Source organism: Centruroides vittatus, unplaced genomic scaffold (genome assembly GCF_030686945.1).
Source record: "Centruroides vittatus isolate TY-2023 unplaced genomic scaffold, ASM3068694v2 contig_2747, whole genome shotgun sequence".
Taxonomy (NCBI): Eukaryota; Metazoa; Arthropoda; class Arachnida; order Scorpiones; family Buthidae; genus Centruroides; species Centruroides vittatus.
The window spans coordinates 608-61,215 of NW_027121750.1; the positions used below are offsets into that span (position 1 = coordinate 608).

Sequence of the window (60,608 nt, forward strand, 5' to 3'; positions counted from 1 at the left end):
GTCATTCTACGGCAAGCACACAAACAACACAGAAACATACACATGGCATATATAGACTACAGAAAAGCATTCGACAGTGTTCCACACAGTTGGCTGCTACATATCCTACACATGTACAAAATACATCCATCACTCATTGCATTCTTTCAAAACACTATGCAGCACTGGAGAACAACACTACATCTCAGGGTTAGTAACACTTCCATACAAACAAACCAAATTTTTATTAGGCGAGGAATTTTTCAAGGAGATTCCTTGAGTCCTCTCTGGTTCTGCTTAGCCCTGAACCCATTATCCAACATGTTAAACAACACACAATATGGTTACAATATCAGACACGAAAAAACAACACAGTTTACACTGTCACATCTCATGTACATGGATGACATAAAACTTTATGCATCCACACAAAAACAACTTCATCAACTCCTACAAATCACACATTCATACACCAAGGACATACAAATGGAATTTGGCCTAGATAAATGCAAAACACTTCACATAGAAAAACGAATCCTGAAGAAAAAAGATTTTGCACTTGGAAATGGAGACATTATTGAATCCATGGAAGAGGGCGAGTTCTACAAGTATTTAGGATTCCAACAGGCCAAACTAACAGAACATACACAAATAAAGCAAAGATTAATTAATGAATACCAAAGTAGGTTAAATGCTATTCTCAGAACACAATTAAATGCAAAACACACAGTTAAAGCAATAAACACATATGTCATCCCAGTACTCACATATTCTTTTGGAGTTATACATTGGACTCACACAGATCTCGAGCAACTCCAAAGGAAAACAAGAACTACGCTTACTAAGCATAAACAACATCATCCTAAATCTGCCACAGAAAGATTAACCCTTCCACGTAAAGATGGAGGACGTGGCCTGATTGACATAGTTAACCTTCACTACAAACAAATACAGTCACTGCGAGAGTTTTTCTACAAAAAACAAGAAACATCACAATTACATAAAGCAGTAACTCTAGCAGACTCAAATAACACACCATTAAACTTACACTCACATCATATGGACACAACACAACATATAAAAAGCATAGACACCATTAAGCAATCGTGGGCTCGAAAGGCACTCCATGGCAGGAATCCTTATGATCTGGCCCAGGATTTTGTTGACAAAACTGCGTCAAACAGCTGGTTAGCACGGGGATGCCTCTTTGGGGAGACGGAAAAATTCATGATCGCCATACAGGATCAGGTCATAATTACTAAAAACTACAGAAAACACATACTCAAAGATACAACACTCACAAATGACACATGCAGAAAATGTCACATCATGCCAGAAACTATACAACACATCACCTCTGGTTGCAAGCTCTTGGCACAGACAGATTATCTACACAGACATAATCAAGTAGCAAATATAATACACCAAGAGCTTGTAAAGAAACACAAATTAGTAGATATCCACGAGCCATACTACAAATACATTCCACAGACAGTATTGGAAAACAACACGCACAAAATGTACTACGACAGAGCCATAATCACAGATAAAACAATTTACCACAACAGAACAGACATCACACTCATTGACAAACACAATAAAATCACATACATTACAGACATATCCATTCCAAACACTCACAATATACAAAACGCATGTGCTGAAAAAATTAGCAAGTACACAGAACTCGCCCAGGAAATAAGGCATCTGTGGAGGATGGATAGGGTGCTTATTGTACCTGTTGTTCTTTCCTCTACAGGTGTCATACCACACACACTACACAGAAGCCTGGGCACATTACAATTGAATAGAAACATATACATCACAGTACAGAAGGCCACTATATTGAATACATGTCATATTGTGAGAAAATTTCTGAATACAGACACACACACTGATACACTTCTTTAATTTCTGTTTTGGTTACTATGCCTTGACTTTGGTCCGGCATAGTACACAGCCACCGGTGTTAACCGAGTATCTGTCACTTAACTCAACATAATAATAATATATAAACTGATAAGTACCGATTAGCTTATTTTTATTTTATAGTTTTGTACAAGTGTTGTGTCACTTCTAATCAATACCGTTTTTGGTTAATGTTACCCTAGATATCGAAGATGGCAGCTCGTCTCCGATTCCTGCAATCAGAAGACAGGGAACAGTGGGGATGGACGTTCTAAACTATTCTAATAAATTACCATAATTATTAGCAACCAAATTATTAGAATAGGTTAGGTTAGATTATATTCGTTAGAACGTGCGTCCCCACTTTTCCCTGTCTTCTGATTGCTGGAATCGGAGACCAGCCGCTACATTCGATATCTAGGGTAACACTAACCCCGTTTTTTATAATTAAGTAGACTATGAATATTGTTCATCAAATTGATTGCCTTTTAATTTTATTTTAACCATTAATATACTTTAATAATTCTAAACTAGTTTGGCCTGACACGCTTACGCCAAACTAGTTTTGCCTAGGCCAAACTAATGTGGCGTAAAATCGGGTTTTGCCGGTAACATATATAATGACAGTTGTCTTTCGTGTCGTAGTAACATTCTCTCAGACAAACTCATTTCATATGATCCAATCGCGATATCAATCTTTAGTATTTATTACCCCATCAAAACTTATCAAATTTATAATAACAAAATTATATACTTACTGAGTACATCGTTTCTAAATTCCTCTAATATTTCTTCATCCCATTTGTAATCAATGTCTTGGTAGAATTTCAACACGAGTACTCATGCTGTTCGTACAGCTTTCTTTATCCCAAAACTTGCTAATTCATATCTTTTGCAAATGAATTTAGATTTTTCTTTTGTAAAAAATCCATAAAAACGAACAATCCACTACATCAAAATTTCATTAAAATAACTAAAAACAACGTTACAGGCAAGAAAAGCTTTAAGTTAGAACCACATCATCATAAAAACCGCTATGAACAAATCAAACGAGCAGTGATTTAAGCGAAATATTGTTTGCATCACATAACTTCATGAATTTAAAACAAGAACTGATTACTAAACGTGTAAATTTCATTGGTCCAACAAATTGAACATTGGCAAAAGTTCAAATATTTTCAACTCCTACCGCAATGACGTAACGGTCACCGAAAATACATGAATTAGCTGTTCTTATCTAATTTCTAGTTGTTCGTTTATCGATATAAATCTAGTTTTAATCTTCGTTACCCTTTTGACTTTACTTTTGTTTCGTAATTAAATATGTTGACAAGTATATAATAATTATATAACATAAAAAACCGATAAGATAATTAAATTTTTAACCTTGAACCTGCAGTGGATGTTTTTTAAGAATACAAAACTGCAATTTCCGGCGTATTTTCGTAATGCGATACCACAATAAATAATTGTGTGTAATTATTAATATGAAAGCTACTTTAATAGACAACTCCTTCCAAGTATTTTCTATTGTATATATATGTAATAATCAATAAAAATCTACATCAAATTGCAATTACTGACGTGTTGAATATCATTTTTTAAATATTTTAAAAATGAATTTTAACTTCGTTCTTTAACTTTCATAATTACTTCTATTTGTATTAAATTATTTTATAAATTATTATTATTATAGTCATTAATTCGGCTTTGGTTGGTGTATTGCTTTAATGTAGCCTATATCGGGTTAGCTGATAAAGTTTGTTTACGTCTATTTGATTTCACAAAAATACTGGTCCCGAAGCATTTAAATGAGCATTAACTGGTCCGTAAACATAAATACTGAGAAGCAATATGTAGAATAATAAACATTTTTAATATCTAAGAATCATATTCTATTTCGCAATATATAATAATACAGTGGCCGTAACATCTAACAAAGAAGAAAGTCGAACTACTTTTGGCAATGAAGTAAAAGGAATCGTCAGAGAGTGTAGTCCATGACGAACCCTTTTAGAAGGAACAGATAATACTTGCTGGTCTTTTTCACCTGCAAATGGCATTCCCCGTTCTTCTACAGCGATTTACAACACTGTAGATGTAGGTGCAGGTGCAGATGTTAATATAAATTCTTAAAATTCTACATGTGTTTTCTTTACACAAATATTATAAAACTAGCGGGTGGGCCCGGCGTTGCTCGGGCAAAATTAACGATAGTGAAGATTAAGATTATTACATTATAGTCAACCTTACCCGTTTTCACAGAATGCAAGAATTGGGATCCCCTGTTTCCAGACTAATTAGAGAATTTTTAGATGGGATCTAAAAATATGTTCGATTTCCCGCAGAAAACGAAAAAAACTGCATCTGCGTCTTGCACGTCGCTTTCTCTTAACAATTCCATTGTTACGTAACACTTTTATTGTTGACAATCCATTGTTACGTAACACTTCCATTGTTACTTAACACTTCCATTGTTACTTGACACTTCCATTGTTACTTAACATTTCCATTGTTGTTGGAAGTGTTAAGCCTTAATCCTGTCCCTCTCCCCCGTGGGAAGGTATTTCGAAAAATCCCTTCTTAGTGTCAGTTTTCGTGACGTATCCTAACTGTGTACCAAATTTCAACATTCAACTACTAACCGTTTGGGCTCTTAACATTTGCATTGTTACGTAACACTTCCATTGTTGACACTTCCATTGTTACTTAACACTTCCATTGTTGATGGAAGTGTTAAGTCTTATTCCTGTCCCTCTCTCCCGTGGGGAGAAATTTCGAAAAATCCCTTCTTAGTGTGCATTCTCGTGACATACCCTAACTGTGTACCAAATTTCAACTTTCAACTCCTAACCGTTTGGGCTCTGCCTGATTATTATTATTATTATTTATTATCAACTCGTCTCGATTATATATATATATATATATATAAGTTATATTTATCAATATTAATCGTAAGTTGATTTAATTATGTTAAAATTACGACATTTATTCTGAATATCGTGAACAAATAAACTAATTAAAAACTATTTTAAAACATGTGTTAATTGACAATACGATCTATACGTAAGAAGCTAATGATGCTATGTTTGATTTAATCCTACTGTTAATCCAAGAAAGCGAAATTAACCAGATACCTCGTATCCCGGTTATCCAATGTATAATTTATAATTTTTACAAACCACAGCTATAATAAAAAGTTAACGCCACATTTTTCCTGTTAGCTCAAAATCAAAATAAAGTTAACGCCACATTTTTCCTGTTAGCTCAAAATCAAAATACGTAAACGACGAAGAGAAATAAGTCGTCAACACAAAGGATTATTTTTAAGAGTAACAGTTTTTCAACAATGTCTACTACATATAATCGCATTCTTATAAGCGTGTTTAGTAAATAAGCCCAGTAATTATTTCAACTATAAGACTGGTTATCACAAATTTTATCAAAAATATTCAGTAATTGTTCCTACAAGTAATATTTGGTTATATATTATCCGATTGCACACATGATTAACCTTCACTAGTGTCGCGTGTCGTCATCGATCTTTCTTTTATTTGGGGGTCATTCCATTTGATTTCGACTCCCTTTTTAGTCAATGTTAGGTATTATTAGTAAATGTATAACTTATAAGAGGAAACTATCAATTTAACATATTTATTTTAAATTACATTACTACAAAATAATATTAAATTTTATGTTTGTAATTTATAACGTAATGAGCAGAGAAGCACGACACTACCGTTAAAGGAAACGTATGATGTGCGGGGGAAAACGGTACTAATTTCAGTGGGAGAGCGTGTATTTTAAATGAAATAAATTGGAAATATGATTAAAAATTGCAGCCCGGCATTGTGACGGTGTCAGAATAAATAATTGCTCGTTATATTTTCTATTTAGTATTTATTTAATGTATTCATTGTTTTCAACTTCCGGTCCTGCAAGTTATTGAAAGGGCTTATTTACTTCCATCAAAATAATGTAATAAATATGTCTTGTCATTAGTAAATTTTTGTCAGTTTTGCTAATTTGTGTTATACAATATAATTAACTTGTGTAATACTCTATTACACGAGTTAATTATATGATACTATTAAAACTAGTTAAAAATAATTTTAAAACTTTAAATCGTGACAAACAGGTAAAATATTGGGTTAATTTATCCTAAACTATCATTTTTTAAAGTTATTTTTAAAAATAAAAGAGACGTAAGTTATTTTTCCTCTATTTAGATAAGCTGAAACGTGACACTTTCTTAATATATTATTTAAAATAAGTAAGATAAATGATGTTAAATATTAGTTAACTCTTTAGCTTTTTTTTAGCATTAATTGACCTTCATCCTTGTAAATATAATATTTATTTTTATCAAAAGGTTCGGTTTATCTTATAATATAATCGAGATCGTGTTTATAATAATAATAAGCGCAGACCTCAAACAGTTTGGAGTAGAATATTGAAATTTGGTACACAGTTAAGGTACGTCATGAGAACATACACTAGGAAGGGATTAGCACATTAAGAAGGGATTTTTGGAATTAAGTAAACCTGAAGAACCCAGAAAGGGTTACAAGCATTATTCATCACTTAATGGTACTACGCACTGGCTGGTGCAGTATTTTTCAACTTTTTTCATTGAGTGGCACCCCTGATTGAAAAATAAAAAATCGTGACATTCATGACCAACGGCGGATCTAGAATCTAAATAAGGGGAGGCTAATTGGCCTTCTGCGAAAACGAATATTACGCGCAACGCTGGGGTGGGATCCGGGGATGAAGTCCCCGAGAAAAAAATTTTAAAAATTGACAGTTTGAAGTAGCATTTTAATGCAAGAAAAAGCGTTTTTATACGTGTTCAAAATCAAAATTTAAGTCCATCGAATTTTGTCGAATTACCTACATCTAAAATAATAGTCTCGCTATTGTTTTTTAAATTTACTTTTAATATCGGCCCTAAACTTTGCGACACCCCAATCGTGACGCCCGCGAGTCCCGGTTGAAAAACACTGGGTTAGTGTTTTAAGTGAGTCTTAATTATTGTTATTCCGGTGTGGTAAGCAAATATCTAAAAATTCTCTAATTGTTTATTTCTTTCACAATCGTATTATGTAATATTCAAGTGCATTTTATAGATTTTTGAGTAGTGACACACGTTAAAGATGTGGGACACGGTTAGCTTATATAATAGTCGCTTGTTGTAGGAAAGATCAGTAATCTAAATAAACCGGAGCCATGAAAGCCTTACTTTTTTTTGTTACATGCATGAGTATATTTTATTTAATTAACTGTTACTCTCAGTTAAATTCGATGTCTATTGAAGAACTGAACAGACGTTATTGCGGTAAGTCTGAAACTTTCATCGATAATGAAAGTTTATGATAATTTCTTATGTAATTGAATTTGTAGACACAATACATATATTATATATCGTATTTAGCTTTACACTGTAAAGACTGTTTTCGCTACTGCGTACGAGAAAACGGAATTGAAATTGTAAGTCTGTATTTAATTTCTGTAAATGATTATACAAATTAAAATACTATTTGTCATATTATTAAATTTATTTGATATTATTCAAGTCCGTCGAGTTTTATAAAAACTGTGCCCAGCAAGTAAAATTTTACCAAACTTTATACGAAATAGATAACTTTGTTTGCAAAACAAGCAGTGAAAAGGTATCATTATTTTTTTCTTTATGTTATAATAATTTATTTCTATCGTTCTTGTAATTGTTACTATTTATTATTTTAGGAATATATGAAATTTTTAAACTGTTTTGCTTCCGCTTTACGAACTTCAAATAAGGACCTCCCTAAAGTAATACCAGTTTCTCAGGTAACGATATTCCAATTGCTATAAGAATATAGAATATTTAGTCTAAAGAATAAATTTATTTACACTAGCATATCTTATTTGCTTGATTCATGTTGTTGTTCTTACTTTTGTTTTTAACTTTCGGTCTAATGGTTATTTAGCGGGATAGACATTGCAGTTTATTAACCATTACCAATGTTTACTTTCCCGACTGTCAAGTATAAATAACAAAAGAAATAGAGATTTGAAAAGAACACGGTAGTTTAAATTTTACACGATTCCAATACTTTTCCTCGTTATGTATTCATACATACATAACGTGAAAAAGTATTGGAATCGTGTAAAGTAAAACCTAGAAGTTTAGAATATCTGTCATTTACAATGACAGATATTCTGAACTACAGTTATTCAAATTTTCACGTATTTCAGTATTTAAAAATATAGTTAATGTTACCTATGGTGCCAAAATGGCGGTTCGTCTCTGACTCCAGCAAACAGAAGAAAGGAAACGGTGGGGATTCACGTTCTAACCTATTCCAATAATTTGGTTAGTAATAATTATGGCAATTTATTAGAATAGGTTAGGTTACGTCAGAACGTGTGTCCCCACTGTTTCCTTTCTTCTGTTTGCTGGAATCAGAGACGAGCCGCCATTATGAAACCGTAGGTAACATTAACCAAAAATATATATAGTTCAAGTTATTTAGTTGATATTGATTTAATTTTATTAAATAAAAAGTATATTTTTTCAGTTATGTTTATTCAAAGAAGAAAATAAAGAGAAAAAATATTATCATTCGGAATAAATTAATTGCAGAATGAAAACCGTAATAATATTGTTAATTAAAACACATGTAACCTTTACGAGGTCTTTTAATTATTGAAGTAAGGATCTAATTTGAATGAACTCGCTGTTTTTCATATAGATATTAATTTTTTGGAATTAATCTGTTAACGATGTAAGAATAAATATTCAGATTAAAATTTTCAAAAATTGAATCAAGAATTTTTATTTATTAAATATAATATATAATTTATAGTAATAGTTAAAGAATTTACAAATAATATAAACTAATACTGACATTGATGCACTTCATATCCTAACGTGCAACAAGACACAAATATCAAGACATTGAACTCCACAAGTATTGACACCGCAAGTACCACCTAAAACTACAAGAACCAAACTGGAATATGAATAAAATACTATGTGGGTTAAACAGTGACCTAGGAAACAAAACACATAGTTTTATGACACACTAAACTTATATGGTGATGCAAAAAATGAACACTTTTTGAATTTTCATTCCCTCCCTGCAAAAGTTATAGTTTTTCTTATGTTGCCAATGTCATACTTACCGATACTGGTGTCAAATGCTAGGCCAGTGTAAAGTCAAGGTACAGCTAACCAAACATGAGTAACATTAAACTGTGTTATTGGTATATATATAAATGTCTAGAAACTTCCTAACAATGTGACATGTGTTCAATATTGCGACTTTCTGTAGTGCTATGTATATGTTTTCGTTAAGGTTTAATATTTGTAAACTTCTCTGTAGTAGGCAATATGTAAAGAGAGAGCAACAGGTACGGGTAAAAGAAACACCTTATCCATCCTCACATCTGTCTTATTACTTGAGCGATTGGAGTGTACTTGTTTATTTTTTGGTGTGTGCATTTTCCCAAGTTATGAGTGTTTAGAATGGAGATGTCTGTTATATAAGTGATCTTACTGCATTTCTCAGTGTATCTTATGTCAGGTCTATTATAATAATTTGCTTTATCTGTGATTATGGTTCTGTCGTAGTATATGTTGTGCGTCATTTTCTAATATTGCTTGTGGAGTATATTTTTAGTATGGTACCTGGTTGTTTAATAATCTGTCTCTGTACAAGCAGCTCTTGATGCTTGTACAGAGACAGCTTATACTTGCTATTTGTACTAAGAGCTTGCAACCAATGGTGATATGTTCTACTGTTTAAGGCAGAATGTGGCATTTTCTGTGAGTCATTTGTGAGTGATGTATGCGTCAGGATGTTTTCTCTAGTTTTTAGTGTTTATCACCTAATCTTGAATGGCAACTATAAAACACTGTCACTCCAAACAGACGACCTCTAATCCAGTAGTTTGACGCTGTTTTGTCATCTTAGTTTTGAGCTAGGTCATAGGCAGGCATGAATTGTCATTTGAACTCGTAGCTGATCAGTGGTATCTGCGTTATTTATGTGTTGAGCGAAGTCCAGGTACTCCGTGTGTGATTACAGTTAAAGTTTAAAAGTGTGCCAGAGATAGTTTTATGTGCGCCACTGGAACTGACCAGAAAATTGTTGAGATGTAACTCATTTTTGTTCGGCTTATTCCGTAGAACTCTATTTAATTTCGCCATTTATAGTTAATTAATATTTAGTAACATATGCATTGGCATTTGTTCCATTAGTTTTTCTATACAGAATATGAAGAAAATTCCTTGTATACCCAAAACATTATATCATACACATGACAATTTTAATCTGTGTACTTTCTTCAACTTAGTTCGTTATTTAATTTAATGTAATAATTTGATTTTTTATTATCTGCATTTTTATTATTTCCTTTACATATTCAACAGATAAGATGCGCTAAAATTAATTTAATCATTTGAATTCGCGATAATACAATAACATTATACATAATTTTGTAAATATTATCCATTTCTTTGTCCTCAACTAACAATACGTTTAGAGAATATTAGAAAAATGAATTTTAGGAAATAATATACATTCTGAAACGCATATATTATTCCCGAAAATTCTCCTCGCTCTGATTTACCATTAATAAGAGACAAACAACAGCTTACCAGTATGTTTTTTTTTTCCGAAACATAAAAATTGCTACTTCTCTCAAACAAAACAAATACGAAGCTAGGTTAGTTTGATCAGGGACGTACTGAGGATCTATATCGCGACAATGGCGTATGAGTTGAAATCAATGATATATGAAGTGTATGTCGCTTAACAGACCATAAATATCTACAGAGGCTAAAGACCTATGCATTGAAGATTACAGAGTTATCACCGTTCCACCTCCAGTTGCGTCTAATTTTAAAGTCCTAGATGGTACTGTAACCGTCAAAATCCTTTCAGTGTTCGTACGTAATACAGCAAAATCTATTCGACAAGCGAAAATGGAAAAAAGGAGATAAATCAGCTGTAAGATTGTTATATTATTCACATAATAGCAAAAATTTACAACAATTTTCATATTTTTAAAATATCTATGGTGTATATATTCTGCTTGGCGCATTGAGAAGATTTTGACGCATAAATTTATTTGTTATAACATCAACGTTACACAGTTTAATTCCACGTATATTAACGAAATATTATATGCAAATGAGCTGCTGCTCGATATGCGTCATCACGAAGCTTTCCAGACAGAAAAACCTCTGTATTGTGTACCTGTTGATAAAAAATTTTTCTGTTGAGTAAACAGCGTTAGAAGTTGCTGTTGGGCGCTGGAGTCTAACAAGAATAAAAGATAATGTGCTGCCATATTATGGAAATTTAAGAGCTGTCAGAAAGAAAACGTTGAGCGCCAAAACAAAAACGTTTGATAACGAGTGGACGTTGCGTTGCATCATCACAACTGAAGAAGAAATCGAAACATGGATTAGAAATAGAAGTGAGTACTTCAACTCTTCGCAGATGCCTAAAACGTAACAAATTAACAAACAAGTTACCAAATTACATAAACGAAAATGTGTTAATTTTTCTAAACGCTATAGATGAGAGTGGGGCAAGACTATATAATATTAATAGGTTAATGTTACAATTGGTGTCAAAATGGCGGCACGTCTCTGATTCAAGGAAACAGAAGAATTAAAACAGTGGGGACGCACGTTCTAACCTAACCTAACCTATTCTAATAATTTTGTTAGTAATAATTATAGTAATTTATTAGAATGGGTTAGGTTAGGTTAGAACGTGCGTCCCCACCGTTTTCTTTCTTGTTTCCTTGAATCAGAAACGAGCCGCCATTTTGGCACCATAGGTAACATTAACCTATTAATATAATATTTAACAATGACAGTTATTTCCTAGTTACATTCTCTCAGACAAACTCATTTCAAGTAATCCAATTGTAATCTATTTATTACGCCACCAAATTTTATCAAATTTATAATAATAAACTTATATACTTACTGAGTATATCTTTTCTAAGTTCCTGTAATATTTTTTCGTCTCAATTGTACTATATGCCTTGACGGAGTTTACTTTCAACACGTATTCATGCTGTTCGTACAGCTTTCCTCTGCTAACACGTGCTAATTCATATCTGCAATTGACTTTAAAGTCTTTTCTGTTACTTAACTAAAAAGGACGTTTCACATAACACAAACAAATCATTTAAGTTAGGTTTACGCGGTCATACAAACCAATGTAAGTCAATAGGTCGCCCTTTCGCTTTACCCGGTGATATGGAACCCCTGTCCCGGGATAATTTCGCGATTCTGTATTCTGTAAACATCTCGGCTATCTCCTGGGAACTTCTCCCCTCGTTATGATGGCGTATTATCAGCAGGCGTGTATCCTTAGCGATTGGCTTAGGCATCTTGCATCGATTAATCCAGCACGTCATCAAAGGTTTTATATACTCTTGCTCCCCGCGACAATTGAATTCAATTTCATGGTAACAGACATAAATAATATAGACGAAAATCTGTCGTTAATTACTCTCTATGTCTCCTTATAATTACTGCAGGTTTTGACCTCTAATGTTCTGATATATACAAAACATTAGGCAAATGAGCCTTTGCATTATGCGCAGTCGAACTACGTCGCTCCAACTTCATTGCATTGAGCTCCCGTACTGTGGCGTGGCACAATTATTTTCACTTTTTTGAAGCTTAATATAATAACTCCTGTGTTTTTTGTCGAAAATTTCTGAAATTATGCAGAGAGGTTTGTTTATTAGGGGTTTGATACTATTAGGTTTTGGTGATTACAGGTCAAGGATGGAGAGATAAAGCCGGGTCGTGTGTGTCTCCAGTAAGATCATGCTTAATTAATGAGGATTTTACTCGTTATTGTCATTTACAATTTTTTATAAAACCCATGTTTACCCTGAAAATGAAGTTTTTTTTGCCATTTTATAATAGTTAAAAATATAAAAAGCTTTTGATAAATTATGATAATAGATGGAATCACCAAATATCGCTGAGAAAGTTAATTAAGTTTTTGCTGAATCTTTTAAATCATTTTAAAAAATTTGAAGTAATTTACTGCTTAAACTCACACGTCAATATTGAGAAGATTTAATTTTTAACCGAATCACTGCCTTTAATAACAACGTGTATCCTCATAACACACAAGATTTAGAAATTTTCGACCAAACCACAAGATGTATTAAGCTTCAAAATGGGTGAACAAAGAGATTACTGGCGATTATTATTATTTATATTATTTAAGATATTATTGTATGCATGACAAGTTTGAAACAGATAAGAGTTTAGCAGTTTGTAGAAAACCGACAGACAAAATTTCTATTGTATATATATGTAGATAACTAATAAATATCTAGAATAATTTGCGATTAGTGACATGTTGAATATCAGTTTTTATATAGAAATCACAAAGTTTATTGATTAGATGTTTATCGGTACAGAGTCTAAAATTTAAATAACAAGGATAGATTAAAGTCTTACTGAAGCGTATATTACAGTACATGCAATTAATTTGAGAAAAGAGTTTATTCTCCTATTCATCGTATAACATATAATCCTTTCACCAATAAATACTTTAGACGATTGTTTGATAAGAGAATTATTTTGCCTAATCAGGAAATATATACAGGATTAACAATTAAATTTTGATTTTAATGACGCGAATATAGGAATGGAAGCGAAGGAATACACATGGAACGAGAAAGAGTTAGAAGAATTTCGGATGGATGTCCTAAGTGAGTATTTTTAATATATTAATTTATTTCTTACTACGTGTTCCATCGCTGACTTAACAACCAGGACGTTTCGCAATACTCACATATCTGTGGCGCAATTTATAATTCTTATATGTTATATATATTTATTAATTAAATAACTATAAATAATACTTTAAAAATCAATGGTAAGACAAAGTGAATTTGACGCTGTTTAAAATAAAACGGAGTAATAAGAAAATATTAGGTACAGGTAGGTTACGCTTTATTTAATCGTCCCACACAACCGACATCTTGCCGAAATCAAACTTTTGCTTGTCCGAGACATTTAAATACAGTAAAGTGTCTATAGACCGTCACTCGTCAGTTCGACAGGTTTAATAATCCGACACTCCGCACACGGCGCACATGAAATTTTTATGTTATGAGTTGTCAATGTATGCGACAGAGACTGATGTACAGTACGTTTGTTATATGTGCGGTGGTTAAACCGTCACAACTGTGTGTACTGTAAACAAATCTGTAAAACCTAGAGTTTTACTGTACATAAGTGTAGCCTATAGATAAAAAATTTAATAATTTGATACTAGCCAATCGATATATGTTAAATTAGAGAGACTATACTGTATTTGTCGACATGAAATAAACTTTCAAAAGTATCCAGGACATTGTATAGGCAGTAGACAACTCCATAGCAACTACTATTTATCTATTGAAATCGGGCAGCTAACAGATTGACTGACATCTATATCGATTGCAAAGGGAGATCAATTACATTCAATGACTATAAACTGCGCACAGCTGTGCTTCTGATCTGAACCATGAAATAAATAGGTGATTATTATTTATTTTTCTTTACTCCTATATTCCCATTTCCAATATTTTTATGTTTGTTTCTTTGTTCGCTATGAACAAATAGAATACCATACTAGGCATTTACGTTAACATACTACTAACTTAGATAATAACTTATCTGTCCGTCTAACTGTCATAAATATCACCCCCAAAATATTTACTGGATTTTTTGGCCTGTACGTCATGCTTTTCTTTTAACAATAGAGTCGTGCCGGTCATCTATCAACTACTTTCACAAGAAAAGATTTGAATTGAAACAACACGACTTTCGGTTTTTCATCGGGAAGTTCCTGTATAGTCGGTCAAGCCTGATTCTCTACCCGTTTCCATACACGGTCACAGATTTTATTTAAGTAATACCGTTGTCGAAATTAAAGACAGACAGGCAGACCGAAAGACAGACAACAGACGACTGTTGTAATATACAGGTCTACAAATTTTTTAAATTGCAGCCGAATAAGTCTTATGAGTTTTTTCGGATATTACAGTTATGAACTTCGACATCACATGCTGGGTCGTCACAACCTATCCAACACTTTTTTAAACATTAATAGAAAACCACTATTTATTAGTCGTTGAGCATCCTCTCTTCCGGGAGAAAGTCAACGACTACTGTTCGACAAATGATTTCAACCCCCTTCCACAACAGTCCCTTCTTCCTATCGCACCCACCTGTATGGTGGTATTCGAATTGGAAAATTACATAATACGAGGTTACCGGCTTGCACAAATTATGTTTTAAGTGCTGAGTTCAAATATTTAGTCGGTTTTTTCCGAAATTTTATTCGTTGGCAGATTACCATGTAATATTTGGCTGTAAATGGTCCAATTTCATAAAGTTAACATTAGAAAAAATTATGATATCTGAATAATTTAATATAAATTTATAATTCCTATTTACTTGGCCATTGAAAGTGTGCCATTTCGTACCATCCGTGTTTCGCGATAAACGGTTGGGTTATTTCAGTCTACCATTGTCACGTTTACGTGACAATGGTAGACTGAAATAACCCAACCGTTTATATGGTTTTCGTTTTAATATTTGTTATATTATAGTACTTGATTAATATAACGTTTTTAAAACCCATTTTTAAAATCCTTTATTCCTCTACTGTACAGAATATAAAGATTTTAAAAACGTGTGAGATTGGTCACTCGGTGTCATAACAGACACCTGTACAAGAATGGTCTTTTGCACCAAAACCAATTCGGATTTAGAACAAACAAATCAACGATACAGGCTGCATTGAGCGTTTAAGAATTTGTAAACAAAGCATGGGAGAACAAACATGCTTTATTAATAGCATTAAATTACAAAACGTCTTTGACCACTTAAGATGGCCAGTCATAAAAAATCGCCTCAATGATGTTAATAATCTAAAAAGTGTCAACAAATTATTATACAGTTACTTAATCGAAAGGTTCATTGAGTTTCACTCCAACTATATTCATATAAGGAGAACAATAAATAGGGGATGGCCACAGGGCTCCCATGGCGGCCAGGGCTATGGAACTTGGTGTTTGATAAACTACTGACGAATTTTGACCAATGATCTAAAAGTTCAAGCGTTTGCGGATGACTCACTCATAGTAATAGCAAATAAAAATTGCAATAAACCGTCTGATGAAGCTAATAGAACACTTCACAAAATAGTGAAATGAAGCGAGGAACAGATGCTTCCAATTAACTACTCGACAAAACATAGAATAACGTTTGTAAAAAAAAGTATTTCTATTAATATATATTGCGACCTCAAGACCTCACGTATCATTATTATATTTTTGCTGTTTTTTATGTACTGTACATATGTTATTCTATGTTTTGTACTGTAATTGGTTTGGCCAATTACAGTCTAATGTCGGCAATGTGAGATATGTTAACTTGTCATATGCCAGCGAATCTGTTAAAAACATTAATCAACATTTCTATGTTTTAGTTAAATTAGAATGGTATATTCTTCCTAATGTCAGTTATATATGTTCGGCATGTATACTGATCAATTGTCAGGGAACATGTAAATAACTTAAATCACTTACCTTCTCCTCCAATAGAAATTGTAATCAGTTTTCAATATTATTGTATTCTTGCAGTGGTCAAAGTTGTTAATTTCCTATTCATAAATGATGGGTTTTGCATACTACTTGTAACCGGATCTTTTCTTCTAATTGATAATATTGTATAACGGTTTTGTCAACTGTTGTAATTTTGGTTATTAATAATTTCCGATGCAGCGCTCTGAGGTCTAAGAACTATGTTAACCTTTACTTTCCCCCGTTTTCCTTTATACTTCTCCCTTCAGAACCTTTCTTTCAACCTTTTTTTCACCCCTTTTTCTTCCTAGTGGGCTAAGTTTGCAAAATCAGGCAGCCCCTCTTTCTTTATTAGAGTATTAGAGTTATGATGATACTTTTTACAAATATACGATATTTTTAATAACTAGCGTTTTTACCCTACACTTATAGCCCATCATCAGGTCTCTTAAAACGGTTTTTAGAAAATGGTTATAAGAAACGTGATGGTTACCTACAGCAGTAAGCTAAAAACGTTAGTTAATAAAAGTATTCTCTCAGCAAATGCAAAGGTGTGTTCGTGTGAATTTTTACTCTGCTGAGCTCGTCCGAACTGTAACGATATTTATTATATATGTACATTTTTTTATTTCAAAAGACGAGAAAGGACTGAAATGCAGAACTGACGACATGTTTCTTCTAAGTTTTCTACGAGCAAGAAAATACAACAAGGAAAGAGCTTTTAAATTACTCAAGAATTATTATGCAATAAGGAAAAAGTATATACATGTATTCAAAGACCTGAGGCCTTCAGCATTGGAAACGTTTCTACAAATGGGTATGATGTGTACCAAACGATTAGAAACAGGTCAAGTCTTGGGACTCGGTAGAGTCAGTAAGTGTTAATCTTTTACAGTTTCATTATGTTTATTAGTCTTAAACTGTAATACACAACGCCAAACTTTTATATTTATAGACCATTGGGATGCAACTAAAGTAAGACCAATAGATGTAGTTAGATGTATAATACTTCTCTTGGACATGGAACTAAATGATTATCCTATGCAAGTAAATGGTGTTTATGCATTAGTAGATGCCAAAACACTATCGTGGAGACATGTTATCCAATTTAGTCCAAGAGTAATTTACTTCGTTATAGCATGCTTTTATGTGAGCATAGCCGTTAATAATTCAATTAGCATAATAACAAAATTACAAATAAATTATATAAACATAAACTGTTTTCAGATATTTTAAAAATTTAAAAACTTATAATGACTAAATCCTCTTCGATTTTTTAGCAATGTGCCCCGGTCATTCATAAGGGAATTCACGTCGTTAATGTTAACAAGTACATTCATGCGATATTTGCCATGGCATATCCATTTCTTCCTTATAAATTAAAGCAAAGGGTAAGTAATTTTTAAAGGAATATTTTTATATTTCTAAGAAAAATATAATTATATAAAGTATACCTCAAATATCACATAATGTACTACAATTTTATACTCGTATTTTTTAAATATTCACACAGAATAAAACGATACGTAGACAATTAAGTTTGAAATTTGTTGACTTAAATTATCAATTCCGTTTATTATTTTTGTATTTACAATACGTATTATATTAAAAAAAAGGTGCAGTTTTATTTTACATAATCATGTAAGAAAGTACATCAACAATTTCAATGACACAAAAACCATTATTGGAGCATTAAACTTCATAACAAAGCTGAATGCGAAAAATTCAATGTAAAGGAAAAACACTTCTTTTAGTCTTTAAAGAATTAAAAGCTAGTGGCTTTCTTTGTTCAGTAAGAAATCACACAAGGAAAAGAAAAGTTGATTTATGTATATTTTATTAAAGGAAATTCGGGTCTTAATGACCCCTCTTCAGTTCTTAGAATGGTTCATTGTTTGTTGTTACTGGAGAAAGAAATCCACTAGCTCATAATTCTTTAAAGACTACAAAAATTCAGTAACGGAAACCTAATTAACATTTTTTAGTGTTTACATTCAATGCCAGCTTTATGGCTGTGCAATGCACATTTTCACTAAGGTCTAGCACTGGGTAGAGCTTAGAGAGTCCGCAGTTGGTGATCCAAATATACCTTACTTTTGTTTTTTGATAGTTTATAAAATAAATGTTTGTAAATGGGTGGTCTATATTTTTTCTTACTCTGGATATATGTGTAATTTTATCGAAGTATGTTCAGTCGTTCCGATGTGATAATGAAAGAAACTGGCTGACAGCAGTGCCGTAACTAGGGCGGTGCCAGCGGTGCCCAGGCACAGGGCGCAATCCCCGGGGGACGTATAAATGACCTGGACCAAGTTTTATATCACAGTTTTGGGGCGTAGTTACAGAAGCTTGCACCGGGCGCATAAAACACTAGTTACGACGTTGACTGACAGGCACGTAAATTTAAATTCAAATTCTATATTTAATCCTGTAGATATGAAGAGGTCCTACAAGAGTTTTATAAGCTCTCTTGTAAAGTGTCAAAAATACGCTAATGCGACGTATTATTGGTTACATTATTTTTTCATATACACCAGAATTATAACCATTAATTAATGTTCGTACATTTTATTATAATTTTTCGTATTTGTATTTGCACTGCTGGCATTTAAAATTCCATAAAGTCTGCACGCAAAAACACGCGAAATTTGCATGAAAGGTACAGTACAAGTACAATACGCTGGGTGCTCTATACCTCAAGATTTAATCACGTCTTTTACTCATGAATACTGTATTCGTACAATAAACATAGTTTTGCTATTTGGTTTGTTTCCTGATGTAGCAAATTTAATGACCAGCAGTGTAAATTACATTGTTTTATTGTCACATTAATTTCAGACCGTATGTTACTTTCAGCTTCATTTCCATGGAAGAAATATGGAAAACCTCCACAAAGAAATTGATCCAAAATATCTTCCTGCAGAATTTGGTGGTGAATTGCCTCCTTTTGATGAGTCTGAAACTAATCAGCGGTTCAGAGACTTGGAAGAATTCTTTGTAGAAAACGAAAAATATTGGACCGAAGAGAAAATATCTGAAGATTAAAATGAGAATATGCTCTGTTTGTTGTAACGTGCAGCTATTTTCTATTACGTGATGTATAAACTAATTAATTAATAGTCAGAAACTGTACAGCAAATCATATTATCTTTTTTACAGCAACTGTAAATAATTGGTATTTTAAGTCTACATGTTTTAAGAATTCATTGAGAAGATATTGTATAATACATCTTATATTTATCATCTAAAATTTTGTCACCACGAACTCTATTATTTGAATCCTTAAAGGATGTAGAAAAATATATTTTTTAAGGAAATTTATGTTGTATTTTTGAACAAAGTTTAGGACCTTACAAAAAGTTGTACTTTTTTTTATATACATATCTTTGTTTTAAAATACTATATACTGTTATATTAACAATAATGTCATGCCGGTCAACTATTTAACAACTTTCAGGTTTCCATCTGAAATTCTTATATTATAGTTAATCGGATCTTTTGCCCCCGCGGTTTCCAGATCTGGTCTCTTCTTTCATATATCTTACTCCGTTCAGGAGGTTGAGGAAAGATAGACAGGCTGACAGACGGAGGAACGACAGTGTAAATTTATAGGTCTACAATTTTTTTCAAATTTCTTGACTCTTGAGTCAAGCCTTTGCATGCCAGCATTTATCGGACTGGCGCGTGTCGAATTACAACAGATTATCTGATTATTTCATTATGTATGCATGTACTGTACTGTACGTACTGTAAGTAAAAAACACACTTGTTACACAGCTTAAGTTATCGTATTAATCGAGACTGTTTTGACGACAGCACTTGCAAAACACAGCTAGAGACTGACAGTACACCAGTTCCTCTCTATCCCATACATCTAATACTAACACGAAAATTTTATGTCTTCACCCTGCAAAGTGTGGGATTAATGGAGTGACACATTGGCAACTAATGGTCTATAGAGATATTGCAGATATTGATTAGATGTTTATCGGTACAAAGTTTAAGATTTAAATTACTGGGTTAGATTAAAAACTTATTGACATAACTGTATCACCTATATTATGTATATGCAGTTAATTCGTAAAGCGAGTTCGTTCTCTTAAACATCGTGTAATATAGAATTCTTTAATAAATAAATATATTAGATCATTCTTTGATAACTGAATTAATTTTTGTATAACTGGGGGAAAAAAATGTTAAGAATGTGAGAGGACCATAGAAGCGATTTAGCGTGAAATTTACGAAAAAGTCTTAAGACTATTTTCGCCATTGCGATCGTAAAGAAAACATCGCACAGAAAACGGATTGAATGACAGCCGTTCTATCTACAGCCAGAAAAGAATTATAACACTCCGGTGTTAAGTTAAACAACCAACCTGTTGTTAGAAGAGGAGAAAGTCAATTGACAAATAAGTCAATAGAGGAATCGAACGACATATGAACACTATAACTTTATCATAGAGTCATCAACGATGACCCCTGATCGTTTTAAACACTCTCTCTTGGCCTACTTATCATAGTAAATAGCAAACTATTTTGTGAACCTCGCATTAGGTAACTGTATATCGTAATTCGCTTATGTATTTAATCCTTTATGCTTCTTATTGAATTTGTTATTTGGCTAACCCGTCTATCTGTCGTTACTCGGGAACCTGTCACACTATCGACCCATCGCGACGTTCCAACACCACTACTTGCCCTCCTTAGCCATCCACAGACATAGAGATCGGGTTTCACCAACCCGTTCCGAGTAAGTGGTCACTAGGATCGTCCCCTCGATTCACGGTTCCCTTGATCTCACAGATGCAAATATAGGAATGGATCCTATACCTGGAACGAGAAAGTAATAGAAGAATTTCGAATGGCTGTTCTAAGTGAGTATTTCCAATTAATATATTAGTGTGAGATAAGCAGAGGATCAGGGGGATAACCTCGCTGACCACTTACGCTGCACGGGTTGGTAAAACCCGACCTCGTTGTCATTGGATGGCTAAGAGGGCAAAAAGTGAGTGGTGAAGTGCGTCAGTAAGTCGACAGGCGTCCAAGCGTGACAGGAGACAGGTTTGACAAAAACAATAAAGGTTTATTAACTAACAAAAGCGAACATACAATAAAGATACACATAAAATAAAGATACAGATAATTACTGCTAGAATGCGGATAAAATATCCCTATCGCTAATCGCGATCTAACCAATAAATTAGTCACGTGCCTAACCTCGAGTGGGAGAAAGTTTACAAAGTCAATATACCTCGATATGTGGTCCGATGACCGTATGCGACGACCTCCTGGACTATGGAAGCTGGAATCAGTCTTATGTCTGGGACTGGAGACACGGGATTCAGACCTTCCTGGATGATCGCGCCTTTTCCAGAGTTGCTCGGGTTTTTATACAATCGTTGTTGGCATTGAGCCAGTCTATTATTCAATGTTCGATGACTAATGGGCTGACTCGGGATGACTGGGACTTTTGTTTTCTCTTTTTGATCTGATCCCGATGCCTTGGATTTTTGGTTTCTCTTTCTGATCAGATCGGATCTTTCTGCGGGCTCACATCACTCTCGGTTTTCTTAAAAATTATACGTCCCTTTGGACAGTATAATTTTAACATTTTGGCTTTACACTCTCTCCAGACCGACAGGGATATTCTATTCTTACGACTAGAATACAAAATAATTCTCAATAACATTATTAAAATTTGGATGGACATCATTTCGCGTGATGATCTTGACAACTCAACGCGTAACATCGAAATCTGTAATTTTTCCGATAGCACGTCTCAGAGTGTTCTTGAAACGTTCATTGCTCTACTGTCACAGTTCTTAGCGACAGAGGTGTCTGTTGTGGGTTGATGGTTGCTATGTCAATCCCTCGGATGTCCTACGTCAATCACTTGGACGTTGACCTGGTCCTACCGTCGGTGGTAACTCGCTATGGCTGGTTTCTGCCGAATTGCCCAGGGTTGGATACTGGACTTGCAGTGTTGACTTGCCTTGTGTAGATTCACTTCCACATGAGTTTCCAGTCACAGAATAATCACACAATAATAAAGAACTAAGTTACAAAATTGGTTATAATGACTCTCTCTTACAAATAAAAAGTTGATAATATCCTGAAGCTAAGCCTATGCTAGAGCATGCGCTTTCCTAATTTCGTTGCCCAAATTTTGGATTTACAGCAAGTCCTGAAAGAATGGTGCTTAACTTGCGGCATTGGTGTCACAGGATGGATCGGAAGTGGGATATAACTTTGTCGTCGTTGTGTGTTCCTTTCGGTTATTTTTGCTGTTCGTGCTGTGTTGTCTTCCACAGACTGGCTTCGTCCGCTGAGGAGACCAAAGTAAATCATTAAAAGTCGAAGCACTTGCATAAATTTTTCTAAACTTGGTCGAAATTCTCTCTCTGGAGAAGTTTCTGGTTCTGATCTGGTATTGTTGCTCTGTAGATCTTCTGATTCAACTTCTCTGGTCTCGATGTTCATTTGTCGGGTTTCGGATTTTGTTATCTTTTCATGGTCATATCTTCTATTCGCTGGAGGAGGTGTTGCACGTATTATTCGGATCCGTTTCGGCTTCTTGACTTTCGCTTCTGTAACTTGAGCGTGATTTAACTGGTGCTGGCCGCTTTGAGGTGCTGATTGCATGAAGCGGAGTACCGATGTTTCGTCTGCTCGGTTGGTCAAATTTGTTCTACCTCTTGTCTTCTTGGAGTTTTTCCACGAACAAAAGTGGACTACCTTTCCGTTGGGCAAAAGAATTCGTTCGTTGTCCCTGTCGAGCATCAAATTTTCCTGCTGGAGGAGGTCCTTTCCGATTACACCCTCACATGGGAATGCCATTTCGGGTCTTACGATCTTACATGGTATGGAGAACTTGTGTCCCCTTAATTTAAAAGTAGGTACTACCAGACCAATGGTTTGGATTACCTTTCTGTTCAACCCTTTTATCTTCCCTTTTGATTTGAAGTGGACTGGAACTTTAGTCATAAGTCTATTGGCTACTTCCTTAGACAACAGCGTCTCATTTACGTTAGGATTAACGATAAATTTGACTGGTACATTATTGACATACCCTAAAATGAATGGCTCCCGCTTCGCTTGGGTTTTTGCGGTTCGAATGATGCCTTTCCACCTGTCCTCATCATCTGAGGAGGAGTCTGCTTGGCGAATCCGTTGGATCCGCTCATTTGATTGGAATTTCCGACGTCTTTTCTCTTGCTGGTTTCGATCTTCTTTCCATTGTGGGGTCAAATTTCTCTGCAGATTTGATACTTTACTTCGAAGAATGTCAATCTCCTCCGCTAACTTCTCTAGATAGTCCTCTGAAGGGTTGTTCCTTCTATCTTTGGAGGATTTCCCTGGTTCTGGCTCCCCTCGAATAGTTCGAATACTCCCACGAGGATGTGTCGTTAGACTTTCAATTGTTTCTTCGCTTATGGCAGCCTTTAAGGCCTCATCAAATGTTTTCGCTTCTCGGCTCATCACACGCTTCCGGATCCTGATATCTATCCCATTTAGAAACTGCGCTTTTAATCGCTCATCCAACTCCTTCGCCTGTATGCGCTGGATAATAGCAGTTTCAGCGTCATCTACGCCTTCTTGCTTTATTTCTATTTCAGCTGCGAGGGCTTGTAATCTAACTGCATAGGTTTAAACGTCCTCATCTGGACACTGAAGACAAGCGTAAAATTTGCTCAGCCGGACCAGAAAATGTTCTTTGTCAAAGCGTTCAATTAGGATTTTCTTAAATTCATCATAGTTTTCCACTGTATTAATATGCTGATCCTTTCTAACGAACTCCCTAGCTATCCCTATCAGTCTCAGCTTAGCTACAGCTAGCATTTGTGCTTTTGTCCAAGCAGTTAACTTGGCTATATCCTCTAAGGATTCGAAAAATTCGCTTATGCGGAGACCCTTTGTCTGTCCCGTGAATGCAGGCAGCAAAGGAACCAAAGTGCTTAGACCTCCAAGCGTGGCTCTTGGATTTTTGCCCTCCATTCTTTTTCTCTACTATCTTACTTTGGCTTAGCTTATCCTAGAATTATATGTAGGGAACGAGATTCCTAAATTGTCCCAAAATCTGTCTTTGACTGCCTAAACCTGTCTAAGCCGAACCTGTTATCGGCGGACAAACCTGTCGAAAGCCTGGAAGTTGGCTTCACCCCACTCCTGACTCCAGTGTGAGATAAGCAGAGGATCAGGGGGATAACCTCGCTGACCACTTACGCTGCACGGGTTGGTAAAACCCGACCTCGTTGTCATTGGATGGCTAAGAGGGCAAAAAGTGAGTGGTGAGGTGCGTCAGTAAATCGACAGGCGTCCAAGCGTGACAGGAGACAGGTTTGACAAAAACAATAAAGGTTTATTAACTAACAAAAGCGAACATACAATAAAGATACACATAAAATAAAGATACAGATAATTACTGCTAGAATGCGGATAAAATATCCCTATCGCTAATCGCGATCTAACCAATAAATTAGTCACGTGCCTAACCTCGAGTGGGAGAAAGTTTACAAAGTCAATATACCTCGATATGTGGTCCGATGACCGTATGCGACGACCTCCTGGACTATGGAAGCTGGAATCAGTCTTATGTCTGGGACTGGAGACACGGGATTCAGACCTTCCTGGATGATCGCGCCTTTTCCAGAGTTGCTCGGGTTTTTATACAATCGTTGTTGGCATTGAGCCAGTCTATTATTCAATGTTCGATGACTAATGGGCTGACTCGGGATGACTGGGACTTTTGTTTTCTCTTTTTGATCTGATCCCGATGCCTTGGATTTTTGGTTTCTCTTTCTGATCGGATCGGATCTTTCTGCGGGCTCACATCAGTGCATTACTACCCGCTTGATTGCTGACGTAGCAACCCATTCGTTTCTCAACATTCTCATATCTGTGCTGAATATCATAATTTTTATAAGCGTACCCCATATATCAATATATAGGGTATTAGTTAAATAACTATAAATAATACAGTTGTAAGCTTCTTGCCTGTAATGAATTACATAATTATCGCAAACTACCAATTGGTTGTCGGAAGGTCCTGACACCACAAAAGTTAACGCTAAAAGACAGTATATGCAACAAATAAGATTATTTGTATCAAAATATGAATTAAAAACACAATAATAATTATTAAATATGCAATAATTTCAGTTGAATTTTTCTTATTAAATTTATTCAAGCGATCTTGTATGGCTGTTGTTCTTAATAAAGAAAAACATGAACTAAAAGAGGAAAGTAATTTTCTGTGGTCTAATGAGCATAATTATTATTTATTAAAACATTTATTATTATATTACAAATCTCACACAGCATAAATCTTTAAAAGTAATTAATAAATGTTATTTAATTATTATTAATTCGATAAACCAAGGCAGCTCCAGGATACAGTTTCTTTCCTAGTCGTTAGTAGGGATATTCAGTTGGCTGTAGTTCTCGAGGCATTTTTCGACAACGTAAGTTCGAGGACCTAAAGATTGGATTTTGGTAAACGATTTTAATGTTATGTAACGGTGTTCTTAACAGCGACGACATGCGATATATAAATGAATAAATTCGACAAACAAATTAGATAATGATTCGATTGTAAATGTTATTGTGAAAGGTGTAGTAATAAAACTGAAGAAACCGTAAAATCTTCTATTGATGAAATTCCTGCTAAATGATTCATACTTATCTCGCATTGAAGTTGGTATTAGTTTCTGGCTGATGAACCGTGTAATTTGTGATACAGTTACTGATAAATAGTTACCAAACCTAAATCTATAAATACAATATCAATCCAAAACTGTATCAACATGCATTATGCTTGAGTCCCCGAGTATGTCGGATTAAGGCTTCACCTGTGTATTCAAGTATTGAATGAAGTTATATCATTCTTACGAAATTTTTAACGATAGATTCTGAAATATTAGTTAAACCATCTTCTTACAATATACAAAGTGATCTTCATTGTTTTTGATAAGTATTGTTTCTATAATAATAAATATCGAAACAATTGTTGAAATATTTATATTAAATTATTAATTTTTTTGTGTAATACTTCGAGTGAATTTTATAAATTATTAATTTTGTTTTTGTATCAAATTACTGTAAATTTATACAATATTTAATATTAGTTTTTGATCATTGTAGAAGAGCAAATACCTGTTAGTATGTTATATAAGTTTTGTACATTCATAATGCAGACATAAAATAACGAACGTACAAGAAGTCTTCTGAAAGTAAAGATATATCATATACTAGCAGATGAGCCCTGCTTTGCCCGGGAAAAAAATAACAGCAAATATTAAAATTATTGGATTATTTCATAGTTCCAATCCTTCTATTATATTATATTAAAGTATTTGATTTATATAACTCGAAACGTTATCTTACGTAAGAGTTTATCGGGCTGCAATTTGAAAAACATTGTAGACCTATAAAATATAACTGTTGCCTACTGTTGTTTGTCAGACTGAACTTTTCAATCTTGTGAAAGGAGTTCAAAGGATAAAAGATATGCAAAGTGTACTGCAGGAGGTCCAGATTAACTGTATACGAACTTCTGGTTTAAAACGAAAGTAACGTTACTCCGATTGTAAATATTTTTCCGAACGGAGTTACATAGATTACTGAAACTAGTGTTGCTCATTTTCCGGCCCTTTGTTTTTAAAATATGAAATAATACTTGACATTAAATAATATGCAGTATTTATTTTTCATTATGTATGTAATTTAATACGTCTTGCAACTTCCAAACCTCCAAAGTAATACTATTAATAATGTTGTGTAAAATATGTAGACCTGTTAGAAATTACCATTGGTTTATTAAAGTTTGTTGGAAACTGCTTACAAAATAATTCTTTTGAATTGAGTTAAAAATTTAAAGGGGAAAAAATGAAATTAGAATGACTTTTCCTTTTTTAAATAAAACAGAATACAAAATGTTATTGTAAATTTTTATAATAAGGTTTTAAAAATCAAAGATGGTCAATAGTCCAATCATTCGATCTGATTTTTATTTTAGTAATAAAAAGTCCTGCAACAGAGAAGGCCTTCTCCGATTCAATTGATGTGGGTGAAATCGACTTTAATGCATTTAAGAGAAGACATGTGTTGAGTGTTTTTTCACTTGTAGCCTAGAAGGTTCCTAGTTCGTTTTCGAGATTGTAGTACTTCTTTTGCTGTCTAGTATTCTTGATCTGTCTACTTCGTTTGCTTTAATTGCGGCATAAAGCTTATAGCCCGATAATTCGGCAATTGGATTGGCTTTAATAATCGGGTTTATGAAGAAAACCTTCATACTTGCGTACTTCTTACTTGTTTGTATCCTTGCCCAATTTGCACAACCTGGCATAATGCAGTTATTGAAGCTACTGGGCATGGTTAAAATTTAAGACAGCATAAGAACAATTATTCCAGATATTACAGTCTCTGAGAAAGAATTTTCAGAGTCGTGTCACAGATAAGCTATAGTTGTGTAAAATATACTAGTCTGAAAATGACAGTTCAATATAAATAATAAAACATTCGCGTCACAATTTTTGCTCCGATATTTGCGGATTTCACACTGTAGATTGAATTGTTTGAATACGACATTCACCACCGGCAGATCACCCATGTGTGGCATACACATGAGTGATCTGCCGGTGGTGAATGCCTTTCGGAAGGACTTTCTAACAGGGATAGAATGTCAGAGTCGAGAGTCGAGGAGTCAAATCTTTTTATGACAGTAGGGATTTGGAGGCATTTTAAAAATATACAGACTCGGAAGTTAGGTGTCGTCTATTTTTCCGCCGACTCTCCATCCCTGCTTTCTAAGAAAAACTGATACTTTTGTAGGTTTTACATAGTGAAGAAAACCTGCAAAACTCCACATGGCCAACTCTTTAGCGAGGCGCGAACCCACGTCCAACTTATTTCTTTTCCCTTTCGTTGTTTTTTCAGTTTTATGATCCATAACTTCTTTGATATTGATATCGGGTGCAAATCATTTGACCACAAATTTTTTCTGATCAAGTACTAGCAAACCTAACAGCTTTTCTCACCTCTTTACCATAGGTTCAATGAGATTGGTATTAAAAATGTAATGGAACTCAGGGTAAAGTATAAAATTTTCAGAAAGAAATACGAAATAAAACTATGTCTCGTGTCGTTCTTTATAAAGACAGCGGTGCAAACACTGAAAGACATTCGCGAGATCAACGCTGGAATCTCAGGCGATAGAGTGATTTATGAACATTGCTATGACATTGCAAACATGTCATATTTATCCGGCATAGGTACTACAACAATGGCATTTTACTATTTGGCATACTGACTTTCTCTTAAAGTCATCCAAAACTTTGTTTTTTTTATTAGCACCAAATTTCTGTTTCCTGGCTTTATACGTATTCATGCTACAAAATTTTTCGGCCTCAAAGAAGCTAAAATTTATCCTTGCAGGCTGCTGCTCTGATGTTTATTTTCTGCGCCATAATAAGCATAAAATTTTCAAAACTTTGATTGTGCAATATTATGTCATATTAAACAAAACATTATTTCTGAACGGTGCTTTCTTAATTCTAATATGCGCACTCCAGTAGCCCAGTAGATAAAACCACCGAACACTGGTAGTTAGTTCTTCGTGGGTTCGGGCATTATCAACCGACAGACAACGTGGAGTTTTACAAGTTTTCGTAACGTTAGTCAACCTAAATATCTTCACATAAAAGTCTTCCCGAGATGAATCCCCCTCGGCAGATCACTCACGTGTCGCGTTACCGTAACTAAATAAACCAAATTAATTCTAACGAGCAACTATTTATTTGTGAAATTGTGACATTGTCACAATATCGAGCTGCAAATTTTGGCTTTGTCACAATGTTCTCTATTCTTTCAGTGGTGTCTCCTCTGTACATCATACTGTACTTTTCCTGTTATCAACCTAACTTCGTTCCGGGGAAACTTTTAAATCGAAATAACGTGACTTCCATTTCAAACCGAAAGCTCGTGTAGAGTTACATCTGGTCTCGACTTTCATCTAACTTTTTTCTTGAGATGAAGCAAGGACAAACGAGCTGACAGTCAGGAATTTATAAGCTAGAAAATTTTCTAATTGCAACCGAATGGTTTTCCTATTTACGACATATGTACAAGAACATACTTCTCACATAGTTGATACAATCTGTTGCCAAAATATAAACACTTTAATATCACATAAATGCAATTAATCTCGCATTTTTACAAGAGTTTTCTTTTTTCTATTTAAACAAGTCTTATATCAACACTTTCGAACTTAAGGTTAGCAACTTCGATCACTTGCGGGCCATCCCAATTCGTCTAATACGGATAACTTTTCAAATATTAATAATAAACCGCAGCGGCGTACCGTCATTGGAAGCGGTGGAAGCGCCGCTTCCACCTTCCATTGACCTTCTCTTGTAGTTCCTAAACTATAAATTTTCATATTTTAACGTACTTTGAATTAATTAAAATAAATATTTCATTATAACTGCATTATGTATCTTATTGCAAATTTCTATATCATCACACAAATTTCTATCATACATGTGAAAAAAACGATAAGATTGCTATTGCATATTCGAATATCAGTGGCGGAATGAAAGCGCTTACGAGACAGCTTTCAATGCGAGAATAACTGAATGGTGTAAAGCAGCCAGAGGGCATTGGCCACGCGCTTTACAGAGCACTAACCTCAGCTGGTTTAGCGGTGGAAGCTACACACGCGTAACACTTCCAACGATTCTATCCCTAGCCACTGGGTAGGGAGCTCTCTGACTAAGTGAATTGTTTAAGATTTAAAAAGTAAAGAGTATTCAATATTATTTTTATTGCGTTTTTTTTTTGCAAAGTTATATTTAATTATAATTTTCTTTTAACTATACTGTAATTATAATTGATAGATTTTCAGACAAAATCTTTAGAATTTTTATCACTTTTAGATGTTAATAATTTTAATATTATGAAAAACACTTTTTCCAAGCGTGTTTTAATTCTATAAATTAAGTAAATTCTATGAGAAATGTTTTGATCTATTTAAATTACGTAGTGAATCGCAATATTTATATTCGTGTCTGGACTATATTGACAAGTAATTCTTAAACATAAAACATATTATAATTAATGTCGATCCGAACAAAGACGTACTAAAAGAATTATATGATTTAATATTATTAATATTTACGGCCATTACCGGTGGGTCTGTTGAAGCGCAGTTTTTCGACCACGAAGCAAATTCATACATTGGCCAGGAACACTCTGGTCAGAGGAAAAATTGTCGTCGCTAGCGTTGCTTTCGATAGAAAAAGAGCTTTTAAATACGTTGATGGAGTCGACGACCAGCGACTTTTATGATAAAGTAATCAACGACTTTGCGGAAAAAATCGTCGAATAGAATTTGTGGGAAACGCCGGGAGGTAGGACGGAAGTCGGACCTCCTTGTTCTCGGCGAATAGGTCGGCAAGACCCGCCCCACTGTCAAGGATGGCTAATTTTGCGCGATATCCCGACTTGTCGGGATCGGTCAGTTACTTGTCAGGTCGAGTGGAGGAGTGTGTGTGGAGTCGTCGATAAAGGAAGGCAATATCCGTATAACAGGACAACACAGATAATGGTTTATTGGAACATAGGAACTACTACAGAAACGCTACGCATCCCGTCCCTAATCGCGGGAGAGAGAGAGCTCACAATTGTTAGGGGATTCATACCTCTCGGTGCTCGATTTTGATCGAGGATGTTCGTCGGACTCGGGCGTTTTCCTGGCGGAGCGACAGGTGGGCGGCAGGATTGGCTTGTCGGCGGTGACTTCGGCGTCTCGACTTGGCCTTCGAGTCGGATACGGTGTCGCCGGGCAGTTCGTCTTCTTCGGACGTCAGCTCCCCGTTCTTAGAGATCTCCCCCCTATTTATACTCTAAGTCCCTTCCGCCACGATCACCAATCGCGATCGAGGATGGTGACTTGAGTTCCGTGACTCAGGTCGGATCCTGAGAAGGAGGGAAGTGAGTTTGACGGCGGAAGATTGTACATCCTTCGAAACTTGATCGTTATCGTGGATCGCGATCGTTATCTCCCGAGAGGGCTTCGAAATAATTAAAATTTAACATTGGACAGGCCTAATACGGGTCTCACACTGCCTCGGACTTTCGAAATCGAACTTGGTCCTAAACGGGACCAGTTTGATTTTATTGACTGTCCGGGTGTTCGCTTTTATGGAGGGTGCTCTCTCTCAGATCGCTGAGAAATAATTCGTACGTATTTTACAGATACATCTATAAAGATACATATATAGATACATATTATAAAGCGGTACAGAGTTGATCGCGATACAGTAATAGGATATACAAAACATAGGCTGAGTTAAAACGGGTCGTTCTGTTGTCTGGTAGTATCGGATTGATACAATGGTAATTCGTCGACGTCTGTGGACGGATGCCTGTTGTTAATTAGCAGTAAACATCGGTGATTGGTTGGAGGTCTGGAGGTCGAAGACAAAGGTTGTAGTTCGAGGAAACACGTGGGTGCGTTATTTCCTTTGTTCAGTTGTTGTCGGTTCGTACGTTGATGGGATATTACTGGATATTAGATGGCGATGGTTGACGAAAATCACAGGTAAGTGTTGATAGAATGTTGATAAAGTGCTAGGAGGAAGGAAGAGTTGGTCCTCGGTTGAGGAGTAGATGGCTGGAATTTGGTGGGTTGAATGGCGAATGGTGGTAACGTTGGATAAGTCGACATCCTGTTGGCGTGGCTGTTAGCTGATACTGTCTTGGTATCCAAAAATAAAGATTAAAATATACGTAATGGCAATTAATTCATGGTTATAGGTAGAGGTATGATAACAGATAGGTAAAGTGGGGTTTTCTACTCTCTCTCTCGGGAAAATTGGTTATAACCGATATCTGGTTAATAGAGACTGGGTTGAGTGTATCGCGAATCTATGTAATAATTAACATGAATAACTTGAATAAAACATCAAAATGTAATTTATTAAACTAGAGGTAACATACTAATTAAAGTAACACAATTGAATTTGAATGGCTACATAAAAGGCTACATATATGGTTAACATGGTTAAATGGTTACATATAAATGGCGATAATAATCTATATATATAAATGGCTATAATATTCGATAATATATATAAGAATGTAAAAGCATATATATAAATTCTTTGGTTAAATACATTTGGTTAAATATAATTCTAAATACATTCGGTCAAGATTGCGTCCGGCGATTGTGTCGGGGTCGGTCGAGGTCGAGTATGGACGCCGGAAGTATACTCTAACCGGTCCCATAGGTATACGCGCACCGGACTATACGGATAGTTAATAGGAGAAGGCAACAGGTGTCGGTCTCCGCTGAGCGGAATTTGAGGCGTTGGGTCCCTCAGCGGCCGGAATGTGCTCTTGCTCCAAGTTCGCAGCTAGATTGTCTAATTGTACCTCTTGGAGGAGGTGATTTGCCGGATTAGGGTTTCGTTCGCGGGAGTTGGATCGACAACATCGGCGGCGCGGTAGATAATAGCGACAACCATATATAATGCCAATGGGAAGAAGAGCAATCAGTAAGCAACTCATCAGGATGGTAATTAACGAGGGGGTCGAGGTAGTTGATGGAGGAGGTGTTGACATACGTAATAAATGTTCGAGGTCATACCGGACATTTGTCAAGGAACGATCGGCTTTTCCAATATCGGCGGAGTTTATTACCTTGATGGGTAGAGTCTGGGGATCCTTTAGACGGGTTTGCAGTAACCGTATTTCGGTTTGATTTAGGATTTGTTCGATTTGGGGAACAACTAATTGTTGGGCTATGTCCAATTGAAGGGTTGACTGTCTTTGGAAGTGTCCCGTGAGGATAATCCCAGGCAGGTATCCTGTACAAGCATTCGGGAGATTAATAGTGCCGGTATTATTTAATTTCCTTGTGGATGGTATAAGAGGGAAATTGCGACGTCGTGTTGGACATCGAATGGTGAGGAGGAGAGGTTTAGGCGTGGAATAAATCCAGGTACCTCGTTGATCTATTCTTTTAAAAATCGGCAAGAATTGAGGGACAATTTGTCGCGTGCAGAGATCTTTGATCTTATTTTCGATGCCACTAAATAAAGCATATTCGCAGCTTTGGGACGGCTCTCGCTGTATAGGGCTATCTAAGGAGCACATTGGGAGGTGAGCGGCTTTACAGGTGGTCAGGTCGTGATGTTGCAACAGCATGTAAGACTGTCGGTCCATCGAAAGCGCGATGACCGGATGGGCGGTCTTAAATTGCACGAAAGTGTTTAAGGTAGAAATGTAAGTAGGGAACTGTACGATTTCGTACATATCAAAGGATCCGCTTGGGGTAATCAGCGGAATTTTTGTGAAAATTCGTAATTTGCCGGGAAGGGCTATCGCTATTGTTGTAATCCACTGATAATATTTAAATAGCGTATCCGGTTGGATGGATTCGATCATTGCGTAACCGTCCGGAAGTTGGATTTGTATATCGCGGAGTGTGTGTAACATGATCTCTCGCGGAATGAAATAATGGCTTAATCGTCCCTGCTCTAAAATGTCGATCGCTTCTCGTAATTCGACCAATTGGAAATGCAGTTCTTGGACGGCAGATTCAATGGTGCGTAGGATAATTTCATAGGCGAGGTTATATCGGTATACATTCATGAGTTCTCCGAAACTTTCGATGCGCTTAAATAAAAGGAAAATTTGATGGCGATTATTTTTACTGACATTTAAGGTATCAGTGAGAAGAGTGGTTTGGGATTTTAATAAATGAATAATTCCGTCAGTGTGCTGTTTTAGGGTTTCGATCTCAGCATTTAAGGCTTCAACCTCTTCCGACGTAGCGGTACCAAAAAGAATTTAAGTGCCTTCCCTCCGATATCTACAAGTCCCCTCTTTTGTTTGGAGTTATCTTTTAGAGTAACTAGTGATAAAAGCTCGTGGTATTCGCTCTGGTAATTAAGGAAAGAAGCTTTTACTAATTGAAATCCGCCGGTGGGGAATTTCCAGGCGGTTGGATCGGAGCTATTGCTTAAAGGGCTACGCTTGCTCAGCTCTTCTAAGTAATCTATTGATTCCGAGATAAACTGAACTTGTCTTTTTAAATGGTCGAAGGTAAGGTCATTGACCAATGTCCAATGGCTGGCTGTCATGAGGAAATTTCCCTGATGGATGAAAACTACTCCTTTCGTAAACTTCATAGGTGCCGATGTCGGTTGTAGGGTGGTGCATTGCATACTTAAGAACATGACGGTAAGTCGAAGGAAAATCATCGTGGCTCCCTAGTACTTCTCCCGAGGCTTTTATTCTTCCCTGAAACAGGGAAAGGTGATTATTAACATTAAAATTGTTACTCCTCGGGGGAGGGGTTTGATATCTAGAGCTACGCCAAATTAGAGCTAAGATATGGATATATGTACATATATAAAGGTTCGAATTTCTGCGAAATCCGATCCTTCGAGCTTCCCTTCTCGGGTCGCAATGATAGTAGTACACCTAATTTTATGGGATTAAAGGCTAAGGCGAGGATGGTCGGCTCGTGGCGGGAGAAATAAATCGAGGAATATGGCTACGGCTGGGCCGAGGCATGACCCAGGGTAGGTCTTCTACCGGTCCGCGACTTCTCAGTGCATAAGGCATCGTACTTTCCGCTTCCTCTTCTGTTTCCGATTCGGAGACTTCCTCCTCCGACGCTGTTTCGTCACTCTCCCTTTCTATTTCGTCCGATTCTGCTGCGAGGGGAATCGGTATCGAGTTTAAAATAAATTCATCCCAAGGGTCAATTGACACGGGTTGAGGAGCTTCCGGACTACTAGCATCGCGTGGGTCATCGGGCTGATCGGCTCCTAAGTCCTCGTGTAGGCGAAATTCTTTCCTAGCGGTTGTGGGTTTGATGCGATCGGCGTGCACATTTAACTTCCGTTTATTTTGTATATTCTCTATGGTAAAATTAACGGGTCCTAAGACTTCTATAATACGATAGGGTCCCGACCATCGGGCAGCTAATTTTCGTTTCAGTCCTTGCGGGGTGACGACTTCCTTTAACAGTACTCTATCGCCTAATTTATATTGGGGAGGCTTATTTTGTTTTCGATGTCTTTCTTGCCTTAGCTCTGCCGCTTGTTCGGAGTGTTGACGTGCGGTCTGGTGCGCATGTTTCATGCGTTGGGTTAATTCGGAAGCAAAATTTTCCTCAACATCATAGACTCTCGTGATAGGACTGGTCACCAATTCAAATGGGTATGTAGGGTCCCGTCCGTATAAAAGGAAGAAAGGGCTTTCGTTGGTCGATGCGTGTATAGAGGTATTATAGGCAAATAAAGCGTAGGGAATCCATTCGTCCCAATCGCGTTGATCGCTAGCTACATAGTGCGATAAAATATCCACTAAGGTTTTGTTAAATCGCTCGACTACGCCGTTACAGGCGGGGTGGTATGCTGTGGTAAGGAGGCGTTTTATTTGTAACAGTTTGCATACTTCTGTAAACATCTTGGAAATTAAATTAGGCGCTCGGTCTGTGAGTAGGTGCGTAGGCGTCGAATGGCGTAATACGACATTCGTGACGAAAGCCTTCGCTATCGTTTTACTACTAACATCCGGTAGTGGTATCGCTTCCGCATATCGACTAAAATGATCAACAAATACTAATATATACTTGTTCCCGCAAGTGGTAAGAGGAAGTGGTCCGATAATGTCCATCGCGGTTCGTTCGAACACGTAAGAAAGAGGAGAGAACAATTGTAATTCAGCTTGTGTTCGTCGTCCTCGTCGACGGTGTTTTGCGCAGCTTTGACAACTCTGACAATAATTGCGTATTTCCTTTGCCATTTCAGGCCAATAGAAGGACTTAGCGATTTTTGTTCGCATTTTCTGTTCTCCCAAGTGTCCGGCTATCGGATTATCATGGAATGTAGAGAGAATATATTCTTTTAATTGTACGGGAACGACGATTTGTTCCCACCAATCCGTGTGTCGTTTGTCGGTTCCTTTATGGCATAGAGCACCGACTTCGTTAATATAAAATTCCTCTACCTCGAGATTGTTATAACTTCCGGTGGTAACTCCGTCTTGTAAAAGTTGTAACCGCTGTTTGCTGTTTGGTAGATATGGATGTTACTTGCCCATGCGATGGTATTATCGGTCGGGATATGATTACCGATAAGGGCTTTATTATTGATTTAAAGGGAGGAGAATTAACAATTCCCCCTCAGACCGTAATAGCCTTTATAACTTCCCCTAGAGCTAGTGACCGAAAAGAACGGGAACAGTTTAGCGATATAGATCGGGAGAAAATCCCCGACTATAGGAAAATTCATAAAAGGCGGAGAATAGAGAGAGCGCCCGAAAAAGAGAGTGTAGTAGAAAGAGACAATTCACATTTTCAGCGGAGCGAGAACGATGGAAGGGACAACGTGTTAGTGGAAACCTGTCGGCTTCCCCCTTTAACCGACAATATAGTCATAGCCACTATTAGAGGGACCAGAGGGATAGGAAAAGTAGGAGTAATAGAGTCGATCCCCTTCTCTCAGGAAGGAATATCGGGAGCCGATGTGTTAGTTGCCCCTAATAAGAAGGGACAGGTACCCATTCGGATTTGCAACACTACTCGTAAGACTATTAAATTAGAAAAGGGTACAAAGGTCGGAAACTTTTTCGAAGCAGAGGAAGAGACCGACCCAGTGAGAGTCAGAAAGGAAGGGAAAACGGCGACAATGTCGAAAGCTGAGTTCAGCCAGCTTTTTGATTGGAGTAATATCCCGGAAGAAGAGAAACAGGCTCTTCTAAACTTACTATACAAATACCGACATGTTTTTGCCATAGATGACTATGATTTGGGCTATTGCGATATTGTACAACATAAAATCGATACTGGAGACGCCGCGCCTATATACTCGCCGCCCTATCGAATCCCTTACGCTCAACGGCAACAATTAAATTAGATTATAGACGAACTCTTAGCTCATAATATTATCGAACATTCCACTTCTCCGTGGAGTTCGGCCGCAATTTTAGTTAAGAAGAAATTGGGCGGGGTCCGATTAGTCATAGATTATCGTAAGCTTAATAAAATTACGAAGGTAGACCCTTATCCCCTTCCTTTAGTGCATGAGTCTCTTAGTCTAATGGGACAAGCGACCTATTTTTCGACAATGGACACTATTTCGGGATTTTGGCAACTTAGCATGTGCGATAAGGAAAAGACTGCTTTCTCCACCATTGATGGTCATTATCAATGGAACAGATGTGCCATGGGGCTTCGTAATAGCCCTGCGGCATTTGAAAGGGCTATGGACTTTGTCCTTCATGGCCTAAAGGGAAAGACCTGCCTCGTCTACATGGACGACATTTTAACTTTTAGCTCTGACTTCGCTAGTCACCTCAACCGATTGGAACAAATCTTTCAGAGATTAGGAGAAGCGGGAATTAAATTAAAACCGAAAAAATGCCACTTCCTGCAGTGCCAGATAAAATTTTTAGGGCACGAGATTTCTGCGCAGGGTATAAAACCCGACGCCGATAAAATAAAGATATTAGATTTCCCAAAACCGGAAAATGAGCGGGACGTTCGATCCTTTTTAGGTCTAACAGGGTATTATCGACGACGTGTAGACGCTTATGCGAAAATCGCTAAGCCCTTAACCGATTTATTAAAGAAAGATACGCCATTCGAATGGGGACCAACCCAACAGGAGAGCTTTGAAACCTTAAAGACAATTTTAACGTCAGCCCCTGTATTAAAGTCCCCTGACTTTACTAAACCCTTTATCTTGGCTACCGATGCCTCCAACACGGCCTTAGGAGCGATTCTAGTACAGGAGGAAAATGGAAGGGAGAAACCCATAGCATACGCAAGCCGGCTGCTGAGAAAGCCCGAACTAAACTATAGCACCACGGAAAAGGAGTGCTTAGCCACTGTGTAGGCTGTGAAGTACTTTAAACCCTATCTGTATGGACGCAAATTTACGATAATAACCGATCATTGCCCCCTACGCTGGTTACTCAATAGCAAAGATTCCACAACCAATTCTAGATTATCGCGATGGATTATTTTCCTCCAGGAATTTAATTTTGATGTTGTTCATAAAGCAGGCAATTCTCACAAAAATGCCGACGCCCTTAGTCGTATACCAATCCGGCAAATATCGGAGGTTGAACCTATTTTCTCCGTGAGCCAATTAGCCGCGGAACAGCAACGCGATAAGCGGTGGAAGTCTTAAAGAATTTTTATATTATACTGCGTGTAAAGAATACAACTGGCTTCAGGAACAAACATGCATATGAGACTAACGGAGCAATTAAGACAATATCAAGTTATAAAAACTTTACACTTTGAACCGATAAACATCTATTTAGCAATCTTCATCATTTACAGTGTATATAAAAACTGATATTCAACACGTTAGTAGCAGCCATTTTATGGCGACACTTTATTTATAATAAATTTTTATACTTTTAATTATTATAAACTTTAAATAAGCTTAATTTTAAAGGTAGGAATGAGGAATGGGTTTTATAAAACAGTTGTAAATGCTAATAACGAGTAAAATCGTCATTAATTCAGACCCTACTCAAGATATTACGCGACTCACTTTATCTCCCATCCTTCGATCACCAAAATTTAATAGCATCAAATTTAATAGCAGTCCCTTAAGTACCAAAATTTCACACATATTTCTACAAGTGTTTCAAACAAGTACAAGGGTTCGTGTCCTATAAACAAGAGAAAAATAATTTATTTATTATTTTTTAGTCCAAAGTTTAGTCTTTTATCTAATTATCTAGTTTTGATTACGATGTGGTTGCATATAACGCTGTATATAAAATACAGCGTTATATGCAATTGGTTAGAGAAGTGAGTTGCATTCTGTTTTAAGTCGTATAATACAGGATAATTTAATAAATTAAAATCAATAGCAATTCGACAAGATTTGCATAATTATTAAAAATTTAAAAGATTAATACTTACATTTTTATGTTAAGGAAGATATTACATAAATGGAAGCGACCAAAGACTACACTTGGAACGAGAAGGAGTTACAGGAATTTCGAACGGCTGTTTTAAGTGAGTATCTTTTACATATTAATAAATATATTTTGATAAATTATATATTAAAAATGTAGTGTTGTTCGATGTTTAAGATTATGTTTATGATAACATTTCTAAATTACGAAATTAATAAACATTTATTTTATCTTACGTCCATAAAGTTTCAGCGTTTAATACTACGAAAATATATTTTTATGTAAAAAAAATGTATTATTTTCGATTAAATGTATTTTAAATTATTTATTTTCAAAGATGAACAGGTTCCCTTTCGATTGTAATTCAATCAATGAATCAATTGCTTTATTCTATGAATCTCAGTTCGTTACAAAAGAGTAACAGAAGCAATAATTAGTTGTCATATTTAACAAGTTAATAGTTTAGTACAATATAACACAAAATAAAATATAGAATAATAATTAGCTTTTGAAAAGCAGGATATATTAATAATATCTTACCAGGACTTAAACATTACTAAATTCTTGTCCCTACTAACTTTAAATTTGTTCGCAGGTTTCGTATACTTGCATAATACAGTTACTAAATATTTTTTCAGGATCTATTGTTAATCTGCTATTATACGTTAAGATATAATTGAAATCAAATTAGTTTCAGGTAGGAAGTAATCTCCTATATGCGGTAAAATATTCTTAAAATTGTCATAGAAATTGTCAGGCAAAAAAAGACATTATTAGTTGGATATTGGTAAACTTTCCAGTCTCTAATTGTAAAAATTAAACAAATCGTGATTGCAATATAAGTTCAATTTAAGAAACTGCATCTAGTCTGAGACCAATCACCACTGGGTCTTCCACGTTTTTCACAACAGTGTGCTACTTGATGGTAAATTTTATATTTATCAGTGAACATTGATTCAATTTCCGGTAAAGTTTGCCATGTTTTTACTAAAAAGAATATATCCATCTTACATATTAAATTACAGAATTTAGAGAAGTAATATTTATTTAAACGTGCTATATTATAGAAAAGCAATCATCGCAATTTTCCGAGGATAAACCATTATGTTGGTTGTAATTCTCCTTAATTTCATCGTCTTGTTTATCATTAAAAGTTATTAATTACTAAAACAAATTGTTCGTTATCCATATAAAAAATTTTATTTTTATAATTGCAGGCGAATACCTTGTCGTCCAGAGTTCATTTATTATATCGCAGTTTAACGTTAACAGCTTCTTTTGAGCCCATTTCCTTACCATAAAGTCTTAATCTGCTTCTGATAGCTCTATCATTTTTTTGAGTAATCATCATTAATAAATATATTTGAACCTTTCAATTTTCTAATATTTTTAAACATTTTTGATTTATCTTCTAAGTTAAACAATTCATAAATAACCAGTCTTTTTGTATTAGGTATAAACTTTCCAGTTCTGTAAGCACGTTTGATATTTACAGTCGTAACCTGCAGGTTATCATTAGTTAATTTCTGAACTTTGCATAGACAATCGTCCATTTTATCGCCATGCTCTAAACCCTGAATTGAAAAGTTATTTCTTCTTTATTTATCTTTCAATTTTTCATTTAAATTATTACAAATTACATTTATTTTAGTATTTAATTTGTCAGTTCTAACTCTACCTTTCGCTTTAAAGACAGAGAGTATGTTTTCAAGATCTATCAAAGCAGTATCTGTTTTCAATCCATGCCTTCATTCTATCTCATCCTTCTAAAAGTACTTATATTTTATTATGTGAAGAAGCTTGTAGTTTCTTCACATAATAAACCAAAAAAAGTTTAATTTCTACATGAATGTTAATCACTTTTTCGCCACTTGTATAAGACAGAATAAATTACTTTGTTGATCATCTCTAACATTTTCTTCACTTCCAATTGAAATCTTTCGTTTCGTGACAATCCATCATATGATATAATGAAAACTTTTCCTTTTCTGAGATAAAAATTCAATCATTTCCCAGAAGTATAACAACAGTGAGTCAAATAGCAAGAAATAAAAATAAATTCACGCCAGCAGCCACAACCGATAAACAGAGCTCTACTTTCGATTGTAATTAATTATTCAAGTAATTTCTTGTATCTGTTTGCTAATGAATACGCAGCAAACAATGTGAAAATACTTAAAGTAACATTTAAATGTGGTCAAATCAGTATATTTCTCACTCTACATAAATTTTATTACTCAATACACATAAACAGTCGTAGAGAAGAGTTTAAAAAAATTATTTCCGGATAAGGAGGTTTTTATATAAAGAAAATGTTTTGTACATTCACTTACAAATGTATTAATACATAAAAGCCAAAAGATATTGCTCAGGATGTTTTTATTGTAAATATATAATTGTTTTTCTTTTGTACACGAAAAAAAATGATTGTTGAGTAAGTCAACATAGGTAAGATGGAATATTGCAAACACACTAGTTGCAAGTTGAAAGCTTTTTACATTAAGTGAGTAGAAGATAAAATATTCTGTAAAAAGACTTCAGCGTTAAAATTTATTCATTTACATCTAATTGTTTTTATTATAAAATCCTAACGCGAGAACTTTTAAACATTATGATTGTATTTTTCATGGTTACAAAACAAGAGGAGCAATTGAAATGCAAGACTGACAACATATTTCTTCTGAGTTTTCTACGAGCAAGAAAATACGACAGAGAAAGAGCATTAAAATTACTCAAAAATTACTGTTCAGCAAGGAAAAAATATAAGGATATGTTTAAGGATCTTAGACCTTCAGCATTGCAGACATGTTTAGAAATGGGTATGATGAGTTTTAAAATGTTAGAAACAGGACAATACTTGGGATTCGGTAGAGCCAGTAAGGTTTTAACCTTTTATTTTTTCATTATTTTTATCACTAAACTGTGTTCTACAACATCAAACTTATCTATCGTTAGGTCATTGGGATCCAACTAAAGTAAAAGCAATAGATGTATTTAGATGTGCCATACTTTTCATAGACATGGAACTAAATGACCATCCTTTGCAAGTAAACGGCGAGTATATATTGATAGACGTGAAGACATTATCGTGGAGACATTTTATTCAATTTAATCCAAGATTGCTTTATTTAATAGTATTATCTTTATATGTAAGTATAGCGTACAATAAATTAAAATTTTAATAATTTATCTGTTTAAATATACACCATAAATTTTGGAATAAAATTGAAATGATTAGACCGTTTTGAATAATATTACTAAAAACTTAATCGTAACAAACAATTATTGCAGTCGGACATTGTGACATTGTCCGGCTGCAATTTTTCGACATAATGCTGTTGATTTTAATACTGTTATGCTCCTGTACATCGTACGTTTCTTACATCAATAAAATCATGTAGGTCATCTATATATAAGGCAGAAACATAAGCGCAAATCCCAGAAAGAATTTCATTTTAACTACGTTGAAGATTAAAATAAAACGTCTACTGTCTATACAGAGGTTGAGACAAAATTTATCACAAAATTGAGGGTCGAAAAAGAAAATAGTTTGCCCAACATTGATCTATATAATTCCATTCTAGAAAAAAAATATTTAGGGAATGCATTTTTCGAAACTAATATGGGCTTATGGATAAATAGCTTCTTGTTTCGTCTATAGTGCTTTCTGTATGCTTAATTAAAAACTGCTTGTTTATTTATTTCGGTATGTTTTGAAATGCTGGTTAATTGTTGTTTATCTCAGTGCAAATGAATAAGAAACATCCTAGTTACAAAATTCATAAATTTCCGGATGATCCGATAAGAAAATCGAAGTGCGAATATCTTATAAACACGACTACTGCAGATGATGGGCCAACAAGTGAGATAGACCATCTTCAAAGCATCATCACCTTTAACTGTGTATATGATGCATGTACAGGGCAAACAGCAGCAAGTTATTATATTTTTGGGATGGCTACAAAATTTGCGGCGTATTATTGAAGTAAAATCTGGCAACCGGGTAATCAATTTCCTGTACACAATGCAAAGTAAATCTTTTTGCTACTTCCTTCTAGAATACAGAATGAAGAGCTCCAACAATGGCATTAACAATATATCTTTCTAAGATGTCACGGCACTTATTCGGATAAACTTTCTGAATTTTTCAAAGTGCATCAGGTGACCAATTTCACTTTATAAAATTGTATTAAAAAAAAACAATTTAATTTTGAAATAAATTTGAATATTAATAAACTTATTGTCAATTTTTATTGTTGATAACCTCAGATATTCATATCTTATATATATATATATATATGCGATATATATGTATATATATATCGCATTTTCATTTACAGGAATGTTTGAATAAAATAATCATTATTTAATTTTTTTCTTTTTAGCAATGTATTCCGATAACTTACAAGGGGATTCACTTTGTCAACGTTAACAAATACCTTCAAGCTATTTTAAAAATGGTATTTCCGTTTCTCCCTTATAAATTAAAGCAAAGGGTGAGTATTTTCCAAGTAAAATTTTAATTTGAATAAAGAGGTATTTTTTACTACTTTTTCATACTTTGGGTTTGGAGAAAATGATTTACCTGTTCTGAATTTTCGTAGAATATAAATTCAGGAAAAATCGATTCATTGCAGTAGTTTTTGCAATGGGATACTACTGCAAAGTACAGGGTGTTCCATAAATTTGTAAATACAGTAGACTCCCTATAACACGGTAGATACGTTTCGTGTTATATGAATCCGTGTTGTACGAGTCACTTAAATACATGAGCCAATCACAGCCCGACGCGTGTGCAGTTAGGAGCTACAGCTATTTGAAAGGTTTTCTTCCATAAAATTAATCGATTCTAGACCAATTTGACCCAACATTTACAAATCATGTATAATTTTTTGGGAATAATCCATATAAACTATGCTATAAACAAAAAATTGTAGGATTACTTACCGAGTGTGCACCGTTTGACGACGCCATTGCTTAAGCTTGTTTTCGTCGCGGAGAGGCTCGTCGAATGATGGACGCGTGTTTCCTGATCAGCGAATTTTTCTCAGAAAAATAACCTAACTTTAGAGACATTATTAATAAAAATATAATTTTTATGGCAGTTGGATAATAATTTTTTAGTAGGTTTAGTGCTCGTTTAAACTTGACGGTTTGTACAATATCCGCTGTTGGTCCAGATTTGACCAATCCTCTCGCGACACGTGTCGACCATGACGTTTTACCGTGTTATACGAGTCTCTTTTAGCTTGTTATACGAACACGATTGCAATTTTTTCGCCGTGTTATTCGAATTCGTGTCATATGAATCCGTGTTATAGGGGGTCTATTGTAGTTTAGAAATTCATAAAAGTTGATAGAATTAATATATTTGAATGCGGTTTGCGTAAAAGTTATTCTCACGAAGGTGGATTTTTTTTTCGGCAGAGAAAAAGAAAATAATTCAAATTTTTGTCGATAGAGAGCGCAAGAAAATAACTGGAATTGTGCAAATCTGAGTTTTATAAAGTGCAGGGTGTATGATTAACAGCTCATTTCTGAATTTTCCTGTTACTGGCGCTGACTTACGGTTTTTTCATTATGATGTTGACGTTGGTGAATAAAGCACTATTGGTGAAGTTGTTTTATCTCGGCCACGAATTGCCGACTGAAACTTTACAAAGGTTTAAAACACAGAAGAGAATGAAGAACGGTTCAGGTCCAATCACTCCTGCCGGATTGGTTTCCCTAAGACGACGTTTTGAAAAAACGGGAAGTTTGTGTAATTGCCCACACAGTAGTGCAGCACGTTTATCAGAAGTTCGTATCTCTGATGTGGCTTCACAAATGGTGACTCTGAGGGAACAGTCAACTAGTGCAGTAAGTAGCGCACGAAAACTAGCACGAATAATTGGAATACAAAAAGACATCATTATTCCGCATCATTCATGGTGTGTTACGATTGTACCGATACAAATCGCAACCACTGCACTAGCTGTTACCAAATGACACAGCTAAGCGAGGATCCTTTGCAATTTAGGTTTTGTCGAAATATCGACAAAGATCCACAATGGCTGTTCAATATCTTGTGGACAGATGAAGCTCATTTTTTATTGCATGGAAAAGTCAATACTCATAACTGTACAATATGGGCAATGGAGAACCCAAATGCTTACATTGAGGAGCCGCTACATTCACCATGTGTTACTGTTTGGTGTCGTTTCATTGCATCCATTATTGTGGGCCCCTGTAAAAATCAGGCTGGCCAACGTGCTCAATTACTGGAATGCTTACTTTCGAATGCTACAGGAGAAAGTAATACCGTGCTTATTGGAACATAATATCCTTGACACAGTGACATTCATGCAAGACACGGCACCTCGTCACATCGTAACTGAAGTGAAGACATTCTTGAGAATATCCTTTACTGAAGAACGATTAATCAGCCATTACTGTACAAATGAATGACCCCCTCGCTCACCGGATTTAACTCTCTTTGATTTTTGGCTATGGCGTTATGTTAAGTCTCGATTGTACTGCAATAGCCCATCTTCTTTAGTACAGTTAAAGGACGCCATACTCCACAAAATCTTCTGCATCCATGCAGATGTGCTACATGTTGCAGTTAACGGTGTTGTCACTTGCTTGCAAACTGTCATTTGTGGTGATGGCTGACACATAGAACAAGTACTCAAGTGCTGTGTTATGCTTGTAAGTGTAAACATTCGCCTGCATGCAAATAAACGTAATTTTCCTGTGGAATTCCAATGATTTTCTTGCGTTCAGCGCCCTCCGTCGACAAAACTTTAAACTATTTTCTTTTTCTCTAACCAAAAAATCTTCCTTTGTGAGAGTAACTTTTACGCAAACCGCATTCAAATATACCAATTCTTTCAACTTTTATGAATTTTTAAACGATTTACAAATTTATGAGACACCCTGTACTTTGCAGTAGTTACTTATATAGTACTAAAAGTCTGAGGTGGTTTGATTGATTATAATTAAATACATAGAAAATGGTTCAAAATACCGCCACAGTTTTAAGAATTTCTTATCTCAAATGAAAATAAAACAAACTAAAGCAAGATTTTAATTCTTTTCCCTCAATGTACTTATTAAATTCTTTATTATACATTGTCTAAAGATGAGCTATCAAGTCTAAAATACAAATAACGAGTGTACAGGTAAAAAAGTATAAAGATATTTTGTTTTTTTTCATTAAGATCTGCTCCTCTGTTCGCTAAAACGGAAACAACGCCAGTGTAATAAGTCCTGTTAATATACAGAATCGAGCGTACACAAGGATATAACAAGTTTCAATATAATCGTGCGACACATTTTCTTGTGTTATTCGTTTTTTCTTCTGATGTCATTATTCTCTACGACGTTCCTCTTTAAAATTGACGATCACTGTTTTATAATTATTCCTAAAATTGAAGAAAATGTCTGCCCAAAAAAGACCACTATTTATTTCTTGTGTTCCAGACTATATACATTCATGACGATAGACTTTTCTTTATTGGCTACATGCCGCCAGAAGATTAAAAAGTCCTTTAAAAAACACAAATATCCAATTCGTTCGATGGAGATTATTATTACTAAAATTGAAAACAAAGTCTGCCCAAAATAATTATAATTATTATAATCATGTTTAAATCAATCCGAAGATTTACTGTACACGAACTTCCAGTTTGAACCAGAAGTCTTTGTACTTCAATTCAAAAAATCTATCTAGAACAGAGTTAGATGACCGGCATGACTTTCTTGTTAACAGAGAGAGGGGCAAGAGACTGCAATAATCAACAGTATTATGCATCCAGATTTTTAAAAAAATTGCAGCTCGGCATTGTGACGATGTCACAATAGATAATTGCTCGTAAGATATTTTCAATAAAAAACTCTTCACCTCACTGGCTCTCAGCTTGTCTCACGGACCGAAGTTCCAGTCCGAAGTGATACGACCTATTTTTCGAGGGGATTCTATAAAACGAGATGTTCAGAGGCATTACACATCTTTAAAACGCTGCCCACCCATCAGTGGCGAGTGTATAAAACCACTGAACACTGATAGATAGTTGGTTCTAGGGTTCATGCCTTGCCAATGGGCTGGCCAGGTTGACTTTTCCAAGTGTTTTTCCGTTTGTAAGATCATAGTAAGGGCTAGTTTTTATCAAAGATTTATGGGGAGATCGTCCATGTGTTGCGTTGCATAATACAGAGTAAAACTATAAAACGTTACTTATACTTATAACGGTATTTTTTATTCTTTATAAGTGTTAAATGGGAAGTGATTCAAATTCAAATAATAATTTTCTAGACACCCGTGGATCACGGGTGTCTAGTAAATTATTATTTGAATTTGATTGTAGTTTCTTTAATTGTTCTTCTGTTGCTTAAAGGTCAAACGTACTGAATTCAATATTTTATAAAGGTTATTTTGAAATATTTTTCGAGTATAAAAACTTAATAATTTCCATAATACTAATTATGCATACGTCACTTGTCTAAGAAAAAATTGCGGGATGCTACTGATAAAATAACGTTTTAACAGTTTAATTCTACGAAGAATTCCGAAGCACGCGAACGTAAACCTGTCTAAAACGTACACTCTACAAATTAAATTCTGACGTTATTTCAGTAATAAGGAACCGAAGCTCTGTATTGATATACCTAAAATGTGAATTTACTCCTTCACTACTCGGTCTCTCTATTGTGTCTCTGATTTTTACATTCGAAATGCGAACCATAACGTAATGCGTGAAAGTAACATATATTTATCAATTCTTAATGTCTCTTATACGATGGACAGTCATGGAATAATTTAAGAGAATGAAGGCGAAAACACACATAAGTACATGTATACATAAAATAAAAATGAATCATTTTATGTTTTGAGTAAAAAAACAAGAAAAGGGAACTTGAATTATTGACACAAAATTTCACATTCGTGAACCGAATTGTGTTCACTAACTCTTATATTAGTTTTAAAATAAAATTAGTGTAATTTAAAAAGAATAAACCTGTAATAAAATATGATATTACAAACGAAAATATCTTTAATTTTAAATTTCTTTCAGCTTCATTTTTACGGATCAAACATGAAGAATCTCCACAAAATAATCGATCCAAAATATCTTCCTGCAGAATTTGGAGGCGATTTGCCTCCTTTCGACGTATCTGAAACTAATCGGAAGTTGAGAGACATGGAAGAATTCTTTGTTGAAAATGAAAAATATTGGACTGAAGAAGAAATATCTGAAGACTGAAATTAGAAAATGTTCTGTTTGAAATAATGTATTCAGTATGTAAATATAGATTACGAATGTTATGATTATACCGAATTCTTCATGTTAGAACTTTAATCTGAAGGAAGTGACTGGTGAGTTAGTTTATATTTATTTAAAACAAAATATTTAAATTATTTTGTAATATATTCTGTATATTACAAAATAATTTATTGTCAGAAACTGTAGCGCTAATCACATGCTCTGTTAGATTGATAGTAAAAGATTGGCTTTTTTGTAGAGATTTTGAAACATTTTTCAAATGTACAGCAAATATCGTGTAAAATGTATAAATACTTCTTTTATTTATTAATTAAACATTTTTGAAAATTCATTCTATTATTTGTCTCCATCTCAAGAACGTTAAGAATAGGTAAAGTTATTTTGTCCTCTGATCAAGTCTTTTAGAACCTTTAGAGCTGTGCTTTTTATATAAGATAAAATAAAAAGTATTGCCTGAGAATAAAAGCTTTAATAAATATAGTTCTAATAAAGATAGATCGTAAAAACGTTTTTATTCTAAAGCTAAAAGATTCCTCTAAGTAATGACATAATCAATATATAATTATGTATTCGATCATTTTTACTTATCCGGCTGTTACATATAACAGAGGAAAAGTATAGTGATCAATCCAAAAATAACTTTTTACTTTCTATATTTTTTAACTGAGGACACCTTGAAATGTCGCAATATGCCTAAGTTTCCTGTATTTTTTCTGTATGTATGGATGTTAGAGTTAGGGATTGCAATTGCTGGATCCCTCATCGAGCAATCCACCTGGATCCAGCGCATTCTTCGGCCTGCTGGATCCAGCGCTGCAAATCCGCAAATACTCAATTAACTTTCTAAATAATGGCGCAAAAGTCTACGTTGTCGGCGTTGCCTCTTTGCTACGTGCGCTATCGCTCGACGGCGAGAGTGACGTTGCCGTTCAATGCGGCACGTGCTACACACCCTCTCTACACCGCACTGTCCGCCCTTTTGCCTCTGCTGATGTAATTGCCAGTTGAATTTCCGCTCTCGCTAAATAAAGTGTCTTAGCGCTAAATAAAATAAGTAACTACTTTCCTAGTCCTGGTGCATAATTCTAATTTACGGTCAGTTGTGACGTCAATGAATTACGTTACGGAACGATTTATGATTATTCGATGACCTTGAAACAAACTAACCTAGAGGCAGAAAGGGCCTTCTCCGCAGCGGGACATATATACAGTTCATTAAGAGGTAGGTTGGGAGACAACACCATCAATATCATTTGTTTCTTGAGATCTTACTTCCAGAAAAGTCAAAAAAATAACAGTAGCGATTGATTAAATTTTATTTAATCCTTTAAAATACTTTATTTAAGACAAGACTAATATTTTATAACTTTTACTCTAATTGTATTAAGTAAGAGTTTTTAACTTTTATTCTGTAAGTGGTTAGTGAGCTAGGCAAGGCAATTTTATTGTGAAAATTAGTGAGAAACTGAGACTACCTAGTTGGTTAAATAGTTCATTAAATTAATGAGTATCAGTACCTTAGATATATGATGATATGAATGTATGTGATTGATGATTGTGATAATAATAACTAACTACTAGACTAGTACTAATTACTTACTGACTACTTTACTAACACGAATAATTAAATTAGTTATAAATCACTACAGACTGATATGTAGAGCCTATATAAGAAAACTGGTAAGAGTGATAGCCACTTAGCCACTGATTATCCGTCCTTACATTATTATAATGTATTAATATAAATTAATTAGTAGAATTACCTTTGCTATTATTTAACTAAAAGATTACATTATAATCTAACTAAACATTTAAAGTTAATTATCTCTATCTCAAATGTTAAACTGAACCAAAGTTAAGTTTACTACCTTAATGTGTAAGAAGTTTTACTGATTTATAATGACCAGTCTAAATAATAAAAGTTTCTTAAGTATTTAAAAAAATGTTTTATTTCTTTAAAAAAAACCATAAATTTCTCGATAGATAGATAGATAGATAACACTTTATTGCACCGAAAATACATCTGCGCTGGATCCGCGCTGGATCCTGCTGGAATGATGTTGGTCCAGCAAAAATCCTGCTGGATTGAAAACACTGCTGGATTGCAATCCCTAAACGCTATGCAATAATTGGAACATCATCCAAATGGTGTTTATACAAAGTATCCAAAATTAATGTAGCCAGTCCTTGCGCATCTCTGGAGGCGTAACAATTTGTAAAACCTATAAAAGTTTTGACTATGTCTAAATCGTTCGCATATCTTATGGTCATTGACAATTGTTCCTCTTTAAAGCATTTGACCCCGTCCACACTTAAAGAAAAAAGCCACATGCTTTAGCTTCTTCAACAATTTCTTCCAGAGTGGGGTTCGATATCACTTCAATTATTTCATTCTGGATATCTGGGCTGCAGTGGTTGTAGTGTTTATCTAAGTGGAGTAAAAATTTATCATCATATTTATAAAAAAGTTGAGCAAATTCCAAGAAATTACCTCTATTTTTAGAAGATGCGTCTTCCTGGTGCCCTCTCGAATACTGACGAACAACGGTCAGTATTTTATCAATAAGTTTAGCCAAGTATTTTTTGTTTTGAATAATTTCTTCCTCTTGATGTTTTATAAGTTGTTAATCGATAAGACACATACATTTGGCTGCATTCAGCGTGAGGCGATGATTCTGAGTGTTTTTTTAACGCTTCTGCTAATTTTTTCCAGTTGTTAAAACCACTTTTCACAAATTTCTCATTTTGGTCTCCTATGGCCCCTTGTAGGGGCGGACTGGCATTAAAATTTTTGTGTGGAAAAAATTATTACCGGTCCAGCCCAGAAATAAAAAAAATGTCTTTTTTTTCTATTTATATTTAAATATATTCAAAATATAGCATTGACAAAAATTGCAATAAGCACAACTCTAGAACATTAACTTTTTATTTAGAAGTTTGCTTTGTTGAGCAATAATATTAATGACATCATCAGAGAATATATTTTATTTAAAATATCCTTCTCCGCTGACGTTAACACGAAGGCTTCTAGATTTTCTTGCGAGATACTTGATCTTAATGAATTTTAACGTGGAAAAGCTCCGTTCACAGGACACTTGTGTTACAGACATCAGACATATATAGTAAATATTTGTATGCTTGACCGAGTATAGAATAAGCGCCACTTAACATGTTATATCTGAATAATATATTATAACAACAAATAGGGCATTTTTTGCAAGCTCTGCAGTAAGAGATAAAATCGAATCTTTAACCACAATATCGCTTTAAGAGGTTTCGTGCAATTTTAAAATCGTGTTGTATAAATAGTATAAGTATTGTATAAGTATAAATGGCAGATTGTTCTCAAATAAACGTTCACGTAGTCATTAAAATTGTATTATAGCAGATGTATATTATTTCATAATATAGGTAAGCCTTTAATTTTTCCAACAAAGTGTGTTTTGAATGCTTCCGTATTTTATAAGTGTCACATGACCAAATAGGTTGAAAAACATTGCTACGCACTGATCCTTTGTTCCTAGCTTTTTAAATTTTGTTTTATATTTCTGTAATTGCAACAACCTTAATTTTGAAAGTAAAGATAAATTTTATAAAAGAAACAAATTGAAAATGTTATTAACGGGAATGATCTGCGGATGCATGTGGCATGCGAGTGCGGATGTTGGCATCTATTTCATTTAATATCCCAGGATAAATTAAAGACGATATCACGAAATTTGGCACGGTAACTTGATTATGAGGGACATTGGTGATGATAAAGATGGAGGAGGTGGGAAAATAGTGGGCGATCTCGAGAGAGATCTGACTTAACGAAGATTACTCGTTATTAGCATTTATGATTATTTTTATAAAATCAATCACTACCCTCAAAATTAAGGTTTTCGTCATTTTATAATAATTAATAATATAACAACATTGTTTTCACAATAAAATCGCATAAAAGATGGCACTAGACACGAACGTTATTTTTAAAAGAACATTGCATAACACACGCAACTCATTGTAGGCAGTGGTGTCGTTTCCACTATGGATGGTATGGAGTATTCAATACCTCACATTTTTTCTGGTATGAAATTTCATACCTCAGAATATTGAAAAAATTGTTTATAATTTAATGCAAGGCAAGCCAAGGCACTTGCTCTCTGCATGAAAACAACTTTTTTTCTTGGATGTTGACCAATCGAACTCTTACATAATCCAAAGTATCAAATTTTTTCTAACTCTAAGCAACTCATCATTGAGTGGGGGTCCTGCTTTTACAAAATTCCATACTTCAACTTTTAAAGAACCGACACCCCTGATTGCAAGAATTTCTTTCGGCTTTTATGGATTGAAATGGTGGAAATTGGCAAAAATCTCGGAAGGTCGAAGTTGATACGATTCCAATATTTTACCGTGTTATATACACAAGAAGCCGACAAAGTAAGTTGGAAGATTAGTTCAAGTTGCCTACAAACCAATAAAAATGAAAAATTAAACCAATTAATACAAGTGTTCCTAATCTTTTCGTGTATTGTCCCCTTTTAAAAAAGTATTTTCTCTGTCCACCCATTTAATGTTACCTACTATATATATTATAACATCTTACATATAATTGTTAAAAGACATTTATTTAAGAGCAAGAAAAATGTGTAAAATTTTAAATATTTGCAAAGTCTAAGCCAGTGTTTGTCAACCTCTAATGAACCCCCTTTAACTTAGTATCGCTCCCTTCGATAAAACCGTTACGTAGTATCGCCCCCTTCACTTCAAAATTCCAATGCCGAGGGCCAAGGCTAACGCCAAATTCGTACTGCGTTTACTAAACTAGTGACTAGTATAATGTTATTTGTTTAATTATTGTACGATATAACGAATAAAATATCTAATTATTCTTAAAATAATGTTTTACTCTATAGCCCAAAAAAATAGTTTTTTGCCCCTCAAAATATAAATTGTTATTATTGCCCCCCAAACATGGAAAAACGCTCGCACGAAAGTGATATCGCCCCCGTTGAGAAACACTGGTCTAAGCTTATCCCCGCAAACTTTCATCGACCCCTAAAGGGTCAATACCGACCCCGTCAAGAATACCGAAGTTAATATAACAGAATGTACTGAACAAAATATTTCAGTTTTCGAATTAATAAGTCACAGGAGGGACAATCGTAAATTACTTATCAGCAGTTTATAATAAATTTAAATTTGATTTTATACTCGATTTTTTCAACGAAACACCAATAAACTTTGGGTTTTCAACATCAAACGGCATAAGAAATGCAGCAGCGGCCGAATGGATAAAAATGAACAAGCAGCTTTTCGCCTGACGTTCGTCATTACCAGACGAACGACAACCCAGAACTCACCACGTTCCACCACTGCTTCAGAGTTCCACCAAGAGTTGGAAAGAATCCTACTCCACAAGTGACCAACATCACTTGTCGAATCCAATTTCTACACAGAAAGTCCTGCTAGGAGTTACCCAATTGACAGATCACCTATGTGTTCCGTTCCCTTAATCCGTCAATCCACCGACACAAATCTAAATATTTTGTGAAGAAAGTTACATTTTACCTTTGTATGTATGAAAACATCCTGTTCTTATGATATACGTTTGATAAATGATACGTTATGATAAACTGTTTTCTACGACATCAAACTTATCTATTCTTAGGTCATTGGGATCCAACTAAAGTAAAACTAATAGATATAGTTAGATGTACAACACTTTTGATGGACATGGAACTAAATGACCATTCTTTGCAAGTAAATGGCATTCATGTATTGATAGATGTAAAGATATTCTCGTGGAGACATTTTATTCAATTTAATCCAAGATTGATTTACTTAGTAATATCATCTTTATATGCAAGTATAGCCAAAATTACTCATACTTTATAAATAAATTAATATATTAATAATTTATCTGTTTAACTGTATGCATGGGGCATGTATGGCGCAAACAGCAACAAGTCCTTTTCAGAATGGGCAAAAACTTTCCGGCAAATTATTGAAGTAAATCTGGTAATTGTGCAGTGATTTGCCCATACACAATGCAACGTAAACCTACATCCTTTTGCTACTCCATTGTAGAATACAGAATAAAGGGCTCTAATAATGACATCAACAATATACCTTTCTAAGACGTCACAGTACTTATCCAGATAAACTTTCTGAATTTTTCACAATATAAAAGATGACCAATCACATTTTATATAATTGTATACAAAAACAATTTAATTTTTAAATAATTTTGAAAATTGAATATTCATGAACTTATCTTGGATTTTTATTCTTGATAATATCAGATATTCATATTGTTTTTATAGATCGAAATTTTATTTAATGGAATATTTCAATAAAGTTTTCAATATATAATTTTTTTAGCAATGTATTCCGTTGAATTACAAGGAAATTCACATTGTCAACGTTAACAAATACTTTCAAGCTATTATAGCAATGACTTTCCCGTTTGTCTCTTATAAATTAAAGCAAAGAGTGAGTATTTTCCAAGTAAAATTTTAAAATGAATAAAGAGTATTTTACTAGTGTTTGGTACTTTGAGTTTGGTGAAAGTGATTTACATATTCCGGATTTTTTGTAGAATATGAATACGGAAAAAATCGATCCATTAAAATAGTTTTTCAATGGGATACTATCGTAAAGTAGTATATAGATAAGTACTTTGCAGTAGTTTTCTATATACAGTCAAACCTGTTTTTATGCGGGGGATAGGGACCGCATAAAAGATAATGCATAAAAAAAATCGCGCGAAACTTCACGAGTGGCTATAAAAAATAGTTTTCGCAACACAATTAAATATATATTTTTTTATGCGGTGAATAGGGACCGCATAAAAAAAGTATCACGTAGAAAATAACTAGAAACCGTACGAAATAACTAGGAATTGCTTTTTTAACTCCTTGGGCCTTTTTCTGCAACACCTAATGGGGAAAAAATCCTCTAAGAATTTTAATTTTTATATTAATTAATTATTTTCACTTAAATACGAATCTAACATTAAAAAGTTAAAAATAATCGTTAAATAATGATTTTATTTCATAAATATAGCTGCAGAAAGTGTTATTTCATTTAACAAGGCGTGAAATTTCACACCTGCAGTCTAAAGCTGGAGGGGAGCTAACTTACCGCATCTGTTCAAATATAACATAATATTTATGGTTTTTATGCTATTAAAATAAGAGGGGGCCGAAATAAACGTATGAGAAAAAAATTTTACTGAATAAAAAATGAAAAAACCTGCTGATGTCATAGAAAACAACCAATAGAGTTTTTAAAAATTTTACAGGAGTCAATTATGTTCCAATTTGATTAAAATTTTCATATACCGCACAAAAAAAATCGCACAAAACAAATCGCACAAATAAAAATCGCACAGAAAAAGACCGCACAAAAACAGGTTTGACTGTACTACTAAAAGTCTGAGGTTGTACGGTTGGTTATAATTAAATGCATAGAAAAATGATGCAAAATAACGCCACACTTTTAAGAATTCCATACCCCCAAATGAGAATAAAACAAACTGAAACAAATTTCGTTATAATCTGGCGTCAGATTACCGAGTTATGGCCGTTTTTTCCGATGACGTCTTTCGGTACAAGGTCGCTCATTAAATTGCCTATTACTGTTTTATAATTATATTTAAATCATCCGACGCGCTACGGTTAACTTTTCGGGTTTAAACAGGAATTTCAATACAATTTCATTCGAAAAAATCTCTCCGGAACAGTTTGTTAGATAACCGACATGATCCCTTGTTATCAGGAAGAGTATAATACATAGGTATGCATATGATACAGGTTATGCATAAATAACTTGTTTAAGAAAAACTTGGCAGCTACTGCTGATTGAATAGCAAATTAATATTGTAGTTCAACAAAAAATTCGGAATTACGCGAACATTAACCTGTGTAAAACGTACACTCTATAAATAAAATTCTGACGTAATCTCATTAATAACAAATCTAATCTCTGTCTTGTTATACCTAAAATGTGAATTCAGTCCTTAACTACTCGGTCTCCTATTGTCTACCTATTGTGTCCCTGATTTTTTGTGTTCCATTGTATCACTAGTCGAGTGTAACCATAACGTAATGCATGAAACTAACATACATTTATGAATTTTTAATGTCTCTTATATGATGGTCAGTCATGGAATAATTTAAGAGAATGAAGGCGAAAACACACATAAGTACTGTACATGTATATATAAAAAAATGAATCATTTTATGTTTTGAGTAAAAAAACAAATAAAAGGGAACTTGAATTATTGATACAAAATTTCACATTCGTGAACCGAATTGTGTTCACTAACTCTTATATTAGTTTTAAAATTAAATTAGTGTAATTTAGAATGAACAAACCTGTAATAAAATATGATATTGCAAACGAAAATATCTTTAATTTTAAATTTCTTTCAGCTTCATTTTTACGGATCAAACATGAAGAATCTCCACAAAATAATCGATCCAAAATATCTTTCTGCAGAATTTGGCGGTGATTTGCCTCCTTTCGACGTATCTGAAAGTAATCGTAAGTTGAGAGACACGGAAGAATTCTTTGTTGAAAACAAAAAATATTGGACCGAAGAAGAAATATCTGAAGACTGAAATTAGAAAATGTTCTGTTTGAAATAATGCATTCGGCACGTAAATGTAGATTACCAATGTTATGATTATACCGAATGCTTCATGTTTGAACTTTTATATGAAGGCTGTGACTAGTAAATTCCTTTACATTATTTAAAACGAAATATTTAAATTATTTTCTGATATATTATGTATTCAAAATTTATTATCAGAAACTGTTGCTCTAATCACATGCTCTGTTAGATTGATAGTAAAAGATTGGCTTTTTTGTAGAGATTTTGAAACATTTTTCAAATGTACAGCAACTTCCTGTACTTCTTTTATTTGTCTTTTAAATTTTTTCAAAATAAATTCTATTATTTGAATTTATCTCGAAAACGTTAAGAGAAAGTAAAATATTTTGTCTTCTGATTACTTTTTCAATAACTTTTAGAATCTTTGACAAAGCTGTAATTTCTATTTAAAGTAAACCCCGGTTGGATGGCCTGAGAATAAAAGCTTCAATAAATAAAGTTCTAATAAAGATAGAATGTAGAAATTTTTTATATTCCAAAGCTAAAAGACTTCTCTAAGTAATGAAAGTCAACACATAAATATGTATTCGAACATTTCTACTTATCCGGGTGTTACATAGAACAGAGGAAAAGTATAACGATCAATCAAAAATTACCCCCCTCCTCTTATTTTTTACATTTTTGTACTCAGAAATCCTTGAAATGTGGAGATATGCCGAAGATTCCGGTATTTTTTCTGTATGTTTGGATGTTAGAGTGTGTGGGAATATGATTTTGTTTACCCGAATTAAAGCGTAATAACTTCTGTGGTGTTTGAATCGGAGTCGGATGGTCTAACACAGGCTTAAGCTTCAGAATGTTTCTAACATCCGTACATACATAGAAAACCCCGAATGTTTATGCACTTTTATACGTTTCAAGGCTTCTCGTGTCCAAAATAGTAAAGAGTCCGGGGTGTTCTCAATTTGACTTAATTTGCCCAACCTTCAATATAATTTATAGAAATTACCTATAACAGTTAGTATGTTAATTATACGTAGGTTATATTCATGAGATTATTGGGTTGCAGTTTTCAAATTGAAGACCAATACGTTTCGACAGACATCCGTGGTGTCGTCAGCTATCGCACGTTCTTCGATTCTCAGAGCTTTTTTCGTATGGCTAATTCAAACAGAGCATTCTTTGCTCTATTTTCCTGTTGGTAAGCATCGAACGATGGGGTTAACATAGATGCCAGCTAACAGAATGCCATTGTTTAGTAGACGATTTTCTCTAAACACCGGCGCGTTTTTGATTCCATTTCCTATGTTACTGTCACTATTAGAATAGCGGTAAATAAGACTTTTCCACTGTTTATAAAACAAACCAAGAGTCGAGTCTACCGCTTGAAACATCAGATTTCAGTTCAAGAAATCGCTCAATTATCACGTACTGTACATATTACTACATCTAGGTTCTTGATTTAAAATCGCCTTTTCCCCAGCTCTCCGCTTAAATGTTTCATTTGTTTTTGGCGTTCTAGCAGCTACTATAACGTTTCGTACATTTTCAATAATACGTTTTGCATGTTCTTCTTTCAAGGCACCCCGAGTTGCAACTTGCAATGTTTTTAATTGCGACTATTTGTAACTAGATACAAGTACAAAAAGATACTTAGACAGAGTTGCTTTGTAAACTAGATTTAATACAGCTGGATAATCAAGCTCTTTAATTTATTTGCAACTAAATCTATAACTAGGCGACAAAATTGGCCATATTCTAAATAATTTTAATGGAATTTTCTTATTCAAAATAATTCAATTTTTTATTCTTTCAACATCACATTAATACGACATTGAATTTTTGTGATATTAATTAAATCTGCATTAAAATAAAATAATTATTATTCAGACAAACCATTATTAGGCTAGAATTTTCAAATTAACAACGTATATTCTCATTCTGTCTTTATATCCGTCTGTTACTTTTTAATCTCGAGAACGAAGTTAAATAGATGAAAGTCTGTACCATATATGGAAGGCTAAGAAGCGGATACACTAAGTATTTACAGTAGATATAAACTCTCTGATTGGACCGGAAGTCAAGTAATTTTTTAAATTAATTATTCTTTAAAATTAAAATATGATAAAAATATTGTAGTCCGGCATTATGACGATATCACAATATAACCCATTTGTTTTGTATTTTCTTTTTATATACCTTTCGTTTACAATGCAGTGGTTCCTCGTACATCGAACGACTGTAATTCCGAACGATCTGGAATTCGAACGATGCTTCGACGTTCGAACTGCATGCGCAGTAAACCAATGCGAACGTTGAGTAAACGCCATCTGTTGTGCGCTAAAGTCATCTCTTGCTCTAGCAATAAAAATATCTCTTACGTAATGCTCCTGTATTCTTGGTGTTTTTATTCGTTTTATTCTTGCAGTGTTTGACTATACTATATATATAATCCCTACATAAAACATAACAGACAAGAAGAGTGTCGAAGCAACGAAACCTAGGACGAAGGTTGTAGTATCGACAAGTGAAGTGAAACAGGAATTTTTTCCAAAACATAATAGCGACACAAGTGTGGCGAATCTGGACGCCGTATTTTTAAGTAGCCAAGACGAAGGTTATGCGCCATTCTTAAGAATAAAGAAACAATAAAAGCAATAATTGTAGCTAAAGACATTGAGCTCGTGCTTAACATAAGTTGTGAGAGTTGACCCATTCGTGTGGTTCAAATCTCCCTTCCGAAATTTCGCTGCTTAAACCTACGTTAACGTACGCTCTACTTCATACATGTTATCCTATGGGAATTTTGTGATTCGTGCTACTCATTTGACTACTACTGATAACGATGACATTATCAAAAACTTTTTTAACATCAAAAAGAATAAACATGTCTGCCTCGCTCACAGTAGAAGCGAATTAAAATACTTTCCTGCTTGCTGCGTGCATAGCCGCAAGCAGGCAGAATTTAATGAAAATATATGAACCGGTTCAACTATCCTAAATGATCAAGTCTCCCGGATTCCCCTGCCCTATCGAGGTAAATTGTGACGCGTCGTTGTAATCTTAAACTCCATATCTAGACCATGCACTTTAAACTAGAAAAAATAATATAATCAATAACGTTAATGATTGATATTTTCGTAATAGAGATAATGTCGTTATCATAAACATTATATCACTTTTGTAATCGTCAGTATTCTAATAATATATCTTAAATGATTATTCATTGATTTAAATTTAAATTTAAGCGTGTATTTCTAAATATGATATAGTTACACCAGATT

The 60,608-nt window shown here is 34.5% G+C and overlaps 1 protein-coding gene across 2 annotated transcripts; it reads left to right on the forward strand.

Annotated features, from left to right (window-relative positions):
• Positions 1-13,509: 13,509 nt before the first annotated feature.
• LOC136971975 (clavesin-1-like) lies at positions 13,510-48,714 on the forward strand. Of its 2 annotated transcripts, none has more exons than XM_067266492.1 (5): positions 13,510-13,635; positions 17,138-17,374; positions 17,456-17,649; positions 17,781-17,891; positions 48,510-48,714. In XM_067266492.1, exons 1-5 carry the CDS (start codon positions 13,572-13,574, stop codon positions 48,696-48,698), a joined length of 795 nt encoding a protein of 264 aa, XP_067122593.1. In that variant the 5' UTR covers positions 13,510-13,571; the 3' UTR covers positions 48,699-48,714. The 2 variants fall into 2 exon arrangements, with proteins under 2 accessions (XP_067122593.1, XP_067122592.1); XM_067266491.1 differs by lacking the exon at positions 48,510-48,714 and adding an exon at positions 19,357-19,550.
• Positions 48,715-60,608: the final 11,894 nt, after the last annotated feature.

Bases quoted from the DNA above. Each gene is read 5' to 3' on its own strand.
- LOC136971975 (XM_067266492.1), top strand. From the start codon at position 13,572: ATGGAAGCGAAGGAATACACATGGAACGAGAAAGAGTTAGAAGAATTT. The intron at 13,636-17,137 runs GTGAGTATTTTT...TTATTTCAAAAG, and splicing joins ATTTCGGATGGATGTCCTAA to ACGAGAAAGGACTGAAATGC. The intron at 17,650-17,780 runs GTGAGCATAGCC...TCGATTTTTTAG, and splicing joins TCGTTATAGCATGCTTTTAT to CAATGTGCCCCGGTCATTCA.